Source organism: Ammodytes marinus (assembly GCF_949987685.1).
Source record: "Ammodytes marinus genome assembly, chromosome: 7".
Taxonomy (NCBI): Eukaryota; Metazoa; Chordata; class Actinopteri; order Uranoscopiformes; family Ammodytidae; genus Ammodytes; species Ammodytes marinus.
This window is the reverse complement of record NC_137211.1, coordinates 26,817,126-26,889,214: the sequence shown is the minus strand read 5'-3', so window position 1 is coordinate 26,889,214 and position 72,089 is coordinate 26,817,126.

The window sequence follows — 72,089 nt, the reverse complement described above, 5'->3', positions numbered from 1 at the left end:
CCCTCTACACTCCACTCATAGCCCGCAGAGTGGAGAACTGTATTGAAAAAATACAAATCTGCATCCTCCACACATGCATCCTTTACACGTGTGTTGATCCTTCACACAACATGTTGAACCTGTTTTTTTTTCAAAGGCCAATCTAAAACACTCATTTCCACCTGATCAAAGGTTTCAATTGAATCACCTGGAGAAGAACCTGACTAGTATATAGTTATGACAAAATATGTGATTCTTCTCAAAATGCAAGAAGCACAAAATGGCTCCAATGTATTAGTTATCATAGAGGAAAGGGCATTTAAATGACATGTGGACAGAAGGAGGTGGTGATCCAACAGCAAACAGTGGTCCATCTCCACAGTATACCAGTATGTAACTGTTGACGAGCACTTCTACTATAACAAAAAAATACAGTGCAAACCCCGTGGATCTTAACAAAAAAGAGCATCATCTAAAACTCTCCGGAGCTCTTTGTGATGTCGTTAGTTACACTGAGATCTTCTCATAATAAAATAAGAGAGGATTATCAATAGAACCCCAGGTGGACTTTTCTTGTTCCGTTATTTAAGTTATTTTGTCGTCTTAACTTAAAGACGAGCAAGAGAATGAGAATGAAGCCAAAACGAGAAACGTAAAAGGACATAAATAATGATGTCAACATTAAATGGAATGGCATTGTTGCACTTTGGTTTATGGTTAAGATATGGATCGGTTTTGACAACTGACACACTTTTTAAAACGAGTTGTGTGGTCACAGGTAATACAAAGTGAAAATTGTGCACAGGTCTATAATGGGACAACCATACTGTATGTCACGTGGCCAATCATTGACCCAGACCTCCTCGCCCCTATCAGTTGTCCTCACTATAAATATAATAGGGCCAGTTCCATTAAGAATGGATTGCACGCGCTTATAGCTCCATGATTCCATAATTTCCATGCGGGGAAATAGCACCCTCAATCTGCCCCGTTTTAGCACCGTATCCACAGAATAATTTGCACTTATTGTATGCACCTTTACACACTGTGCCTCATTAAGACCATTGGCCACAATTAATGGTGATGAATGTTCCATAAACTGCTTCACAATCCACACAGCTGTTACACACAGATCACAGCCTGAAACTGTGAAATTATTTGGAATAAACCAGCCCTTACTGATTAATCCTTAGCTAGCTCCATAGGAAGGTTTTTTTTTTAATCTTATATATACAGTATATCTCTCTGACTCACGGCGGACGGCTCGGCTGCTGACCTGCTGCGTTCTCCTGTTGTATTTTGAGTATTATGGTTTAGTTAATGGGGGGCTGTTAGGTTGTGTTCTTTTGTTTTGATCGTAGTTTTAGAGGGGCCGGGGTATAGTTTAGTTGGAGGAAGACCTGGGCAATAACGCAGTCCAACTGTGGCTGCCCCAGGCTTCCTCCCGTTTTCCTTTTCTTTTACAGCCTCCGGTTGAGTTGAGTTTTGGGATTGGTTTGATAAATTACCTTATGGTTTAAACGTTGATTCATGGTTTCGTCTGGGTTTATTTCATGTTTACAGGCCGGTTAACGAGCCTGTAGATTTACCCCATAATAAAAATATGTTTAATATGATTTAAAGCTCACAAGCTTTGAAGAGAGAGTGAGAGAGAAAGAGAGAGAGGGACATAGACATTAAGAGAAAGAGAAAGAGAGAGAAGGAAATAGCAATGTTTTAATGCAAAACTCTCAGCAGCAGTAAGCGATATAGTCTTTGAGAACAAGTTGGTATTTGCAACAAGGCTTATTTGCATGCGTGCATTTCCCCCCTTTGCGCGTGCTCTGTGAATGGGACGCTATTTTTTTGCTCTCATGTGCACAGGTTGAGTGGCCACAATAGCAGCGGAATCCTTTAGTGTGTTTGTCTCAAATGATGCTACTTTCTGCAGTTGCACTGACAATAGCATTGGCTATAGATTTGTTTGTGAGAAATTGTAAAATATGACATATCTACTTTTTGCAACTGGTCTGACAACCTGACATATCTTAATTGAAAACACACTTTTACTGGACCCATAGAGCTGGTTTTTGATCTGTAATTTAAGTGTCAGTAACATCACTTAGGGGGAATGCTTGACTGTTTTGGGTTGACTGGAAGTAGGTTACGAGTCCTTGCTGCCCCCCTAGGCCTACTCCATCCACACCCTGATTCCTTGCCTCTCTGCCCTCTATGAATGCCTGGGAACTGGGTGAAGGGATATAAAGTAGCAGTGAGCATGCCAGGGTAGGGTGGGGTCCTGGGGGGGGAGTGTTGCTAGGCAGGAGCCAGCACATCTCTGGTGACAAACTCGGTGACCCCGCCGCCTGAACGGATGTACTGTGGCTGGCAGACAGCGATGTCAGCTTGTAATGATTTATTAATGGTGCATTTAGAAAATGTTGGGGGGTAGGAGATGGCAGGGGAGATATTACTCAGCAAGTAAGTGTATCCTCAGTCAAAACAAGTGTTGATATAAGGTGTACTGTTGATATGAACACATGGTATTAACTCTGTAATCCATAATCTTTCTCAACACTATTCTGAAGGCTACTAAGAATTGATTTGTTCAAATGTTGTTAGTTGTCTGATTTATAGACATTTTGTTTTTCAAAACATGCTGAGAATGCATTTTTTAAGAACTGAACATAGTAGGGGAGAGCGGGGTTATATGTCACACAGGTTGGTTGTCACAATCGTTATATCTTGGAACCAGAAGGCGCTGTCTGTGAAATTTTGGTATGCAAATATCCAGAATTGGGATCAGAGGTCACCTACACAGTCTTCCTTGGAGTTAGACTACTGAATTTGAGGTGAGAGGACTGTTCGTGTTTTTCATGTCAAATTGAAAATATTTAGCTCCTCAGTATTTTTCTTCTAGGCTTTTACACAATGGGGTTTATAACAAAACACTTGTTACCCTAAAAAAGTGTGACGGGTAAACTATAGTTTAGATTGTGGTTAGCAAGCTAATTAGTTGTAACATGGTTGTTGGCCTTGATGCTAGCAAGAAATTCAAGTTGGGGTTGGTCGTCACATTTTTTGGGGGCTTGGTTGTCACATGTTATCCAAAAGCTGCAGCCAGAAAAGGAACCCAATAACGAAAGAAATTGTCAAGCTGTATCCTCACTGACACCCCAGAGAAGGAAAGAATAGAGCAGGAAAAGGCAGCTAGCATGCAAAAGAAAAAAGGGCAACAAAATCAAAACAACCCATTGCATCCCAAACTAGACCAGATGCCAAGTTATGTAGGCCTATTTGTCAACTTGACAATGCAATTAAACTTTCAAATTTAGTTCTGCTTTCTTGCCTTCTTTTTAAGATTATTCCCATTAAGATAACATTGTGACAAACAACCCCATAGTGTGTGACAACCGACCCCTTGATGGGGTTTCTTTATTACAATAAGTTACAAAAAGTGAGGGGTACACATTTCAAGCCAACACCTTAAAGCAGTTCGGATGGATTTGAGTTTGAGCATTTCAGCACAATCATAATATCCCGCCTTCCTCCAATGCAGCCCCACCCCCTCATTCCTATCCCTGTTTTTTTTGTTTTGTTTTTGAAGAAACTTAATTTAGGCTACACAAGCAGACTTACTTGCTTAATACTGTCTCCGTGCACAAAGTGAGTTATATTGTGGCTGAAGAAACTGGTGGCTGTAGTAGGCTACCGGTACCGCGCTGATCTGCTTGTATCACTGGTTTCACTTCAGATATGTCGGCCAGAACACCACTTATGCTTATAATGAGACTAGGAGAGGAGGAGTAGGGTTTTATCCGCTCTTTATTTTCCTTCTTTCACAGGCACAGCCGCATATAGATCGCGGAAAAAGAACAAAGGCTTAAACTCCGCTCGTGAGGAGACGTTTGAACAGCTGTTGCGACTCGCGAATCGCAGCCGCTAATAACATGCACAAACTATAACTTATAACAGCGATCGGGACTACATGTACATACTCACACACGGGTGATTCACATTTACACTCAGATAAACACGAATGATGGCTTACTGTGGCAACTTGCTCACACACATCTCACCGAGGGAGAAGCGAAAGGAAACTTACTGAACTGGCTCTCTGGCCGACTGACGTCACGGCCCAACACTAAAACACAGCTTAACACACTGTAAAAAATAACAAGAAATAACAACACTGTAACCTTTTCTACAATGGTCGCTACTCGCTAGGCTACTGTATTTGTATTTGTATTTGTATTTTATTGGGATCTCCATTAGCTGAGGCCATAGCCAAAGCTATTCTTCCTGGAGTCCACACAACACCTTTGCATCTATACACTGCAGTGCATAATTACATTAAATAATGATCACCATGACAAAACAGTGACAACGGAAATGGTAACAAAAGTAATAAAAATAACTCTACAACAGTCAAAATTAAATTAAATAAAAATAATACAAAATTAACAAAACACAGGACCTAAATTATTCACAGAAACATAGAGATAAACTTATATAAACATGACAGGTGTAATTGATGGTCAGACCAGACAAAAACATATATAAACAGAAACAATTAATGATGATTATACTGATGGGAGTGGCATCATTGGTTAGATATTAGCCACTGCAGAGAGCTGCTCGACTAGTAGATGTTTTTTAAGTAATAGTTTGAATCGATTTTTGCAATTTTCTTGAATAATATGTCCAGGCATGGTGTTCCATTTACTCATGGCTCTATATAATGCTGTACTCTTCGCTCTGTTTGTTTTCACCTTAGGTAGTGTGAATCTTCCTTCCATCGCATGCCTGGTGTTATAATTGTGTTTATCAGAACTGAAACTTAAACATTTATACAATACCCTCGGCAATTTAGTCACTGAAATTTTCCTCGTAAAATTAAGCAAAGAGGCAGTAAATCTATTCTTAACACTTAACCAGGATAGAAAGTTGTGCATTATTTTCACATTACTCCTATAGGAACACCTTAATAAACAGCGTGCAGCCTTATTCTGAGCAATTTGCAATTTTTTTATATGTGACATGGCAGCTCCTGACCAAACCTCTGAGCAATAGTCCAGATGAGCTAAGACAATTGTTTTAATGACATTTCCCATTATATTCTTTGGTAAAAAATGTGAACATCTCCGTATAACTGAGAGACCTCTGCCCATTTTAACTACCACCTTACCAATGTGTTGAGCCCAGGATAAATTACTGTCTACAATTATGCCAAGAAGTTTGGTCTTTTGAACTTGTTCAACTGCCATACCCTTAATGTACAAATTCAACTTGGGATCATTTGATAACAGATGTTTTGTCCCAAATACAAGGCTTTTTGTTTTAGAAACATTAAGAACTAGTTTGTTATGTGTTACCCAGTCCAATACTAACTGCAATTCATTGTTCAAGACATTATTAAGCATTTCAATTGTGGACTCTGACACATATATTGTTGAATCATCAGCATACATCGCTATTTTTGCATTTGTTACAGCTAAAGGTAGTTCATTTGTAAATACAGAAAATAGCAGTGGTCCCAGGCAACTTCCTTGTGGAATTCCACAGTTTAATGATTTGAGCTCAGAGAAATGTCCGTTGAAGTACACTGTCTGTTTCCTATTAGCTAAGTAATTTCCTAGCCAGAGTATTGCAGTTGAATTGAAACCATATCCTTTAAGTTTTTGCAATAGCAGATTGTGATCAATTATATCAAAAGCTGCACTGAAATCTAACAGTACAGCACCTACTAAATTCTTGTTATTGATTTCTCTATGCCAATCATCAGTCATTTGAATAAGGGCTGTGCTAGTGGAATGCCCGCCTCTATAAGCATGTTGAAAGTCTGTATTTAAATCATTAGCTGAAAAATAGCATTGTATTTGTTCAAAGGCAATTTTTTCCATGATCTTACTCATAGCAGGCAGCAAACTAATTGGTCGACTATTAGGGCCACTGAATGGTACAGTGGCATTCTTTGGTAGTGGAACAATCTTTGCAATTTTCCATGCTTGTGGGAAAACACATTTTTCAAAACTTAGATTCAACATATGACAAACTGGAGTGGCAATCAAGTTTGCTACCAGTTTCAAAAGTCTCACATCCATGTTATCCACACCAGATGGTTTGTCTTTACAATTTAAAAGCAACTTTTCCACGTAGCTAACATTGACTTTAGTAAATTCAAATGTGCATTTTTTACCTCTCATAATTTGATCTCTAATCAAGGTTTGTGATTGCATGTTGTTTGTTTGGCACATTTCATTCCTAAGTTTCTCCACTTTGTTATTGAAAAAGTTGCTAAGGTGATTGGCAATTCCTACAGGCGTAATAATGAAATGTCCTTCTGATTCAAGAAATGATGGAGGTGACTTAGATTTACTGCCCATCATGTCATTAAGAATATTCCACATTTTTTTGCTGTCATGGCTTGCGTTACGAATCACATTTACAAAATACATCTTCTTCTTCCTTTTATTTAATTTTGTTACATAATTTCGTAGTTTACGATAAACTTGCCAATCCGATTCAAATTTAGAATTATTTGCCATTATCTTTGCTTGATCTCTCTGCTCCATACAATCCTTCAATTCCTCATCAATCCAACAGGATCTGACATTTCTAACAGTTCTCTTCCTCACAGGTGCATGTTTATCAGTTATTTCTCCAAACAGCTTATCAAAAGCCTCAACCGCATCATCTGGATCATCCTTCCACAACACACTATCCCAGCAAATATTTCTAACGTCTTCTATAAAACAGTCTTCATTGAAGTGTTTATATGATCTCTTTATAATGATTTTGGGTCCAGCTTTCGGGACCTTTGTTTTCCTCACTACTGCCACTAGGTTGTGATCACTACATCCAACTGGTAATGATATGGCCTTGTTACATAATTCTGCTTTGTTAGTATATATATGATCTATACAAGTTGCTGTTCTTGATCCATCCCTTTTTAAGCACACTCTTGTTGGTTGGGTTATCACTTGAGTTAGTCCACATGCATCTGTGACAGCAAGAAGCTTATTCTTAAGTGGACAGTCCAATGATTTCCAATCAATGTTGAGGTCTCCCAGGAAATATATTTCATTTGCATGATCACATACATTATCTATCATATCACACAGTGTATCTAAGTAATCAGAGTTTGCATTAGGTGGCCTATAACAACAACCCACTAATAAGGGCTTCAAATGAGGAATATACACTTGAAGCCATAATGCTTCTAGGTCTGCTAACATAAGATCCACCCTTAATTTTACTGGTATATGATTTTGGATGTAAACAGCTACACCACCTCCATTTGCATTTCTGTCTCTCCTATATATATCATATCCTTGAATATTCATTACACTATCTTCAAACGTGGAATCCAGATGAGTCTCTGATATTGCTAAGACATGTATGTTACCTTCTATTAGCATATTGGAGATATCAATTAATTTATTTCTAAGGCTACATATATTAATATGAGCTATCTTCAGCCCTTTCCTTGGTAATTTAACAGAAGTCATTCTACATAATCATTTATGTTATCCATAATGTTTTCATTTATTAACTGATCCATCTCAGAGTTTATACCCCTACAACCATTCATTAAACTAATCCTAGGTCCAAACAAAAGTGACATAAACCAACAAATACATCCCACAAAAACATTAACCCACACCAAAGGCCCCATTCTCTCTGGGTACCCATTGTTTGTGATCATTGTGAACATATCTCTCCCTCTACCATAGTTCCAAAATGTAAATAAAATAAATGAAGAAAAAAACGAGTCCCCTCTCAAACCATATTCCAATATTCTGCATATCTGCTCTTGAATGCAGCAAGTTCATATTGTCACGTGACTGAAATCACCATGCCAACAGCGTCAATGATCGAGGTCACATGACCAGAAACTGACGACCAAAACAATGTTCTCAGTAACTGCCGCAGCCCGGTTAAATTATCAGAAAGGAGACAAAAATAGAAAAAGAAAGAAGAAGAAGGGGGTCATACTTCACGGAGTAAACCTATCAATTGTCATTAGTCCTCGTCAACACTCATCATTGGACTCATTCGGATCGTGTTCTCTAAGAAAGTCCTCCAACTTTACCTCCAACTTTACCTTGTTCTCTAAGAAAGTCCTCCAACTTTACCGGGTCATCAAAGAAGTTGTGCTCATGCCCTTTGGAAATCTTTATAGTTGCCGGATAGATTAAGAAGGCGAGGAAACCAGCCTCACGAGCCTTATTCATGGAGTCATAGCAGGATTTACGTCGTACTCTGGTTGCCATGCTGTAGTCCGCGGTAAAGTGGACCTCCATCCCTTCTATGTTCAATGGTGAGTTTCTTGCTTCTTTAAGGATAAGGGCTCGATCCGTATATTTCAGACACACAAAAATAAGCACTCTTGATTTAGCGGTAGCATTCACCCGCGGGGGTCCAATGCGATGCGCTCGCATAATCTCCGGTGGAGCGTCTTTCAGTGTGGGAAACCACACCGATAGCTGAGTGTTGAGATATTGTGTGGCATTTGGGCCCTCTGTTCCCTCAGGAAGTCCATGAACACAGATATTGTTTCTTCTACTTCGATCTTCAAGGTCCGCTAGCTTTGCTTCAACTGTTGTTAGAGATTTCGAAAGGGAACAAGTAGAGCGTTCTACCTTTTCTGTGCGTTTTAATAAAGTTGCATGGTCAGCTCGGAGTGCACCGGTTTCTTCTTTGAGTGATAGAATGTCCGTCTGTAACACATCAAAGCGTTGCTCGAGACAGGTAAATCTCTCCTTTGCGATGGCATCAGCTTTGGAAAAATGTTTCTCCAGAGCAGTGTCAATCAGCTCGGCCAGGTTTCCAGATGATTCCATTGTTTGCAAAGCCTCCGATGCAGCTGGCGGTGCTCTGTTTTTTTTTCCACGCGTCATATAGGCCTACACAAGTTACTTCGACACTTGATTTTTTAATTTATTTTTGTAGAGCTATTGTGCTATGTTAGACACTAAATCAGCTCGACAGGTACTCCAGTTTTAAAGCCAACAGTTTACTCGTACTGCATTAGGAAAAGTAGGTAGAGGGAGATCAGGATGCAACTACCCACTAGCAGCCATTTTTGTACGAGTGACTTCTGTCTGCCGTGGAATCAAAACAAACCCTTTCGTTGAGGACACGCGTGCACGAATGCGCGGTACACAAGCAGACGGCAAACAGACAGGTCTGTCGGCCAATTAAATCGTTCGGTCCGAACGATTTGATTGGTTGTAGTTTTCACCTAATATTATGAGACTGAAATAATTGTTTCTTTTTATTCCTGGTGGGTCTACCATGCATTTTAGAGTGTAAAAACCTTATTTATACCATTTTAAAGTCATTTAAAATAAGTGTAAAAACTCTACAAAGGTAAGAATAGCTTTAAGCTTCAATTTAATGTATGACTATTGAAAGATGTTTAGGTGATGAGCAATTCTCACTAGAGTAAAAAGTGTGCCTACTATCCCCGGTCTCCCCTATCTACATCTAGATTCTCTTTTGTTTTAATATGCAAATGTACATATTAGTTAGATGTTGACAAAATATGCATATTTATTCAAAATCTTCTGGGAAAAAAAACATGTATTACAAGAAAGGATTGTCTTAATGTTAGTAATCAACTGTCAAAATGTCATGATGACATCTATAAGTTCAACAATTTACCCTATTCACCTGCAGTGTCTCCCTGAGCTACAACCCCTCATTTCCAGCATTTCTTTCGATTTGTACTTGTCATCCCCTTTTTCCTCTTTCCGTCCATGTGTCCTCCACCCCTCACTGCGGAGGATTGTCCGACACATGCACAGCCTTGGATCTGAAGGACAAGCACGTTTCAGCAGGAATCCCAGAATGCAGGCGGGGAGGGGTCTGCCTGCGTCATCATCACTGGATCTCAAGGACGGCAGCAGCTCCACGTCCACAGTTGGGTCTCTCATTTCCCCTTTCTACATCATATTCCTTCGGTGGCCTTTACCTACAGTATGATTCACACTGTCTGGTCCAAGGGCTGATTCAGAAATCTTTGCTTCCCTTATGACAAAGATGGAACACATGAATGGAGGACGGTGTTGCATCAGCAACACACACCCTGCGTTCTAATACCCCTATGTACCTGCAATTTAGTATGGTAGAAAAATCAGATTTAGGATGTCCCAATTATTGTGGTCAGATTCAGCATGCTTGAAAATAACCGGATGCCCTACTACCTCCAGGAGATTTTTATTGCTGAAATCAGCATGCTATTTGGACGATTCTGACCCACAATCTAGTGCACATCGGAAGTGACGTCACATCGACGGAGCCTCAGTATGGAAAAAAAGGGGATGCGACTGACATATAAGCAAGAGGCAAGATCAAGCCGCATTATGTCATGTCAGTCAAAATTAACTATACTTATGGATGCTGAATAGTCGTTCCCAATAAAACTAATAGTCTTCATTTCATTGCTTGAGTCATTACATACAAAATTATTGAACTAGTTGTCAAATTCTGTCAAGCTAATTTTATACCTTTCTTTATAATTTTTTCCTGGAAATGTTTCCTAAATTGAACAATTGCTCTCAGGTGGACTTCAGCTTTCAGTCACGAGGAGGTGTGTGAAGTATTAGTTGTACTTTCCTCGCTGCATTGCAAGGGATAATATCCGTTGTGATGTAGATGAAAATACGTGGCCAGACAGACAGGAATGTCTGGATGTGCCAGAATGATTTACCTATATATGTTCAGTTACAATATGTCCTGTTATATTGTTCACATTTGTGCACAGCTCTACCAAAAGGGTGTTTTTTTATGTTTGTTCTAAATAAGTGACTGAAGTGTATTTTTCTTTTGCACAATGCTGTAGAATTACAAAGAGCATATACAGTACAAATGTGAAACATACATATTCAGTGTCTTGTACTCACTTACTCCCCTAACTATAGCAATGTGTAACTTTACTGCAGTTTTCAAATGGCTGTACAAGTAGTGTATAGTGCTGTCTTGAGCATTTTCAGGTAGTTTCACCGAGTTCTGACCTTTGTTTTGCATTGGAAAACAGTGAGAGAATAAACTGTCATAATGAAAACATGACAAAGCCATTTGACTATCTTGTTCATAAACGATGGTGTCAAGGCTTCTCATTTTGATGACACTGGCAGTTTCACTGACATGAATACTTGCTTTTGAGGAATAGACTATCCATTTTGAGCAAGTGACGTACGTTTGCAGGTTATCCACTAGGTTTTGCAGTTTGCACTAATTGTTTTGAGAAATGCACTAACTGCTGTGCAAATGTTAATAGTGATGTGAGAAAAGCACCAAAGCGACTGAGAAAAACTGTATGATGAAATAAATAAGTAAAAGTATATCCCAAGTGTATGCCTGTACTGCATGCTAACTAGATTATTTCTTATGATCAGCTGTATGTAGAATATAAAAGAGAAAAGCAGAGACACTCTCTTGCGTCAGCACAGCCTCTCCTCTGCATTATCATCCCCAGTGTATATAGGTGCTCGGTTGAAGACACACACAAACACACATGATGGATGGATGGATGGATGGATGGATGGATGGATGGATGGATGGATGGATGGATGGATGGATGGATGGATGGATGGATGGATGGATGGATGGATGGATGGATGGATGGATGGATGGATGGATGGATGGATGGATGGATGGATGGATGGATGGATGGATGGATGGATGGATGGATAGATAGATAGATAGATAGATAGATAGATAGATAGATAGATAGATAGATAGATAGATAGATAGATAGATAGATAGATAGATAGATAGATAGATAGATAGATAGATAGCCTGGCCCTAGTCTGTAGTAGTTGGCAAAAAACATCAACAAAAACATTGATATTAGCTTCTACAGTCATCCTCTTCCACAGATGGACTGAACACCTTTTGTTCTTGATCTCATGACATTAGGCTGCACATCCGTACGGCCCTGTGGATGACATGTCCAAGCTGTTCTTGTGTGTGTGTGTGTGTGTGTGTGTGTGTGTGTGTGTGTGTGTGTGTGTGTGTGTGTGTGTGTGTGTGTGTGTGTGTGTGTGTGTGTGTGTGTGTGTGTGTGTGTGTGTGTGTGTGTGTGTGTGTGTGTGTGTGTGTAAATGTCCTCTCCCTACAGGTCCCATGCAGTTAACGCATAGATAGGACACTCAGCTGTAACCATGTGCACACAGGATGTTCCCAGCATGCCTTGGGCTCCCTAGTGGCTACAAGGGTCACCCTAGACAGTCCTCTCTGTCCGTCTGGCCTTTTGAATAAGTAATGAATGAACAATATACAGTAGATTGGATGTGAAGAAAGAAAGAAAATAAATCAGAATCTGAGTGACATGCATACTAACTCTAGGATTAATCAAATCAATTGTTACTGGAATAATGGAGCAGTATATGGGGGGGGGGGGGGGGTTATTATGGAACAGTAGTGTACAGTATTCCTAAACAGGAATGTGCTTTAGTGATGCCACACATCATACTTCCACTAATAGGGACACAAAATATGGTGAACATTGGGTGAGAAAGTCTGCAATTATACAAATATTGTGATTTCATGTGTTCCTATTGATTAAGCTGGCAGTTGGAGAGGTATGCAAATGATAGTTTTATGCATGTTGACATGAGATATGTGGCTGTTTGTTGCTTAATTGGGAGGAGGTGTATGTATGGGAGCGGGGGGGGATGAGGTTGAAGAGAGAACAGTGAGAGGGTTAGGGGGCTTGATAAGAGGGAGAGGGTCAAAGTGGATGGAGTACTATAGGGTGAAGAAAAAGGATTTTCTTCCCAGTGTAAGAGGTAGTCACTGGGGAGCGTGGGATGAGAGAGGGATGGATGGATGGATGGATGGAAGGATGGAAGGATGGAAGGAAGGAAATATCTGAATAAAGGATCAAACAGGATGGAGGCTTGAGAGGGATGAGTGTCACATGAGTGCATGTGTTGGAGGTTCACAGCACTGCAATGTCTGTCGGAAGTAACAGCTGCCGTAGGATATCCACAGATAGATAGATAGATAGATAGATAGATAGATAGATAGATAGATAGATAGATAGATAGATAGATAGATAGATAGATAGATAGATAGATAGATAGATAGATAGACAGACAGACAGACAGACAGACAGACAGACAGACAGACAGACAGACAGACAGACAGACAAAGACATAAAGACACCTGAGACAGGTTGGAACCGGCAATTGTGGCTGTGAATTCACTCCATGTGAAAGATGAGTTTAATATCCGTTTAATTTTAAGCCTCCAACTTATCAAGCTCATGCCAAATCAATTTTCTTTCTACGGTATAAAGGTGTAAGGCTGTCACTCTGACTGTCTATAACTTTGAGAGCGGTGGAATAGACTGAAATGAATTGGAGCCCATTGGCGGTTTAATGTTCCTCAATCTTCCTCTTTACTGGTTTGGGACCAGGTGTGACCAGTGGAATTTAATTGACTTGCCTTCAATCAATACATTTTTTTTTTAAAAAGGTTCATCTCAAGGAACTATGGAGAGTTCTTCATCTGTCTACACCAACAAATCACTCTTCAAATGAGAACCATTTGTGATGTGTGTGTGTGTGTGTGTGTGTGTGTGTGTGTGTGTGTGTGTGTGTGTGTGTGTGTGTGTGTGTGTGTGTGCGTGTGTGCGTGTGTGTGTGTGTGTGTGTGTGGAGGGTGGGTTATGACTGTGTATGTGAGTGTGACATTACATTAAAAGCACCCCCAAACCATGCAGTACACAAACACACACACACACACACACACACACACACACACACACACACACACACACACAGAAACTTAATGAGCTGAGAACCATTAAAAATCAATTGTATAGCCGCTTTCCCCGGCCTCTTTATGTTCCACTCCAAACAGCAAAGCCACATTGCCTCAAACTGCCCCAAAGCATTAGAGAGGAGGGGAGTGAGGGCTTTGACGGACAGACTGAATTCATAGTTACAGGTCAGGTGCAGTAAGCATATGTGTGTGTGTGTGTGTGTGTGTGTGTGTGTGTGTGTGTGTGTGTGTGTGTGTGTGTGTGTGTGTGTGTGTGTGTGTGTGTGTGTGTGTGTGTGTGTGTGTGTGTGTGTGTGTGTGTGTGTGTGTGTGTGTGTGTGTGTGTGTGTGTGTGTGTGTGTGTGTGTACGACATAAAAAGCTTCATGTTGATTTAATAGGTCTGTCCGTTGACTCAATGGCCAATTCAGGCTGCTCTGGGCTCAACAAAAAAAGGAGAAGAAAGACATTTCCTCTCAGTCTCCTTGTCACAGAGAGAGCTATTTACCAATGGATTTATGTTAGGGATGTTCCTAAAATATAAGGTTTGAAGGTATGTGTAATTTCTTAGTGTTCTAAAGTAGATGTGATGAGTGGTTGCTCTAATCTGTTTACACGATCTCCGAAAAAAGGCAGACACAGTATACAGCTATGATATGTTGCCTGGGCATAAGGGGTCATTATTGAAACAAATGATACAATTTAGATAAATATTTTCCAAAATGGTTTCATGCCTGCTCACTAAAACAAGGTCAATATTTGAGGTCACTGAGTCGTACTGCGTTTTTGAAAAAATTTCATCGCAGGAAAATGACTCAAGTGATGAAAACATCCCTATATTCCGAATTGCATATTCTAGCTTTTCTCTACATACTACATCTGACCATAAGAAGAATCTAGTTAGCATGCAGTATAGGCATACACTTAGGACATACTTTTACTTATTTATTTCATAATAACATTGCGCCTTGATCTTGCCTCTTGCATATAGTATATCTGTCGCATCACCGTTTTTCTTTTCATACTGAGGCTCCGTCCATGTGACATCACTTCCGATGCACACTGGATTGTGGGTCAGAATCGCCCAATTAGCATGCCAATTTCAACACTAATAATCTCGGCTGGATGTAGTGGGAATCCGGGTATTTCCAAGCATGCTAAATCTGACCAACATAATTGGGACATCCTTAATCTTTTGCAACCATACTGAATAGCAGAAAAATATGGCTATTAGAACTCAGCACATGTTTGTTCTTACTTTGATTTGCTTTCCTCGTCACTTTAATATGCCTCAGCTGTGGGCTGCTAATGAACATACTCCCTAGACACAGTCATACACACTCTACAGGGACACAGTACCAGGCATAACAGTCACTATCTCATTATCAAACCGCTTTAAACCTGACTGAACAGGATCTTAAAAGGCAGCAACGTCATAATACATTATATCTTTATGGACTGTTTTTTTTTTAAACTGTGGAAATAAAAACATGGAGGGTTGGGTGGTGCATCTTAAAACGACACAGTTTGAAAGTCTAGTGTATTATCAAACACAGATCCTTGTTCTGTTTTGAGTTGAGAATGAAAGGCTCAACTGTTGTGTAACACACATGTGCTATAGACAGTAAGGTATTAGTACTGGATGGATGGATGGATGGATGGGTGGATGGATGGATGATACCACTATTTTTTCCCTGTATTTTTAACTCATGTATTTCCTCCTATCTCTGTTAACCAATCCCACTTCAGTAAGCTTAAAGGTCTATACCATGTCCTCGCTTGCTTCCGATAATAAAACATGGCAGGTCCACAAAGATGGGGGGTTTCTTCATGTCTCCAGATTACTGAATGAACCAGATAACAATAACACAATTTTCCCTCAGATGAATCCTGCAAGGCTCATATATGTCAGCACACATTTTGTCAAGTATCCTCTCTTTCCCCTGGAGCCGGAGGGAGTCTTTTCTTGGTTGAGAACCAACCGTGCACATAGTTTTCAATTAGAGGTGACACCTACAGAAAGTGGAAACACAACCCTGTTGAATATAATTGCATTGACGGGGCTAAATATAAAAGCTAGAAAAGACCCTATAGGATTTGCAATAATACATCACATTTTTCACATGCATGATTTCCATCCAACGGCAGTGCTGGCGTGCTAGTGCATGTGGTGCTGTGCCCTTCAGATAGTGTATGTCAACATACTAGGCTCACACACAGACAGCCACATTGAAAACTGTAAAACATTCTGGCAAAATCAATAAATTTCACATTCCTAGCTAACTACTGTGCTAGCTGTATGGTGACACAGATATAGGTGTGGTTCGGCTCGCTTGTTTCGGTACCCTTCCCATTTTGTGACAGTGGAAATAACAAAGAAACGCATGCTTAGCCATACCGAACTGCTCAGTGGAAACACGGGTTCAGATAAGACGGGCCTGTAAGATCTGGGTTGATTAATATTTTTAGAGAATCAAACGGGGAACATCACAGAGAATACATTATATATTAAACATGTGATACATTTAGCATAATGTGTGTGTTTGTATGCATGTGTGTGTGTGTGTGTGTGTGTGTGTGTGTGTGTGTGTGTGTGTGTGTGTGTGTGTGTGTGTGTGTGTGTGTGTGTGTGTGTGTGTGTGTGTGTGTGTGTGTGTGTGTGTGTGTGTGTGTGTGTGTGTGTGTGTAAGTGTGAAAGTTTGTGTGTGTGTAAGTGTGAAAGTTTGTGTGTGTGTACTTCTGCATGTGTGTATTGATTGTGGAGGATGCATTGGCTCTGTGGTTATTAATAGCCCGAGGAGGAAAGCCTAATGGGAGCTCCACTTCCTCTAACTGCTCTATTCTTAGTGGGATCATTAGTGCACATAATTGATCCTCTTCCTGCATGTCTGTCTGCCTTAAGCCGCTCTACCAAACACTCAGCGCATGTGTCAAGTGTGCCTACTTGTCTCTCTCTCTCTCTCTCTCTCTCTCTCTCTCTCTCTCTCTCTCTCTCTCTCTCTCTCTCTCTCTCTCTCTCTCTCTCTCTCTCTCTCTCTCTCTCTCTCTCTCTCTCTCTCTCTCTCTCTCTCACACACACACACATTTACCTTTCCCTGTGCCTCTTATATTGATATACTGATTACAATGTAGATAATATTCTTAATGTTTTCTGTTTATTTTAATTTTTTTTGTAAGTAATTTCTTATTATTATTCTCTCCTGTTTTCTCTTGTTCCCTGAATGTGATCTCAGCTGCTTGTGCTCTTCTTCCATATCCACTGTTCTGACATGAGGTTGCCCTGATCGCCTTGAGGCAAACAAATTATTCATAAACTATTTCCTATCTTTTATAGTTATATGCTTTCAAAAAGCTTTTCCTTGTCCACCATTTAAGCTGCATTAATGGTGAGCGCAGAGTGCATGCGTGTGCGTATGTGTTTGTGTGTGTGTGTGTGTGTGTGTGTGTGTGTGCGCGTATGTGTTTGTGTGTGTGTGTGTGTGTGTGTGTGTGTGTGTGTGTGTGTGTGTGTGTGTGTGTGTGTGTGTGTGTGTGTGTGTGTGTGTGTGTGTGTATGTGTGTGTGCAGAGTATCTTAGCTAACTGAGCCCACTGCCCTACAACTTCCTCGGTAAAAAGAAAAAAGGATGTGACAAGATTCCATTGTCTTCCTTTATATTTTCCTATTCCATCGCCTCAATATACTCAATTCTTTTTTTTTTCTTCTATTTATATCAGCGGATGTAACAATTCTTTTATTAATGCTAAAGTGAATATCCACTTCCATTTGGCCCCCGTGCTGGTGCTCTCTGCCCACACATATCCGGTTGTAAAAAGCTTGATATTCAAGCCCGCCCCCGAGGCACACGCTTGACACAAGAGTACTATGCTGTTTAACGATTCACAATGCATGTTTAATAGAAAAGTTTGTTGTATAAAATGCACAGATCTGACAGCTAGCTCAAATTGCTATGGTTATAAAACAACATGTATAAAACTCTAATCAGATCTGTGTCATCGGGGACTGTGTGGACTAAGAGAAAAATTTTAATAATCTGCAGGCAAATAATAAAGAAAAAAAGATAGCGCATAAAAGAAAACTCATTCAAAATGATGCTTAATAGATATATATGTGTTTGTGCCCAATGTATTTGCAGGAGTGTTTTAAAAAAAAAAAAAGGAGTGTGTGCTATATTAAAGTGTTAATTTCCCCTGGTTTTCCCCCTTAGCTCCTTCCTGTACGGAACAAGGAAGACGGTGTTGTTGTGTAATGCCTTATTAACAAAGCAGGCTCTTTGTTCAGCAGTGTTTGTTTGCCTTCTCACACACCTCCTTATGTAATAGATACACACGTACACATGCTGGCTCGGAGAAAAGAAAAAAAAAACGTAGGAAACAGGATATGTTGTGGCCAAGTGATCAGTTCCTTGTCGGAGCCCTTCCAGGTTACATGTGAAAAATAGACTCCCAGAGATTTCCAAGATGCTCTATATTTGTCATATGCAAATCAATTACAGCAGCAGCCATTGGCAATGACATTCTTAAGTCCCAGACTCCTCTCAACAATGCAATATAGAAGATGAAACACACAAGTGAAGAGAGCAACACCTGGGACACAAACAAACACAAAAGTAGTGCAAGGACACAGTACGGATAAAAGTGTGGAGATAAGGTGCACCATATACATATAAAGTATACATTTAGAATGCACAATAAAATGTAATTAAATTAAGCTGAAATAGAATAATGTCCATGGAAATAACAATACAAATAATAACTGTAGTGAAATAGGAGACTGTACATGTGTAGAATAATGATAAATATAATACAAAGATGTATACACGATATATATACACAAATAAACAACAACGACAACAAAAAAGCAAAAAAAACCTATGATGCACACCCACACACAGCTGTACAACCTTTAAAAAAAAATAGGCAAACATATACGTAAGTCTTCCTTCCCGACCGAGTCAACAAGTTGTTATGGGACTTTGGTGACACCACAGTCAATTTCCCCTTCCAGCTTCCAGTGAGGATGTGACAGCGCTTGAGCCATATCCTGTGGACTCACAGAGACAATGTCGGCATGAGTGTGGCCGTTAACCTCCGAGCCCCATTCATAAAAACACAGCCGATCTGCTTCCACAACATGTTTGTCTAACATGGGGTTAACAGGATGGATTTTAAACTGCAATCACAAGTCAGGCCTTCTGCGACCACTTCCCCCCATCCCCCCTCCTCCCTCCCTCTTTGACTTGAATAGACAAATGACTGAACAGGGGTTACAGAGTTCTTTAGGCTCATGCATTATCTCATGGTTTCTGTGCTATTCGGTGAGGATTTTTTTAAAGGTGCTACAAGGAACTTTTAAATATTTCCTCTCATGATCATAAATGAAATGCATGTAACAGCAAACGAGACCAGTAAAAACCCTTTACCGGGAATAAAAAAAAATTGAAGAAATCTCAGGGAGAGTCGACAGAGTAAGGGATCCCTCTCGCAGGACGGACATACTGCAATAGATGTCATAAGTAGAGAAAATCACGAAGGAATTTGATCATTGACCAGGTGATTACAAGGTAATACATCACGTTTTGTAGTGAAGTCTGCATCTCTCTCAAACACTTTCACAAACTGACTTTTTGCGCATGTCGTATTTTATTTTTTCCAAGTGTTGTAGCCGTCGCTAGCTGCCAAAGCATGTAAAGAAGCTGGCAGCCCTTCTGCGACTCTCACATGGTGTATTGATAACCATCACTCAGGTGCCAAATACTGAGGGAGCATGTGACTGGTTCTCCAAAGGCCATGTAGTGTCTAAATAAAGCTGTATGTTGTAACATTGACACATTGGGCAGCCGTGTCTCAATGACAAAAAGTAATGACTTTACAGACAGATAGGTATCCCATGTCTGCAAAGGTCTATGGATTTGGGGAGACATTGTGATGGCTAAAATGTGGTGTGTACATACGGAAATAATAGCGTCTCCTTTAACTGCCTTAACACTTGGCTGTGCTCTAATACAAAGGGGCCAAATGGTCCTGGCCCATTTATAGAGGGAGATTTAGGTCAGCAAGTAAGCTTGTCCCACTGACAGTAGTTGGAATTAGACCAGTGCACTGCATCATTCATCATGGTAACAAGGTGTGCCTGGTCTGGGGAACTGTGGGGGCCAAGGCATTTTGGCTTCTTTTTGCATTTTTAACAATTGATCAGTATTCAGATGGAATTTCTCATTGCAATTTATATGATTTATAAACCTTATGTTGTATTTTAAACAGTTTTTTTTTTCCCACAGTGACATTAAATGGGCACAACTATTAGCCTTCCATTAACAGTTTTTTGCATAATAAATAAAAAACGCTCTGTCAAACCTTAGAACGCTCTCATGAAGGTCTTGGAAGTATTCTACCATGCACTTAAAATCTTGCTTTTCACTCACTTTTGTTCCTTTTTAAGTATAAAGGATTTGCCTACTGATATACAGCACTGGTAAGCAGCTGTTATTTAGCACTTTTTTCAAGCTTTTTAGTTCGGACATGTATTACTACACGTACAGCGTATCATCAGTGAAAGAATCCTAAATTTAGCTTGCCCCCTCTGCAACAGTACAAGGCTGACTCCTGTTACAGTGAGGTCTCCCTCCAAGTCCTTCAAATGACTGCGCTGATCTCCATCTCCATACATAAAAAGACTAACTATGCATAAGTACCTCATACAACCACACTTCAAAAATACTGAACTATCCCTTTAAGAACTCCACATCAATGCGTATTTCCCATCCATCTACTGTGGTTTGGGCATGTGAATGTCTCCACCTAGTTACAATATATTGCTTAACCACATCTATTATTTTGTTCATAGCTGCATACTGTTCCCGCTAGCTCAATTATTAGATGTGTCACGAAAACAATGCTCTACTTTTGCTTTTAGTTTTGTGCTGTCTGTACAACACAAACCTACATGTGATACAAAATAATGTGCCGCACTTTTCCCATGTGACTCCAGTGAAGAAGTGAGTCTCCCTTGCACTGGTGAATGTATTTACAAAATATATGATAGATAGTTCATTAAAAAGGCATTGCTTGTTTCCAGTGGTTTTTCTTTCGTCTCACTTAGGCCTTGCAACACAGGTATATTTACTGTACGAATCTCCTTGTATAACCATTGGGATACGTTAATATGCACTTAAGAAAGTGTTGTGATCTAACAATTTGTCTTCCATCACCATCCCCCCATTGTGAAAAAATAACTGCTCCAGTAATGTCCATTTCAAAAATCCTCTTCACCTTGTCAGCCCTTTTACAGGTCTATGCGCTGGACCGCTCACATTGGACCGTCAGCGCTTCACATGCATTTGCGTCATGAGGAGCAGGTGCAGCGGGTTGCATCCACTGCCATGTGAAGCACCAAGCATACTTTAACCTTTATGTACTCTTCTCTGTACACTCTGTTCTATCCAACACACCCGCAGCTGGCCCTACTACTCCCCCTGTCCTCCTCCTCTTTCACCTGTAAGCTGTGAGCTCAGTGTCAGAGAGAGTGTTTGAGTGTCAGTCTGTGTGTGTGTGTGTGTATTACTCACGTTGTGGGGACATCTTTCTGCGTCAGTGGTATTGTGGGGACGTACGCTATGATATTTTAGGATGAAAACTTGCTTTAAGGTAAAAGTACACTTAGGTTAGGGTAAGAGTTAGTAGTGCCAATGGTTATGGCAAGTCTCAAGGAAATCAAGTGATGAAAACACAACATATGTGTGTGTGTGTGGGGGGGGGGGGGGGGGTTAGCACAACGGTGTGGAGGACAATGACGGGGGTTGGGAGTGTGTTTAATGTCTGTGAGAGCAGAGAGAGGGAAAAGGAGACGCACAGTGTAAAGTGAGCAGCCGCAGTGAGCCTGAGCTATTTTTAACTTGCTCAGGCAGCCTGATAGGGCATCTCTATATATAGTGTGAGGCAGAGGCAGCTCGGGTAACCGTGTGTGTGCGTGCGTGTGTGTGTGTGTGTGAGTGTGAGGGGTGTGTCTGTGTGTGGGTGTGTCTGGCGTGTGAGCATCGAAAAAGCCATTCAAGGTGACTGTGTCGCTGTGACTCTCTGGCTGTAACCAGGATACTCCAAACCTACTCACACACACACGCAGGTCACTTCAACCCTTTTATTCTATTCCTGCCACACAAGCACGTCAGTGGACATTTTTCTTGCAGCTTAACTGGATGACAATTCAAAGCCGCTGGCCCCTCTCAGATGGTGCTATTAAATGTGTTTGTGTGTGGTGAGGTCTACCGCTGGTTTTTATGGCGGTGACACAATTGGCAGGTGTGTGTGAATGTGTAATGCACATGCCACGTTGAAATGGCCCAGGGTTAACCACGGGCCAGCTGCTAATGCTGGTGGAGTCATTTGTTGTTTCAGGTGTTTTGGAAAGACAGACGGTGAGAGCATCAAGGGGACAGCTGAAACATTTGTCTGGACATGCACATCAAAGCCACGCTCATACTGTATGTATTAGCTCAGCTGCAATTGTTAGACTCTCTCTCACACACACACACACATACAAACAAGCACACACACACACACAAACACACACGCGCCGTAAAGCAGATCAAGGTCTTAACAGTCAAATATAGAGACAGACTTCAGACACACTTTTGTCATCATTGTTTTGGTGCTCTGATGTCATTGTCATCATCATCATCATCAACCTTTATTTATACAGGCAAAAATTGCTAAGAAATAATGTCTTATTTAAGCAATGGCCTTCTTGATAGCTTTTGCTCCTTGTAAAGTTGTTATTATTGGTAATTAATAATGATCGGTCACCTTCATGGTCACAAAGATTAATCATAATCATAACAGCAAGTACATGAAATGTCCTCAACTGCATGACATGTTTCTAATTTAGACACTAAATGAGCTTTCCTCTAGCATCAGCGCCAACATTAAAATGTTAATATTAATTAAATGGTTAAATAGTTAGCCTAGCACACAAGATATCTTATTAACCAATAGGCAGACAGCCCTAAACAGGACATTATGGCAGGTACTGCTTTTGTGATCAAATTCTGACAAACGTTTCTAAATCTCTCACGTACCTTATTTTTGTGCAGTACATTTAACAGCCTCTAGGGGCAGGGTTTAAGACAGGCTATCATGTGGACTATTTATATTAGCATCTAAGTTAACAGAGGCTTATTAGGTTTTAGTAGAAAATGATTTGAGCTAAATGAAGAGTCACTGTGTCAAGGTCTCCATTCAGCTTTACATGAAATCAATAGGAAAGCACAAAAGGAACCCTCAACCGGGAACCGAATATTTGCCAGTGGGTTAATGTCAACCACTCCTCCTGTTTTAAGATACACATTTTCCACTCTAGCTTGGGAATAGTGCATTAATCATTTAAAAGGTTGCGCTGTGTTTGTGTGTTTGTGTGTGTGTGTGTGTGTGTGTGTGTGTGTGTCTGTGTGTGTGTGTGTGTGTGTGTGTGTGTGTGTGTGTGTGTGTGCGTGCGCGTGTGTGTGTGTGTATTACAGCCTCTGCACCAGCAATACACAGTTCTCAAAAGACATGTTAGTCAGAAATTGAACAATTTTCAATTGTATGTTGTATTTCTTTTTAATGGACCTTGAGTCTCCTAAATATAGCGGAGTGTATAAAGTTATTAGAATGTTAAATCTTATTTGCTCGTTGCGTTTTCTAGCAGGAAATTGATTTCACTGTCAAAGGCACGTGTGAAATATGAAGAAGCAATTTGAAGTTTTTAGGTACAAGTCCTGGAGAATTTTACATAAGCATAGTACAATAGCAATGAATTTAAGTTGACATTGTTGCCATATCTCATTATGTTCTATTATGAAAACAGAACAGAGACACTCAGTTCTTAAGGGTAAGTGTTGTTGTGTGATTGACCTTTTAGTGCGTGTGTGTGCGTCCACAAAAAGAAAATGCCATGGATGGAATATCAAATAACAGGTCCTCTTGACCTTGGCCTTTTTACATTAGCTCTAAAGGTCTCTCACCCCTCTGCATTATCACAACCTTCATTACTTATTCATGAACAGGTTAGACTAGGAAATGTTTGCCTGGGTCTATAGCTGCCTCTGTATGTCTCTGTGTTAAACTGTGTCCCTATGAATACAATGTGTATACATGGTCAATTTTGAGATTTTTCTCTATTTTCCTGACAAAACATGTCTTCTTTCAAACTTCTAAAATTAAAAGGTCCAATCTGTACATAAGGTGTTTATTTGACTAAACCTTGTCTGTTTGCATCTGTATATTTCACCTATTAAAACCATCTTTAACTGACATTATATCAACATCAGTTTTTTTTTCCCAATACTCAATTTGTAAAGCCCTTACATCAACTCAAATTTTCTTAAGCATTCTTGGCACTATTGTGAAGGTTATTACAGAAGGATTTGAGCATATGTTGTTAATTGTCGATTTATGAGACGTAGGGCCGGTTTCACAGACATGGATTAAGCCTAGCCCTGGATTAAATGGAGTTTTGAATGGAGATTGTCCATTGAAAGTACAATTTAGTCCAGAACTAGGCTTAATCCATGTCTGTGAAACCGGCCCATTATGTTATTAAAAAACTGTTAAAAAAAAGTTTATTTATTTATTTATAAAATGGAAAAAAAGGCCATATCCAAATTCTGGTAAATATTTTAATTCTGGCTTTATCCAACATCTTGATTTTTGTTTTTTCAAAATATACGGATAATTAATCAGATTTTGCCAGATTTGCATTTATTCAAAAACTTCTGAAATAAATCAAAATAGAAAAAAATTATTGTTTAAATGTAAGTATTCAACTGGCAAGGTTTCACGATGATCTAAATTGGACATTTGACCCTTTTTAGTTCCAGAAATTGAGGTTCATGAATTTGGCATTTCAAAGATGACCTGAGTTTGACCGTATCATCAGTGTAGAGAGCATGATATATTTCATTTAAAGTTCATGCAAAGTTGAGCCACCAGAAAAGCCATAATTCAAATCTTCTTTTGACGCCTCTCTTAAATTACTTGATGTCAATTTTAATTGATAATTGAGATATTTCAGTCTGGAACCAAAGTGTTAGAATCATCAACAGACCAACTCAACAGAGGCACTTCATCTCTCCCAAATATCCATCATCCTACCAGAAACTAACATTTTTTAAACTAGAAAGCACAATTCTATCCTGCTTCTCCTATAGTTTTGATGTCAGTGTTGCGTTCATATTGGTGTGTCTCCTCCCTAGCTCATCCTTGTTGGTAAGGCATCATATCATATTCTGCCGCCTCCTTAAGCGTAACATCTGGCTGATTTCAGATCAGCCTAGCGCAAAGCAAAAGCGCTACAGGCAGCAGCCAATATGCTATTGTGTTGTGCATGTGATAGGGTTGCTTTCCAGCTGAGTGGCCAAAGAGATAAGCTCCCATCTCGCGGGCGCGCATACACACACACACACACACACACACACACACACACACACACACACACACACACACATGCATACATGCACGCACAACACACCCATGTGTGCACACAGGCCTTTACAGAGACACGGAAAGAGGCACGAGAAATGCATCTGTGCAAGGTAGATAAGAAGACCACTGCTGAACAAGAGCCACTCGCATGCACACTTCCCCATCTCTCTCTCTCTCTCTCTCTCTCTCTCTCTCTCTCTTCACTTTTTAAAACACACACTGTCTCCACTGGCAAGCCCTGCACACACGCACACCACTCAAATTATCACCTGCCTAAATTTCAGCTACTCAGAGCTCTCCTGCTGATTGTCCCTGACTGGCATTTCCTCAAAGTCTAAAGGTTAGCTCAGATTATTATAATTTTTTTGGGGCATTTTCAAGCTTTATTAGATAGTACAGAGTTGAAATGGGGAAATGAGAGAGAGGGGGATGACCTGCAGTAAAGGTCCACGCGCCGGATTTGAACCCACAACCACTGCAACGAAGGCCGGAGCCAGTATGGTACGCGCTCTATCCACTACCCCACGGGAGCGCCCTAAAGGGTAGCTCAGATTTAAAGGACAAAACATTTCACCACATTGGTTTGTCACTCAGGGTCGTCAGTTTCGAATCAATATGAATGAGGATAAAGCCCATCAGAACCTGTAAAGAATGTATACATTCATTTAGTATATTATTATTCATCCTTTGCTTGTGATTGTACATTGTGTCTCTTTGATTTGGCTTCATGTGTGTGTAATTCTCTTCATACATTTGGCTTAGCCTGGTCTTCTTGAAGAGGATTTTTTTGTTGTTCTTCCTGATCTTTTTAAAGCTTTCAAACCCTTTGGCACTCAGCCCCCTTGGAGAGAGAGAGAGAGAGAGACAGCGCTGCACATTTTGACATCCATTTGTGTGGCATGCTCTGTGTATTTACTACTACACACTGGCATGGGTACCTTCCTCTCCACAACACTCATTGGAGAGCACGCTAATTGGCCCTGCAGAAATCACTTGAGAGTGCACGTGAGTAGCTCTTTAACATGAGGAGCTTGGCATAGTCTAGATCAGCATCCCGCATTGGAAGTGCCTTTTATTCCTCTGCATGCACACAGGAAAAAATATAGAAACAGGTAAAACATGCATATGTGAGCATTAGCACAAATATGCGTACATTAATGAGTTTATTTCTTTTTCCTCCATTATGCCCACTCCTTTCATGTATGTAGAGAAGCACCATCTTTAAAACATCTGGATCAGAGATCACACACACACACACTTTACACAGTTTGGTTGCAGCAGCTATGTGATGTTGCACGTGCACACACAGTCACATACATTTTTTCTAAAATTTCTGGTTAAAAAGGCCAGTAAAATCGAGCAGATCTAACAGATATGTATGATATTAAAACCTGTAAATATATGGCTCATTTTAGTTTGAAGATATGTAGGCCCAGAATATATATTTATATGTATTTTGATTTATAAATGGATTTTAAGGTTAACAAAATGGTCCTGTGAATATTTTTGAAAATGTGTTTAATTTGAATTGATTTAACCTACAGTGTATTTTTATTCCAGGCAGTTTGAAAAACAAACACATTGGTTTATTTATTTCTATCTTCAGTAACAGACTTCTTCACGCTAATTTAGGTCCACAACACTGGCATTATCAACCAGTTTTTCTTCCATGCACATGCAAGAGCCAGATTGAGATGTAAGGCAGCTAATTATTTTAATAAACCTGAACATTTGCATAGGCAAATATCCTTAGCACATGCAACATTTTTCAAAGTGTCAAAGCTCTTTTCTCTCAGCCAAGGGGCCCAGCATGCCCCTCAGCAATCACAGTGGATCACACGCTTAATAGGCATCACACACACATCAGGGATTTCTGTGTGTGTGTGTGTGTGTGTGTGTGTGTGTGTGTGTGTGTGTGTGTGTGTGTGTGTGTGTGTGTGTGTGTGTGTGTGTGTGTGTGTGTGTGTGTGTGTGTGTGTGTGTGTGTGTGTGTGTGTGTGTGTGTGTGTGTGTGTGTGTGTGTGTGTGTGTGTGTGTGTGCGTGCGTGCGTGTGTGTGTGTACATCCCCCCATTTCCTGTATCATCAGCACTTGTGTTCCCTGGTGGCCATTAGTGGAAAATCTGGAGTGCTTCTTCAGTGAATGAGAGGAACCACCAACACCTTCGTAATTATTCATTTTTTATTAAAAAAAATATTAAAATATAAGAACTCCATTATCAGTACATAGGCTGGTTTTCCATTTACAAACAATAAAGGATGTACAGTAGGCAGGTAACAAATATTTAATGTATTATTATTAGAGTAAAAATGTATGAGATAGAGATAGATCAAGTAGATGAGTTCAAATTCTTAGGTGTTGTTCTAGATTCTCAACTAAAATTTAACAGACATGTTAAGAAGCTATGCAAGACTGTCAAGACCAACTTAAATTGCTTTCGCCTTATAAGACAATATATACCTCTTAAGGCAGCACAACAATTTACGCATGCCATGATATTCTCCCATTTGTCATATTGTATAACCGTTTGGGGTCAAGCCAACCAAACAACAATGACACCAATAAAATCATTATACAAACAGGCACTTAAAATAATGGATCAGAAACCTACTAGATGGCATCCATGTAGAACAGCCAGACGCAAAACAACATTCGGACAATCATCCTTCGTAGCAATAGGCACTAAACTGTGGAATACACTACCAACAGAAATCAAAACATTGACAGAGCTCAAGGTTTTTAACTCACAAGTAAAACAATGGTTGAAACTAAACCCTGTGAACATTGACACACGCTCACATACACACATTAATCATTGTCCTTGTTTTTATTGTTTTTATCTTATTTTATTTTATTTTTATCCTTGTTTTTTTTTTTTGTTTTGTTTTTTTATGTCTCCTGTATATGATGTCTTCTGTATTTTTATTCATGTGTCATTTTTAGGAAAGGCCTAATCAGGGACAGGGGTTGCAAATGAGTCTGGACTAGAAACCTGTATGCATGGCATCTATTTTATATTTCATATGAAACAATGTACAATGCATTTGTCCCTGCTCAATAAACTTCTAAATAAATAAATAAATTATACTGTGTAAACTTGACATTGCCATTACATAGAATACAACCACTTTGCTAAACTGTTGTACCATTTGCCGGCTAACACGAAACATGGAATTCCTGCGAGTTAAAATGTCAGTTAGTAGCAGTAATAACACTGAAGGTGGATGTACTGTATAGTTAATGCAACGGGTTTGAATGGGTGTAGGATGCAATGCCATGCCACATTGGCAAGACACTGCAGTTGAATAGGAGTTAACATTTTAACTTATAGATATCATGAAACTTTGCCAGTTGGTAAAACAATCATTTGTTGTTATACAATTTGTTCAGAAATGTTAGTTTAAATACAGTATGCACATTTGGCAATATATAACTAATCATTCGTATATCTGCATCTCTTTAGAAAACAAAAATCAGATAAAGCCAGAGTTCAAACATTTATTTCCTGGATCTTGAATACAGCACCTTTTTTTTTAATAAATAAAAAAAAAAGTTTAATGTACAGGTCTAAAAAAATGCATTATCTGCATGTTTATAAGAAGAAAATATATCACCATCATCAACAAATCATCATTCTTGAATAAACTAATACACTTCAGAATAGTGCTAAGAATTATCATTGAAAGTTTAGTAGGTGTAAGTGCGTTATCAAGTTGAGAATTTTGGTTCAGAGTATTGAAAAAAAAGTAATGTTGATATAATGGCTGTTAAAGATGGTTGTTTAAGAGAAATATTCAGACTCAAACAGACAAGGTTCCGTCAAATAAACACCTAAATGTAAATTTTAGACCTTTTGATTTATACTATTATAAAAGAAGACATTTCTTGGAAGCAAAATAGACAAAAATCTCAACAAAATAATGTGCCTGCAGTGCTTCTTGAAACCACTTGATAACGGTTGTTACAAATATAACTGGAATAGGAAAAAAGATATGGTGCTTAAAGAAGAGAGAGTGGGAGGAGTTTGGGGAGGAGAGGAGAGGAGGGAGAAGATGGAGGGATGGAAGAGTGAGAGAGGGGGAAGGGTGAGGAGGAAACCAGGGAGAAAAAAGAGGGGGAAGGGAGCTACTGGTATAACAGCTGATGCTGTTATAATTGTCTCAATTAGCTTGATATGGGGGGGGGGGGGGCTGCTGCTGCCACGGCAACAGTGTTTGGGTTGTTACCATGGCGCCCGCAGATGCAGCGTCTTTCCCCCATAGAGAGGGGTGGAGGGAGCTGAGGATGAAGGATAGAGAGAGAGGTGGAAAGATGGAGAGAGGGAAAAAATAAAGAAGATGACGCCAATGGGCTATATTGTAGGCTATGTTGAAAACAACTTTATATTGTACTTATAATACATAGTCATTTTCTTTCCAGCCATTCCACATCGCTGTCTAAATGTTTCAATGGTTTTGGCTCTTTTTATCAGCTTGATGTGTTTTTTTATTTTTTTTTTATAATTCACATTTTATCTATAACATTTTTCATATGGTACATACATGGTTATTTGGTCAGGTACAGGAACGCATCACACAAATTAATAGATTCAATTTCATGGATTTCATGGCGGCAGACAAGAAATTAATTTCCAATCCTAAAAATAGAAAAATGCAAAAAAAATAATAATTAAATAGCTTGTTGTGTTTGGATGTATTTGCATTGTACATTGTGTTTGTGTTGTTTTTGCTTTGCATTTTTGTTTGACTCGACAAATGAGGGTCGCCCCTCAATGATCTCAACCGTACACAAATATAGGTTGAAGGAAAAAAATAAAAAGATAAAATGTCTGTATAATTCATATAAATCAATCTTAATGTTATGTTCATGTTCAAATGACTGTTAATTGTGTACTGTCCGAATATTTGGTTTAATATTTGTTTTGCCGACATTTTTATTGAAACTTTCATGCCCGACAACGCCCCCTTTGAATTGAATTGAATTGAGAAGAAACGGCCTGCTGAAAAAAAATGGATGGAGTGAATGAATGGATGGAGCGATTACTGTCTGATTGGTAATGATGAAAGCCAATATAGAGAGCCAGGCCTCTGGAAAAGAATAGAACCGATAGAACAGCTGTTGAAAAGAGGGATGGCGAGATCGTATGTGACAGGAAGAGGAGATGATAAGGGAGAAATCCATTCAGAGGAAAACAAAGAGGGAAGTTTGGGATGAAAATAATGGAAAGATTGATTTGAAATCTTGGGCGGAGGGATACAGACTGAAGGATAATGCAGCACCAGTTCATTATAATCAAGCTTCCTTTGGTTTCCTCAGTGAAATGCTCCTAAAGAAACATCTAATTCCATTTCATTGCATGACCATTTTGTCCTCGTCAACAGCACAGTATGAATATCTTCTGTTCATGATACCTAGGGGGCAAACACCCTTTTTTTGGAAAACAGGCATGGGCTGTTGTAAAAGGTTGTTCACCGGAAAATATATCTAGGACCTTCAAGGATCACAACCTGGATGGACAACCTTCTCACCTGCTGTAAAGCTACAGGGGGCGGAAATAGCAATTCGGGTTAAGGGTATATAAATTGTCAAATTTGCATATATATTCAAATATTTTTGAAAAAAAACTCTTGTTTTAATGGAAGTAATCAACTGGCAACGTTTCATGATGACATCTACTATATGAGGCAAAACATTACAATTTTACCCTTGGATTAAACCATGGTTCCGATTAGCTATTTTCTTAATCTAGTAAATGCTACAGGAGTAGCACTGATTTAGCATTGGACTACTATAACATTATATCGGATGCACACTAGACATTTTAAAACACGGTTTCAAAATCGACTTTTCTTTTCTACTCCACGCATTCTTCTTCCTAGTTTGGCTTCTACATCACCCATAATGCAACTGGACTGTAAATGCATACTCCATTGTATTAGTGTGAATTCAAATAAAACAGAACTAGCTCCTTGACTACAAGTATAGGTTGTATGAGTAATCATTTCCTTGTTTTTTGTTATAATCTCAGCCAACCCAACCTTTTGAGTAAAATTCCCCCCAACACCAGCCCCCAGACAGTCAGTATACAGAGGGTAAGACATGGCTGACTGTTGAAGTCTTGAAGGGTTGGGGTATTTGGCTCCAACCTCTCCTGCTGCCATTGCTTAACAGGGATTTGAAACTTGAAGAGCAATCTGTCACTCTCCCTGATGTAGTGGAAGATGGATGTCCATGTCCCCGGAGCAGACAGCAGCTGTGATGCGAGTGTGAGCACCAGTGTGGGTGTGTGGGTGTGTGAGCGCGTCCCAGTGTGTGTCCCACCATACCATACTCACATACATTGTGTTTATAAGCATGTGTGTGTGTGTGTGTGTGTGTGTGTGTGTGTGTGTGTGTGTGTGTGTGTGTGTGTGTGTGTGTGTGTGTGTGTGTGTGTGTGTGTGTGTGTGTGTGTGTGTGTGTGTGTGTGTGTACAAATTGTACAACTATTTTTGTGAGGACCAATTTGAGTTTCGGAGCGCAAGAGTGAGGACCTTTTTGGAAAGTGAGGACAATTTGGACGGTTTTAACTTTGAGACAGGCCTTTAAAACGGCTGTTTGAAGGTAAATATTCAGTTTTTGAAATAGGTTTATGTTAGGGTTAGTGTAAGGGTTGTGGTAGGCATTTAGTTTTGATGGTTAGGGTAAGGGGCTAGGGTATGCATTATGTTAATGAATGTCCTCACGAGTAATAGCCGTACAAACATGTGTGTGTGTGTGTGTGTGTGTGTGTGTGTGTGTGTGTGTGTGTGTGTGTGTGTGTGTGTGTGTGTGTGTGTGTGTGCCGGTCCACTGTCAAACAGCTGGTGTGCAACAGAATCACTCAATCTTTGGTCGTGTCAGGAGGAGAGAGCCGACTTGAGACAGCCAGTTGGCAAAGATACACGCACTCTCTCCATATATATTCATGAAAGGCCATCCTTTCCCCTCAGCTGTTGGGGTGTCTCGCTCTGTTAGTCCTGTGATTTATCGTGCCGCCACGCCTGAAGGTTTACATATATATGGGGATGGAGCACGAACCGCACATACACACACACACAGGCACCATCAATGCAGTGTGCCACACCCCAGTCAAGTCAGTGGTCTTCCCTGAGTCTGATAGCTCCCACTGATGAAATTCAGTATCCTCCTTTGACTGATCATACACACGAAAAATTATAGAAACTGCTCTGCGTTCTTGCGTGTGTGTGTGTGTGTGTGAGAGAGAGAGAGTGTGTGTGTGTGTTTGTGTGGGCTGGTATTACTGATGTTGTGGGGACATTTTCCTGTTTACAGTGTTATTGTGGGACGTGCCTTCTTTTGGGGACATAATGGAAGTCCCCATAACGTAATAATGACATTTTAAGGTGAATACTTGCTTTGAGGTAAGGCCAGACTGAGATTTAGGTTTATTTTGAGGTTAGGGTAAGGGTGAGGGTTAGGCAAGTAGTGGTTATGGTTAGGGCAAGTCTCCAGGAAATGAATGTGAGTCAATGTAATGTCCTCAGAAGTGATGAAAACACAACCTGTGTGTGTGTGTGTGTGTGTGTGTGTGTGTGTGTGTGTGTGTGTGTGTGTGTGTGTGTGTGTGTGTGTGTGTGTGTGTGTGTGTGTGTGTGTGTCGCCAGGTGATCAATGTGACAGCTGTTATGATGTATATGACTTGGCACATGTTCATTTAATGGCAGTCAAGTGATGCTCAGTCAATCACAGTCTCCTTGATCTAGATGCTACGCCGTCCGTGATTTATCCAAACGCATAAAATGTCATGCGCGCGCACGCACACACACACACACACACACACACACACACACACACACACACACACACACACACACACACACACACACACACACACACACACACACACACACACACACACACACACACACACACACACACACACACACACACACACACACACACACACACACACACACACACACACACACACACACAGATAGTCAGAGTGGCACACTTGATTTTTTCCGCTTCAAGCACTGATATTAAACCGATTGTTATGTCAGTGATCTAAAAGCCACTGTTTTTTTTCTGCATGACACAGGATTTGATGCAGCCTCATTGAATCACTCTCATGTCATATCAACCTTTTACAAGGTGCTTTCTCATAAAATGTTCTAGGGTCTCATGTGAAAAAGCATTGCATTAAGGGGCCTTGTTTTTTTCCATTACCTTCACTTTCCAAAACAGTGAAAGAGATTGTGAAAACGACAAGGAAGAATGTAAACTGCTGTGTATTGAAGTCAGAGTAACCCAGACTTTGGGACATTTACTCCAAAGGGCAAGCGGTGGGATGGTGAGAGCAAGGAGACCATATTTTGTTATTTTGTTTTTAATAGGGAAGAAAATGTCTGTACTGTCCGTTCCTTAAAGGAATGTTACAGTTCATATCAGAAACTGTATCAAATGTGATGAAGGTTAAACAAAAAAAAAACCTTCACATATTTCTGAGACACGTGTGCGGCAAACAGTCGCAATTCTAAAAGGTTAAAAGCAAACCGTCTCTGGGACTTAATATTTGTTAAGGATTCTTAAAAGGAATTAAAGAGATGCCGAAAATAGAATATTTATTATTATTTTTCTAAATGAAATCGGACCTTAGATGATTTGCATTTGAAGGTTTCTATTGAAGGACTTTTGGAATAAAAAAAAGTGTATGCCACATTCAACAGTGATTCTCTGAATGAGTGTCCTTGAGGCCCGTGAATGCATATCAAACCTGATCTAAACCCCCTCCCCCTATACGTATTTGGCATTATGATAGAGGGCAGCTTCCAAGAATGTTTTGAACTTTCCAAAGAAAAAACAGCCTGCCAAGCAAACCTACACCATGCAGTGATTGGCCAGACATGCAGACATGAGAAATGTATGCAAGCTTTGGACTTTTGCCCATACTGCTGGAGCCCACTATGTTGCTGTCTCTGCCGATTTAAAGCTGCTGTAATTAAAGGTGCGCTATGTAACTTTGTAAAGCAGCTCCTTTGCAGCCAATTACAGCTAGCTTCCAGCTAACCTGAAAATTAGGCTTTTTATATGTGAAGGATTGTTAAATTATAATCAAAGCACTTGCAGATTCATTTTGAGATAATGGACCTACTGAGTTATGGAATCATTGCAGCCATTGAATTTCACTAAAATTGGTTTTAAATGAATGTGCGTACTGGCAGGATAAATGGAAGTAAGAAAAGTGAAAAGGCAACCTATATTATTAATTTGCTTGTTGAACAAAATCACAAAACATTTTTTTTTTACCTGAAAGAAACTAAAAAAATACATTATTGAATAGGAATTATAATACCTATTTTCTGGTAAAACAAAGGTAAAACAAACTCTTTTAAAGGAAACATTAGATGATGCCACAGAAAATACATAGATATCACAATCACATGGATGACTGGACCTTGGTTAAAAAGCTTCCAACTATCATGAAATATTCAGCCCTTGAGAAGAAAGAAAATTAAGAAATCAAGGCTGATTTCTTGACACAATTGTATGTCAAGAAAAAAGGGCCATACATGTTTTTCTAATGTTCCCTCACACTGCCTTCTGCCCGTGTCTTTCCTGACATGTGTCCCATGCTGACACCTCAATCTTCAGTGGATTTCTAAATGGAGAACAACTGGCCATAAATCGCCATGGTCCTCCTATTAATTATCATGAATAACGCCTCCCTGCCCATTTATCTCTCACGCGCTAGACCCACTAACCACCTCTAACTGAACATCCCAACCCCCCACACTGTTACACAACCCATCCCCCGTCTCACACACACACACACACACGCACGCCCATCCATGCACATTTATTAACACACCAACCCCCCATATCTCTCATACAAACACATTCTTCAACTGCTCGTTTACCCCTCCCCCTCTCCGTCCATCACCACCCCCTCCTTTTTCTACCTCTTCATCACTATCCTTCACTACCACTTGTATCAAAGCCCATCTGACTAGCGCATCAAGATTTGCATTGCGTGTAGTCCATGCATACAAGAGCAAAAACATAAGTGAGGATCTCCTTGGAGGCAAAAAAAAACCCCTACGACTGTGGTCTTTGATTTTATTTTTTTATTTTTCAAAGTGTTGCGTCGATTGTGTAGACATCAGCTTACCCAGAATTCCTATCCAATGACTTTAAAAGAATGTTGCTGTGTTCTCATGGCTGTCTCAGTAAACGTTTTGAGGCGGAGTATTACAATCATTTTTGACAATAACGGGCACAGCCGCAAGTTTTAAAGCTGAGACCTAGAGGATGTATGGGGCAAAAGCTGAAAACCAAAAGGCAAATACAATTATATTTGGTGTCTCTGATACATAAGAAAGATTGCTTTTTTGTTGTTGTTGAAAATTTTGAAAAATTACCGCGGGGGGGGGGGGGGGGGGGGTTCTGCAAACTAGACCAAATTCCTATGTGTCATTGTATCTGATGGATACACAACCGCAGATCAATTTCATCTTGACAATTTTTGAGGCACTTCAATAAATCAGACAGCTTGAATGCATTGCCTGCCATTTTATCATACCAAGCTCTTTTCGCCACCGAAGAAAGCTAATTTGAAATTATTGAACTGTAATGTACTGTATAGAGGTCAATTATACATACAAACACACTGTTCAATTCACTGCACCCAAGAAAAGCGTGCTAGTGTTTATGAAGCGTGACAGTGGTCAGTGAATGAGGAGTTAGCAGGTGGCTTTCCCCCTGTGGAGCTGACACACTGATAAAAGAACATCAATTAAGCTTGACACGTACACACACACACACACACACACACACACTCCTTGAAACCCACTGGGGGCAGAGCGTGCAAGCCTCTGTTAAGGCCAAGCTGTTAGAAAATCACCCCCTCATTCTTTACCTCTCGATTTTATTTTGGTGCGCTCTCTCTCTTTTTTTCCTCTACCTCTCTCGCCCACACACACTACAACAAAAAAACACTCATAGGCACGTGTAGGCAAACACTTACTCTAAGACACAGGCCCACACACTGGGATTAGCTTGTGTGTCGGCCTCAGGTCCTCCAGCATGCATAGTCTTTAAGCTAAAGACCTAGGAAAATTAGCTTCTCCATCTTTCTTCACTGTTGTATGAGCGCCTTGTAATCCACCCAGTGCAACTGCCGCAGCTACCAGCATGCATCAAGCAAAGGTCCGCCTTGGGGCAGCTTCCTTTGCCAAGTGTGTGTGTGTGTGTGTGTGTGTGTGTGTGTGTGTGTGTGTGTATTACTCATGCTGTGGGGACATTTTTCTGTTTACATAGCGATATTTTAGGGACATACCTTCCTTTTGGGGACAAAATGAAAGTCCCTATAACGTAATAATGACATTTAAGAGTGAATACTTTGAGGTAAGAGTAGACTTAGGTTAAGGTTAAGGTTAAGGTTAGGGTAAGGGTTAGGAAAGTAGAGGTTATAGTTAGGGCAAGTCTCCAGGATATGAATGTAAGTCTATGTAATGTCCCTGGAAGTGAACACAACTGTGTGTGTGTGTGTGTGTGTGTGTGTGTGTGTGTGTGTGTGTGTGTGTGTGTGTGTGTGTGTGTGTGTGTGTGTGTGTGTGTGTGTGTGTGTGTGTGTGTGTGTGTGTGTGTGTGTGTGTGTGTGTGTGTGTGTGTGTGTGTGTGTGTGTGTGTGTGTGTGTGTGTGTGTGTGTGTGTGTGTGTGTGTGTGTGTGTGTGTGCCGGTGTGTGGACGTGCGTGTGTTATGTGTGAATTTTCTGACATGCGTTTCTATGTTTATACATGCTTAAGGTTGGTGTTCTGTCCCTATTAATGGCACCTTTGAACATGTATGTTGAGAATGTGCGCGTGTTTATGCATACCAATATTATATATAACATATATAGTATGTTACATTTCCCCTTTCATTAATCTGCTCCATAGGACGAATAGCACGGAGAACAAGCTCAGATTAGCTCTGGGGTTAGGTAAAGGGGGAGGTGTGAGAGAGAGAAGAGCAGGTGAAGAGTGGTAGCCTGCAACAATACTATGGGGGAATAAGATCATATTCATTATGCTGGCTAAATCTGAAACAGGCCTTAATATCTCTTTTCTAAACCGTCCCTGCGTTCCGAATGCATACTCTTTCTGTTTTCTATTCTTCATACTACAGCTGATCATAAAAAGAATCTAGTTAGCAGGCAGTAGGCAAACAATTGGGATATACCGGTACTTTTACTTATTGATTTCATCATAACATCGGCCCTTGATCTTGCCTCTTGCTTAAATTTCCATCGCTTCCCTGGTTGTTTTCATACAGAGGCTCTGTCGATGTGACGTCACTTCCGGGCACACTGCATTGTGGGTCAGAATCGCCCAAATAGCACACTGATTTCAAGACAAAAAATCTTAGGCCGGATGTAGTAGGCATACGGGTATTTTTAAGCATGCTAAATGTGACAACATGAATTGGGACATCCTGAATCTTTTCTCTATCATACTAAATAGCAGAAAGTATGGGGATTGGAACGCAGGGCGTGTGCCACCCATTCTAAAGCAGAGGGTGAGGGGTTAAGGCTCAAGCTCAGAGATCCCAAAGGCTAAATCCAAGCACTTTGAAAGACAATGGGTAAGGCTTGATAAACCCAAAGCACTTTCAAGGTCTTGCTTATTATATGTTTTCATCCAGGCACCTTCACATTCACCCGAGCCAACCATGGTGTGGGAAAACCTTTGATAAAGATCTGCAAATCCAAAAATATGTTCACTGCACTCATCATGAGTAGCTAGCATTGGTTAGTTTTGCATTACAGAATTGGAGGGTGAAGACCCCCAGTGCAGGGGTAAGTCATGCTGGGTTTACACTGATGGACTTTGAAAATATTTTGAAAAGACTGAAAACTGAAACTCTCTCACATCTAAAGACAATCAACTCACACCTGAAGACAATTAGTCATTAGTTCTCAGTCACAGACTGAGATTTTGAAAAGACTGGGGGTCTCATATTGCAAGACTACAACTAGATTCCTTTTGAGATTAATGTTATTTCCGCAAACGCGATTGTGATTATTTAATAAAAAAAAGTTTATTCAATATTCCGAGCGGGGGACTTCCTTTAGTTATTTGACCAGCTTTATTTACTGATCTCGTCCGCCAATAACTTTAACGCCTAACCCTAAATTTGACTGTAAAGTGTTAAGGTTGCGCTGCTGTCAGCTGGTTCTCCAGCCGAGGCTACTAGGTTAAAGTTTCCGAAATAAGTGCCTCACAGGCGGACACAGGTCGCGACTAATGCCGCTCCTCCTGTGTCGTGCTTGGTGCATGCGAGAGTGTGACAGTGTTTACGTCATTTCGCTTGAGCCAAACCCTTAAGACTAACGATAATATCACACCTGTTTGATAATGTCGGAACGTGAAGACAGGAAGAAGACTGAGTGAAATCGGGTCGGATGACCACCTTACACCAAACCACTGAGATTACGGGCGCGCGCCACAACTCCGGCAAGACTCCTGTGATTTCAGTCCGACATTGGAAGATTGTCTGCAACTGTCAAATCGCGGGAAAAGTCGTGTAGTGTAAGCCCAGCATAAGAGTAACAAAAAATCACGCAAAAACGGCTGTATGAACATATGACTCCATATTCATTCATTAACTGCAGACCTCAAGTCTATTGTAGAGCTTTGCTTGTATTATGTCGGGGGGCTACTGTGCAAACACGCTCAGTGTAGAAAACTAAGTAATATAGAGAGCACATGTCCTTATAGCTCTCTCCTATGTCTTCAGTTCAGCAGGGAGTCAGCTGTTAGTAGCACACCCAGACATTCTATTTACTATATAGAAGGTTTCTTTTGATGCAAGTTGCTCTTTCTTGGTATAGGTTAGATCTGGTCATGTTCACTTTCAGATTGCAGAGAACACTACATAAGAACGATACATAATTGATACATAGTTGATTCTCGGCCTGTCTTGCTTCTGTATTGTTTTCTTTCTTTCTGGACCCTGAACCTTCACATCTCAAAGTGTAAATGCTTTGGAGCTTTGCGTTCTCTGTTCGGTATGCGTGTGAATACCCCCAGTGGATCTTCTCTGCTTACCTACATGAATAACCCCATTTAGGCCACATGTCTGGTAATGTATAATTCATCGCTGCAGGATCAAGCCTTTCATCTCTGAGGACTGCAGATGGTGTCAGGTCAAAATGGTGCCCAAGGATGAGAAGATGACATTTTTTCCAGTATTTTAGTACAGCCCCACTAGGATTTGGTCTCCACTGAAAACACAAAAAAGTCATGTCAATGCTGCGAGCCGCAATGTCTTGGAACCACTTTACAGGGAAAAGACACTGAGGGGAAACCCTATAGCTCCAACCAAGGACTGACTGACTGACTGACTGACTGACTGACTGAGAGAGCATGCAAGGTCGCATTGACAATACATATCTTAACATTGAATCCTCAACTACTTCTCAAATCATATATATATATATATATATATATATATATATATATATATATATATATATATATATATATATATATATATATATATATATATATATATATATATATATATATATATACTTCCCACCCGCTCTGTACTACAGTCACTCTAACGTTGTGGCTGACCCAGGATCAGCAGCTGCGTGCGGCCAAACATAGCAGCACGCTAGTCTGTGTTTTAAACTAAAACTGCTAACCACGGACCTATAACTGCTGCTAACGGCCACCTCTGTTACACGGCTGGTAGTTGCTCTCGGAAGCAACAGGAGAAACATTCTGCTCCGTTCACGGGAGGAAACAAACGCCTGCAGTTTTCAGAGGTGTGTGTGATTAACGTGACATCAACATAACGTCGGCTTTCTGTTACAAATTAACAGTCCCATAGAACGTGGTCGCACGTGCAAACACACACACACACACTGTAGCGGAGGAAACTGGTGGATGTAGCCTACCGGTACCGCGCTGATCTGCTTGTATCACAGGTTTCACTTCAGAGGTGTCGACCAGAACACTTATGGCCAAAATCTTCAGACTATAAGCATTAGACAACGAGAGCAGGAGTATGGTTTATCCGCTCTTTATTTTCCTTCTTTCACAGACACAGCAGCATAGATCGCAGGAAAAGAAACAAAGGCTTAAACTCCGCTCATGAGGAGACATTACAACAGCTGTTGCGACCCGCGAATCGCGGCCGTTAATAACATGCATAAATTATAGCCTAATTTATAACAGCGATCGGGACTGCATGTAGGGTACTACTCACACTCGGGTTATTCACATAAACTTAAATAAACACGTTTCCCATGTGGAATGATCGATTACTGCGGCAACATGCACGCTCACACACCTGACCGAGGGAGAAGAGAAAGGAAAATTACTAAACAGACTCTCCGGCCGAGAGTAGAATGGTAGAATTAATCGTGATTAACCGTGATTAATCGTGATTAATCCACAGAATCCTGTGATTAATCTGATTCAAAATGTTAATCATTTGACAGCCCTAATCAAAACACTTTACACTAGGGGTACATTCATTTACTGTTAGTTAAGGCTTAATTAATGCTATTGATGGTTACAAAATGTTTTAGTTGATTGATAAATGGTTAGTTCATTTGTATTAGGCATCAACTAACTTCTCTGCTGGCCCTGTCAAAATCCAAATAATATATTTTTTTTTGTTGTTTAAAATTATATTAATTTGTGTTTAAATGTGTCTGAATTTAATAAAAAAAATCAGTACGTTACAAAAACAATTAAAACATTTTTGCAATATAGTTATTTTTTGTGAGGCTGAGCTGGATTTCCCAGGCATATCTCATCTAAACGCATCACAGCTATGTGGAGCAGCGGGACCTTCACTAGAAGTATTGCTGGCCTTTCATTGAAGCTACCGTCTCCTATTGGATAATAATGTTGACTGACGTGTCTCATCAGCCAATCAGATTTTGATGTGTAGTGACAGCCCGCCCCAAGGCCCAGCGATTTCTCAGCCGCTTGCCCCCCGTGATGTCATCAGCGAAGTTTGAAACTTCGGCGGGGCGGGCTATTAGCATTGTGATGTGAGTGAACTACTATGGCCATCTTTCACACAACCTACTGCTCCCGACCCGTTGCCGATCTAGCGTGGCTATTTAAAGGTGATCGTTTAACATAGTTTAGATATAGTTTCGACAGGAATACTACACATAAGCTGGATGGGCTGACAACGTTTTTTTTGCAGCACTTCACTGACTGTAACTACGACGCTATGACTGGCTAACAGCTAGCACCGAGCGGAACAAGTTACCGGTATGTTGCTGGCCGTGTCTGCTTTTTAAACCTGTGAAGGAACATGGCACATCACGGATTTTAACAGCCTTAATGACTTATAGGATCCGAGAATGGATTTCCTCTACAAGTGATGGGTGAGTGTTACTTTTGGCTGTGTCTATCTGTGAAGAGATAACATTTTTTATGGGGTTTTAAAACCATTTTGTTTGTTTGTTATGTGGGCAGTGGGTGATGCTGTTTTTCATTGTTGATGCCGCTTTCTAAGCATAATATGGGAACCAACTCTCAACTACACTTCTTCTTAATATGCTGGTTGGATTGGCTCATTGGCATGTTTAATTTTTGTTATTGAAGTGAATGCGGTGCACTGGTAATATTGTCGCTATACAAAATTGAATCCGTTGAAGTTGCGCAAGCATCCGGTGAACCCTATTGCAATAACTGGATGCTTGTGTTGTGTTGTGTTCTGCGTTTGCAAACAGTTGTCGAGTGACATGAAATATCTGATGGTGATGGTGCAGTAGTCTATCTGGTGTAGGATAAACAACAGTGGTGTGCGTGCGCAGTGCGCTGCTCTGTGGTTGTTGAAGATCAACTGTCAAGCTCTTCATGTTATGCATTAGTGTATACTGTGATTTTAGCCTATATTTTGTATGTGGCTGTGTTGGCTGTATCGGCACCTGACGTGTGCGTTTCTCAGTGTTGGGGGGGCGGGGGGGGGAGGGGTTGGTCGGAGTTTGCTACTGAAGGCCCTGACTGAAACCCCACGGTACGCTACTGGTTAATGCTCTGTTTAGCATTTACTATGCTAATTATTATGGGGATTCAATTACTCAACTGTCACTGTAAATTGGAACCATATTTTGATGCACTTTAGAGAACTGTAATATGGGTGGCATTATTTTGACAGAAATGTTAATATTATTAGTATGTAGGCTAGTACACACGTGAAAGAAAACACCAAAGACCTTTGATTTGAATAGACAACACTGGTTATTATATTTTTCCTCTGTAATTAGTTGTGTAAAGGGAATTGTAGTTACAGAGCATCATAATGAGAATGATGGGAGTTGCTGAATGGGGTATTAGTATGCAAGTGTGTTATGCAAGCACCATGCTGTGAGTGCTCACTTGTGCCAGTAGCCTATAGGGGTTTGTGCGGTGGCGGTGGTGTATGGAGGCCATGTGATAAATAGACAAAAAGAGAGAGACACACACACACACACACACACACACACACAACGATATACTGTATACCAGTCCCTGCTGTTACCACTGAGATTTCATTATTCACAGTGCATTCCGCTCATGAAAGGAAAGCAATTATGAGGGAGCAGTCCATAGCTTTTGATGTTGAAAATGCATGTTGAACATGTTTTATGCTCACGGTAGTCAACGCATGTGTAGCCTCTATGCGTCAGGATGGGGGGAGGTATATCTAATGCATTGAGTCATTCAATAGTAAATCCCTAGTATGCATCTACAGTGTATTCATCTACAGTGTATTATCTTTCCATATATTAATATATCCATGCGTATGTGTGTATCATTCTGCATGCATGTATGATGAGCCCCATCAACCACAGCTGTTAAAAATGTAAATCCAATGCTGCCTTCATATTCCCCCATCAGTCTCTCATTACCTGTGCATAGTAAATCAGCAGGCAGATTCATTTCATTTCTGTTTTCATAAGGCATGGGCAATGGACGCATACAGTGTTGGGAGATGGATAGCATGAAGTCAACCAGCATACTGCAACTTACGGCCGACTTAAAACCACAACCCTTGAAATATTGATCAAAGTCTGTGTGCATCTTCAGAATCGAAAGAGCAAAACAATGAACATGAATGCTTCCTGGATGTGGATATAGTCATATGGGGTTCAGGGTGGATTTTAAAAGAAGAAGAAGAAGAAGAAGAAGAAGAAGAAGAAGAAGAAGAAGAAGAAGAAGAAGAAGAAGAAGAAGAAGAAGAAGAAGCCCCCAAGGAGTTGACATCCATTGTGTTATACACAGTGCTTGAAGTAGAACATGTGCCACTACTCCCTTTTTTCATACATTAGCATTCGTATCTGTTAACCATTGTTAAAATATGAATTTTGAGAGTAAAATTAGGTGCTGTGCTTCATAACATATATGTATTTAATCCACCATTTCCATTATTAGATAACACTTGCTTAAGTGTCTGGTGCAATGAAGTCTTTGTATTTCCGGCAAATCCCTGGATATTTTTCTTGCCACTCTACAAACAAAGCTGAGCACAAACTACACACCCATCTGCCTCCCCATGATGTACCAATTATTACACTTGCTTTGGTGTGTGGTGCATAAAGTTACCAGTCGCCTGAAATGGAGAACTCTATTGTGTGCGATGGAAACACGGTGACTCCACATCAAGGCAAACTAGCACTCCATGTTCCCTGTGAACACACACAACAGATAGAAGAGGGAGTTATACAAAAATAAAATAAGAGTTGTCAGCCATGCACCTTGCAATCAATTTAGTCAAGAGATATAATGTTTTGTTAGATTAATCTACTTGGCTATTCAAACTAATCAGAAAAAGTTGAATAAGCTAAATCAAAGTGTAGAGACAGAGTTGAAATGGGGCAGAGAGGGGAGTGACATGCAGAGAACGGCCGCGGGCTGGAATCGAACACGAGTCCGCTGCTGGCCGAGGCCCATGGGGGGGGACGCCCTACCAACTGAGCTAAGGGCGCCCCCTAAAATGATAACAATTCTATATGAGAACCTGATTTTGAGAGCAAAGAAGAGTACTGGCAGCCTAAGACGCCTGTCCAAAATTAAAACTATTGCCTCACATCATTTTCCCTGGTCGTGACGAGACGGTGTGGATCTGGTCCCCCCTCCGGTAACATCTGAGAATGGACCATCAACGCGAAAGATGTTGCAGTGGTTAAGGATGCCACCTGGAGACGTGGGATGTAATCCCGGCGATGGAAACCTTAGTTTCCCTGGTGGAGACGAGACGGTGTGGATCCTTTGGCAGCATCTGAAGTCTTCCTGCATCCACACTATTCACACTTTACTTAGTATTACCATGTTTTTACTGGGAGTTTTTTCTCAGCCGAGCTAAGGGTGTAAGGGCAGGGTGTCATATTGTATCATATTGTATCATATATCATATTGTATGAAATGTAAAGCCCACTGAGACAAATGTATTTGTGATTTTGGGCTATACAAATAAAACTGATTTGATTTGAAAGGCACTGTTCAGTCCCACTTTGAGAACTGGTTATCCATATAAACAGTTTCTAGATTCAAGCAAAAGGTTGCAGTTGATCTTTGTAGAATTGTAGGGGAAAATCAAGAAATCCATAGTGAAGAAGTCAATTGCAATACAAAAAAGATGATGATTAAATTTTTTTCCATTCCTTACTGTACATGTACCAAAAGGGTCAGTGGGTTCCTGGAGTCACAAGAAGCCACCAAAATAAAATATTAAAATCAATGGAACTTTCAGTGATGAAAAACCACACTCCCAATTGTCTTTTTGTGAGCCCACTATCCCTGTTGGCCTGTGTACTTTTTACAGTTTCTGCTAATTGTGTGTGGTGCAATTTCCTGGAAAGCAGGTCTGACTAATCTGGCCACCCAAACAGTAACAACAACATGCCTGAAAGATGACCTCCAAGCACACTAAGCACAGCACACTTACACACGCAGACACACACACACACACACACACACACACACACACACACACACACACACACACACACACACACACACACACACACACACACACACACACACACACACACACACAAACACGGGCTGCCTTCCACTCGTACACACAGCCATCTGGCTCCAACAGTAATGATAATATGATCACAACGGATTTCATATTGTTATTGGATTATCTAAAGGTCACTATGTCTCATTCATAATATAACAGCTCAAATCCCCACTGCTTATACACAGAGAAACGCTCATGTTTACATTGAAAGGTTCAGCCAAAATTCCCTAAAAATTCAATGCACGCACTAATACAACTGTAGGCACAGGGCTCAACATTTTGCAAAACATGGCAGGTAATAAAATGAAACTATCAATATTCTTCAGAGTTTAGGGGGAACATTTTTATTCCTATAAGAATTTACACAAATAATTGTACAAAAACACAATTTGTTCTGAAAAAAATGTAAATGTTCAATAAAAATTATTAATGAGTTCCTAAAGCTCATTATTAAAACAGTAATTAAAAAAAATAATAATTATAGGACTAAGCCGTTACCTTGTTGTTTTATTTAGTGTCCACGTCAATATGTTTGTGCTGAATTATGATTAAGAGAAGCTACATTTCACATGTATGTATTTCGGTTTCAATGAATAAAGGTTGTGGCCGGATGGAGACAGGATTAATTTGGGATTAACACAGACTATCACTGTAGCCAGCTAATGAGGGCAAGAGTGTGTCCTCCCTTTGGTCCTACCCATTAGTGTCAGTGCCCAGAGTATAAATACCATTCTCAACCTGGCACACTAATCCCTGTTACATATACTGAACCAATGGACCTAATCAATTCTTCATTTGTTCGTCATGGGGACCATGTTGGTGTCATTAGTAGTGGTGGATCAGTCTGAAAGCTCATTAAGAATGGCGCTATACTGAAAGCCTATAGTAAACCATGGAGGGGCAGTGATAATGGAGGACTGCCTTCCCGAGGAAAATACAAGAGTTAGAAAATGTGAAATTATTAATTTAAAAAATTTAATTTATATTAATTTAAAAATTATATATTTATATATATAAAATGTTCAACAGATAGCGTTTTTTTATATAAAAAATAAAATCAGACACTTATTTGTTGTGGAAGATGATATATTTTGCTTGCTTGTGTTAATGACTGTTTTAAATGAGTGGCCATTAGGGTACATCTCAGTCTGTAAAAACAGCTGTAAGTAGTCAGCGGTTCTGTAAAGAGTTTTTCTAAAGTCTGGAAAGAATAACCCTGACGACGTCATGGTGATGTCATTGGGGGTTATCTCATCTTGGGCTAGACCTTTTAACAAAAAGCACTGCACTACAAAGTGTGCTGTGTGCTTTGAAAGAAGAGTTCACTTAGGAGGCAGGGAGTGTCCAATGAAAGACATGCATCATGGGAAATGTAGGGTCTCGAATCACCAGGCAAATCTGCTTCAATCCTTAATCTTCATCTTTAATGTACGATTTTATGTTGACACTCTCTCCACGTCCGAGTGTAACACTTTTTACACTAAAATGATGTATTGTTTTTCATCTGTATATGCACATATCTTATTTGTACACTTTGGAATGGTTTAAAACGACTATCTGACACTTCAGCAACATGTATAGGTCAGTAAACACGGAAAAGCATAACAGTTCCTCTTGAATCTATTTTTATGGTATGCATTGTGTTTTGGGGGTTCAATTCTGGGACATTTGTTGGACGGCTTTGGCCTTTACTCAGCGTAGGAGTGTGCTCTCGTGCAGACAGCAGTAGAGAGAAATGGAAACCATAGTGTGCTGTGCTACGAGTGGGGTGCTCTTCCCTCTAACCTACTAAAAAAAAAGGAGCGAAAAAACAACACAGACTTTGCTGTCTGGGCTTTTTTCATCACACGGAAGGTCATCAAACATGCCATGTGGTCCACTGCAGTGCTTCTCTTCGTGCACGCGGGCCTGACTGGGCAGCAGAGAAAATGCAAGAGCAGCAGAGGAAACCAGGCGTGCACAGCTGCAGATTTCAGCCACATATCAAAATCTGAAAAGTATTGTGTTGCAGTAAAAAAGTCCTACACATAATAGCTGAACTGTGCCACTGATTTAGACGGTTTCTTTGCTGCACACAGTTTTAAAATGTTCAACAGATAGCGTTCATTAAGTACCATTTTATTTCCTTTTATTTCTGTGCAGCAAACATCAGAGCAAGACAGTTTTGGCTCATCTTATTTTATGAGACACATTGTTGCACGTTTGGAAGGTATATAGACTGAGGGCTGTACCACAAACAGGAGAATAACAAGTTGCCTAGTTGTTTACGGCCACTCCTCGTTCTGCCTTAACATATTTCTTAGACACAGTCACCAACGGGCCCCGTCTGTGCCAAGCCTTTGTCGGCAGAATTCTTGTGGTTTTTATAGAGAGAACCCAAGTAGCAACACATCGTTTTCCATCTCTGCTGGGTGGTTTTGAAAAGTCTGTCTGAAATCAAAAACCACGTCTGGCCCCTTTGCAAGTGTGCCATCATCCTGACCCGCACGCCTCCCTCCTCTCCTGCCTGGCTGGGAGTGTTTGCATGTGGGGTGGAATGAGTTCATTCTCCCCCAACCACCACCACCAGACAATACCTCACCCTTCAACTGCTCCTCTCTATCTGAATCACCAGTGGAAAACATCTCCATCTCTAAGTCACTCTCCTGGTCCAAAACAAACGGCTGTGGTTCAGGTTTCTATGTGTGTGTGTGTGTGTGTGTGTGTGTGTGTGTGTGTGTGTGTGTGTGTGTGTGTGTGTGTGTGTGTGTGTGTGTGTGTGTGTGTGTGTGTGTGTGTGTGTGTGTGCGTGTGTGTGTGTGTGTCTTGAATTAGCCACCAGGCCAGAAATGTTCTGACAGGTTTCCATTCCCCCCGCTGTCATGTGTCCCGTGCAGATACGGTCCTGCAGAGTAACACACACACACACACACACACACACACACACACACACACACACACACACACACACAGACTGTAGCAGCTCCACTGGTGTCTCTGTGGATTGATGCTATGAATGGATAAATGGTTAACCGGCTCACTGGCTATCTGACTGACAGACTGCCTGGATGGACAGCAGTGTGGAAAGATTGACTGCAATGTTTTACTGTCATTCACTATAAACAGTCCCCTGTGTTCCAGTCCCCATACTTCCCTGCTATTTAGTATGGTAGAGAAAAGATTTAGGATGTCCCAATTCTTGTGATCTGATGCAGAATGCTAAAAATACCCGGATGCCCTACTACTACACTGTGTGCACAATTATTAGGCAAGTTGTATTTTTGAGGATTCATTTTATTACTACAGTGCTCTCGGTCAATCCAAAATGTTAATGAACCTAAACCTGAATGTTTACGAAAGTAAAAGTGAGGTTTTGTCTTTCTTACGAGAATATATATATGTTTTGCTATTATTAGGCAACTATTAGTATGCAGAATTATTATGCAACTAAATAAAAAAACTAACATTTTCCCGTCTCACTTGTTTATTTTCATCTGTTAAAGTGAGAATAATAAAACAACTCAACATTTACAAATAAAAATGTCCGACATGTCAAAAAGAAAATCAGTGACCAATATAGCCACCCTTCTTTTCAATAACTGTCACAAGCCTTCCATTCATGGAGTCTGTCAGTTTCTTGATCTGTTGACGATCAACTTTTTGTGCAGCAGCAACCACAGCCTCCCAGACACTGTTCCGAGAGGTGTACTGATTTCCTTCACTGTAAATATCCCGTTTAAGCAGGGCCCACAGGTTCTCAATAGGGTTTAAGTCAGGTGAGGAATGGGGTCATGTCATTATTTTTTCATCCTTAAGGCCTTTACTGGCTAGCCATGCAATTGAGTACTTCAATGCATGTGATGGAGCATTGTCCTGCATAAAAATCATGGTCTTCTTGAAAGATGCAGACTTTTTCCTGTACCACTGCTTGAAGAAAGTATCTTCTAGAAACTGGCAGTAGGTTTGGGAGTTGATTTTGAGGCCATCTTCAACCCGAAAAGGTCCAACTAGCTCATCTTTATTAATACCAGCCCATACCAGTATCCCACCTCCACCTTGCTGCCGTCTGAGTCGAAGTGGAGCTCTGTGTCCGTTACTGATCCAGCCACAGGCCCATCCATCTGGTCCATCAAGAGTCACTCTCATCTCATCAGTCCATAAAACCTTTGAAAAATCTGTCTTCAGATATTTCTTGGCCCAGTCTTGACGTTTCAACTTGTGTGTTTTGTTCAGTGGTGGTCGGGTTTCAGCCTTCCTAACCTTGGCCATCTCTCTAAGCACTGAACACCTTGTACTTCTGAGCACTCCAGGTAAGTTGCAGTTCTGGAATATGGCAGCACTGGAGGATAATGGGTTCCTGGTAGCTTCACGTTTGATTCTTCTCAAATCTTTGGCAGTTAATTTGTGTCTTTTTTTCTCAATACGTTTCTTGCGACCTTGTTGGCTATTTGCAACAAAACATTTGATGGTTCTGTGGTCACGCCCCAATATCTTAGCAATTTCAAGAGTGCTGCATCCCTCTGAAAGACTTTACAATTTTTGACTTTTCAGAGTCCGTTAAATCTCTTTTTTGGCCCATTTTGCCCGAGAAAGAGAAACTGCCTAATAATTATGCAGACCTTGATATAGAGTGTTGATCTCTTCAGGCCACACCTTAACTCATTACACAAATACACATCACCTGGTATGCTTAAATCCAATAAGCACTTAGGTTTATACAGCTTGAAGTTGGGAAATATGCATAACAATTATAATATGGCCAAAATCCTCACATGCCTAGTAATTGTGCACACAGTGTACATCCAGTCAAGATTGTTAGTGTTGAAATCAGCATGCTATTTGGGGTATTCTGACCCACAATATACTGCACACCGGAAGTGAGATATGATATATGTTGAAAAATAACTTTCGAGTCTTGATTTTGCAGTATATTTTCCGGCCTTTACTCAGAAAAACGGCGTTGGTAGTGGGTTGATGAAAGAAGACGCAGTTTGAGGCAGATGAGGAGGTCCCAGGAATAATTATTTTATTTACAACAAAACTCACACTGCATAAAACAAAAAGCTATGAAGAATTCCTGTAAGCTAAAAACCTGTCTCTTCCTGAATTGTGGTGGCCTTTAATCTGAAAATCTAAATTAGCTGATTGGTCCTTAGGTCAGTAAGCTCCACCTCGCCTAACTCCTGATTGGTGGACCCTAACTAACTCTGACCTACGGTTTCAGAGGACATCTGTGTTAATCAATCCCTGGAGGCGATATCTCGTGGGGCACTAAGAAGTCTGATTCAGTAACTTTAGGACAATCCATTTAGCCAATACATTAGCTATTAGACCTTCACCCTTTCCCCGAGACATGTAAACCCAAGCCAGACTGTCCTAAATTTCCCTCACCAGACAGTCACCCCGGAGTCTCCTTTTGTGTGCAATTTGAATGATCTACAGATCAGCTTGCTTCCTCAACTTAAGCAATCCACTCTGCACACACATATACCCACGAGAGCTGCTCCAGGCTCCCCTTATAGTTAAGTATGTATGTAATTAAACAATCTCCTGATTATCAGTAATCTTAGAATGTGTCATAACGAAATACACTACAATTTATTTATTTGTATCTGTAATATTGTTTATTACTATTATGGTATAACTGCCTGGTAGCCTACTTGCTAAATGGGCAGTTGGGTGGTTAGCATAGATAGTATATAAAATGGATGTAGCATCCGGGCTGACCTCAGTTATTCACAAGGCATCCAATTCTCCTGGCTTATGTGCGTCGCCATATTGTGAGATTTTTACTCCGCCTCACGTCGGGGCGTGGGGGATACGCCCATCTAGCTGACGTATACCTCCGAGGCAAAGTGAGGGACAACGGGCGGAGAGCTGTCACTCAAGAGATTGCGCCAATACATTCTAGCCTCCAAAAGAATAAAAACTAGCCTGCTAGAAAAAAAAATAACCCTCCTCAGTGTTGTCATTGAGATATGACCTAAACATACAGACTATAATGTTTTTTTTGGACCAGGCCTGTTATTAGGTTTAATAAGGCTGTGAAAACGCCCTGTTTAACAAGTGAGTCAAATAAAAATTGCTCAGTCTTGGTACCACATCACTGTGGCCACCGAAGGTACTGCAATGTTTGTCACTTCCTTATTGGATGCTTGTAGAACTCGCTGTGGTTGGGGCTTGGTGGTTAGATGACTTACTGTTATGCTGGGCTGCTTGTTTTGGTTTTGAGTGATGGGAGTTGGCAAGAGGCATCCATGCTCAGCAGGGAGTCGGAGATATACCCTGCATTCCAAATAGCATACTTTTTCTTAATACTATACTAAAATCTTAAACGTGCGGGACGGGTTTGCATACTGCAAAATATATTAGGTATTTTTGGCATACTGTGATTGACATGAATATATTGTTGGGATATCCTTAACTTTTTTATGGCATATAGTATGGAGGTTTGGAACGCATGCAGGGAAGGTAGAAGAGAGGGAGACAATTCAGGTGCATATATATAGAGGGAGAGTGTGTGTGTGTGTGTGTGTGTGTGTGTGTGTGTGTGCATGTGTGTGTGTGTGTGTGTGTGTGTGTGTGTGAGAGAGAGTAGGAGAGAAAGAGAAGATGTAGTATATTCTACTGCTCTGAGCCATAAATCTGAGAGGATTATCGGTAGAGCTCCAGCTTTGATGCTGACCTGGGATGAACTGAACTGCCTCTGTAACCCATTGGCCTATTGTGGTTTTGGGTTGTGTTGTTTTTTTTGTTTCCTTTTTTTTTAGCATCTAGAGATCTGCTGAACACATGTATTTTGTTCTGATTAATGTTGCCTTTCATGATTACATTATCAATCAGCAGTCACTGGGTTTTACTGAGAAGCAGATGTGTTTGGGGAAGTCCCGTGGCAGTGTTGATATAGAGTTGAAGAGCTCCTTCCACTTAGCATGTAAAAAAACCTTATCTTCTGAAGCCTACATAAGTCTCACATAAGCTGAACTGAGAACCTTCACAGAGGGGGTCGCTGTTTTTTCCCCCCTAATTCATCCAAAAATCACTTGTGTTTTTTCTTCTTCTATATTACATTGTTGAGAGGAGCCTGGGACTTAAGAATTTCCTTATCAATGACTGCTGCTGCAATTGCTGTGCATATGACAAATAAACCATCTTGAATCTTGAAGCACATAAAGTAACTTATCGCAAATGTGTGTAATGCTCCTTTTTTGACTGACGTTACATGCAAATCCTTTTTAGCAGGTATTTAACATTGGCATTCAACAGCTAAAATGTAAAGAAAGAAAAAAAAAACTCCCAGGCTACTCTTAACAGAGAGGCTTTTACATGAAACCAAAGGGCTGGAAAATGCAGGGCTATTTACAGCCAATGCTTATACCGCCGAAGCCAAACTCTCTCTCTCTCTCTCTCTCTCTCTCTCTCTCTCTCTCTCTCTCTATAGCTCTGCACGATGCTGGGCTTAATCTGTTGAGGGGATCTGTGTGGTTGCTGATGCTGTATTACTGCCATGTTGGCGTCTGTCCCACTACTATATCCTCTCCTCTTCCAGGAAATCAGCTAGGGGAAACGTTTGGCACCATGGCAACACCGCTATACGCCAGATAAGGATTTGGTGTCATTAGTAAATGGTGTGTTTACATTCTCAATGTAATATTACGTTGAGGATTTTTTTCTCAGATGTTAAAGGACATGAGGACACATATCTTTTTGTAATGGGAGAGTGAGTGTGTGTGTGTGTGTGTGTGTGTGTGTGTGTGTGTGTGTGTGTGTGTGTGTGTGTGTGTGTGTGTGTGTGGTGTGTGTGTGTGAGTGCCTGTGTGTGTGGAGTGTTGTTTGTGAGGAATCATACTCACAAGGCCCCAAAGCCAAGAGCTCAATAACACATTGTAGTTGTTACTTTAGATGCTGTAGATATACTATGTGGATAGATAGATAGATAGATAGATAGATAGATAGATAGATAGATAGATAGATAGATAGATAGATAGATAGATAGATAGATAGATAGATAGATAGATAGATAGATAGATAGATAGATAGATAGATAGATAGATAGATAGATAGATAGATAGATAGATAGATAGATAGATAGATAGATTTTATTTATTATTATGAAATTATTACTGCTGCAGTCATTTGGTGCAGCTATAGAACACAATTCAAATGTTGACTTCACTTGCTTGTTTTTGCACTTTGGTCTCTTGTGTGTGTGTGTGCTGGTTATGCCGCACTGTTTTTCTAAGTATTTGGTTAGGATGGAGGCTGTGTGCTGTATGTGTGCACGCTAATATACCTTCCTGTGTGGTTTCATAGTCACAGGGGTTAATCTCTCAGAGTCCTTCCTCATCTTATTAATTATGCAGGTCTCGGAATGCATTGCCTCTGTTAAAATGTCTCCAGGTCCCATACTATTAACCTTCATCCAAACTCCACTGTATCGGGCATGTATGACATCCCATGGGGTCAGCAATGCTGGAGAATGCTTGTTGTCAAAACCACTTTTTTGTCAAAATCAGTGAATATCTCCCCAAATGTGGTGTAGTTACACATACTAGGCTCTGTAAACTTGTATGTAAACAAAGGGGGGGGGGGCAATTGTAGTTAGCAACATGCCTATTTATGGAGCCTTAGCTGTGTATTACCGTTTTTTTAGTGCACACACAGTACGAACAGGTAGCGGACAAAACTGATTTGATCACAAGCATTCTCCAGAATCACTTATTCCTCCTTCAATGTCACAGCTACAACAGGTATGACATCAAGTTTGTTTTTTACAGAGGAATGAACAATATGGTGTAAGTGACTGGAGTAAACATGGTGAAAGCCTGAAACACTCAGACAGGCAGACAGACAGACAGACAGGCAGACAGACAGGTGGAGAGCAGATGAGGATGGCAGAAGAATAGACTTTAGAGAAATGGAGAGGTGGATCCTCGCCATACGAGGTGTGCTAACAGATGGAGAGAATAGAGAGACAGGCTGAGTCATTTGGGGCCGACTAAGAGATGAGGCAGACAGCGAGGGAGCACACCAGTGTGTCAGGAAAGCACTCAGCCGCTTTAGAAAGCTTGAGAAAACACTAGACCACATGGAACCCACAGCGAGCCAGGTTCATCTGAGGTAAACAGATGCTGTATATTCATCCATATACAGCCGATAAGAAGACATAACAATGATAGTTAGTGGTTAGTTAACTTTGTGGTAGATCGGCACATCTAAAATCACATTGTCGACTATAAGGCCTGAAAAGACCTATCGACTTTCAATATGAGTCACTTTCTAAGAACAGGTGTAATCGCGTAAATAGTCAGCAGAATCAAACTATAATTTGTGGTTTGTGTGGGTGGTCCATCTCTCTGCCTCCAGTTCTATGCTATGTCAGGGCTACGCTAGGCTAACCATGTGGAAGATATTGAAATATTAGCTGTGAAATAAGAAGTATATTTCTTTGAGATGACAATGTTTTAAGAGAGAGGGAGAGAGAGAGAGAGAGAGAGAGAGAGAGAGAGAGAGAGAGAGAGAGGAGAGTGAGAGAGCTGGGTCAATTCTAATGAATCACTGAGCAATGCAAGTTGTAGGACGCAGCTGCAAGAAGCTTTACAGCTGCTGTATACATTGTGGAAGACACCAGCATCCTGTTTGTCCTGCTTTGCCATCACACACACACACACACACACACACACACACACACACACACACACACACACACACACGCACATACACAAACACGTACAGTGAGTAACAGCAGCTGTCAAGAGTTTTTGCCCAGCACGGTTAGTTATTATCCCATATACTGTAAGAGCAAAGTTACAGACTTAAAATCGTCAAATACTTTTATTTTTTTCTGCAGTTGCACTGTTACTCTTTCACTAAAAGGAATAGTTAATAATGAAATAATAGAAATGGATCAGTCTGCAGTACTAATGGTGCACAGATGCATTGTGGGGGGCGTGGGGGCTTTTAAGCTGTACCTACTAAGCCAGTGTATGTGCGTGCGTGTGTGTGTGCGCGTGTGTGTGCGTGCTTGTGTGCGTTTGTTCCTACGTGTGTGTGTGTGTGTGTGTTTGGTGATGCAGTGCAACTAGATGCATTTGCTATGAGCTTTACAGGAAGTCCTTTGTGAGTTTTTTTTTTTAAAGTCTCTGTGTATAAAGTCTGGTCCTCTAATCCAATCGGGGGGCAGCACACACAGTGAAAGTAAAGAGCCCAAGTCATTTCACTTCTCCAGCTTGAGTTTCACTATGACTGAGAGAAAAAAAAACACAAGCAGGCCATGCCTTTGATGGGAAGTTCAGTCGCCCTTTATCAAAAACAGCTTTCACTGGCTTAAATTAGCCAACTACAGCAACTTCTGCCTGCTCAAGAAGCAGCCACACACACAGTCAGTGGCTATACCTTATCGATCGTCATCATTGTACAGTAAAAATTCAATAATAAGGTTTCCATAGAATCATAACATCTCAGACGTGAGTCATAGAAGGCATCTCGGCTAGACTGGAATTTTGGAATGAGATCAGAGTTCCGCAACTGCTTTCACCACCTCACTACTAAATTCTGGGAAAGGGAAAGGAGCGAGGCTGCCAGGGGTCAGTGAGGCTGTGTGTGTTTGTGTGTGTGTGTGTGTGTGTGTGTGTGTGTGTATGTGTGTGTGTGTGTGTATGTGTGTGTGTGTGTGTTTGCGTGTGTGCGTGCGTGTGTGGGAGATTGAACATCAGCAGTACAGGAAAGAGGAGGTCACAGAGTTAGTCGAAGGGGGAGAGTCTCCCCTTTTGTGTGCGTGTGTGTGCGCGTGCGCGTGTGCGTGTGTGTGTGTGTGTGTGTGTGTGTGTGTGTTTAAATCAGCTGTGTATGGAGTCATTAAGGGGTAAGTGAGCGTGACACAGAGCAGACCAGCAGTATTAACCAGACATGGCCATGGAACAGACCCACTGCCTTGGAGATCTGCTGTATTCCTGGAAAGAATGTGTTGACCTGTAGCAACATGCCAACAGCAGAACATTACCATTTATTGTCATGGGGATAATCCACTCAAATACGTCTCTCTCTGTTTGCCCCCTCCCTCACCTCAATGGTGCATGGTTCTCAGAATCCTACATCATTTCATGAAATACAAATGTATTGATGACAGGTGAAATCTCTATCTTTTGAAGCTAGTGTAAGCTTGCTAACGGATAATTAGTTAATAGTTGCTTAGGAAACAAGTGTTATCAATCTGTCTATCTATCTGTAGCATAATCTCCCATCTCAAAACCTTGTGAAAACCGTTGCTCTTTTTTGGAACAGTCTATTCCGCAGTTTGATTCTGTTCATTTTTTTAATGACTGCCATTTAAGTTGAACTCCATATATAGTATACACTCACCGGCCTCTTTATTAGGTACATCGGTTACATTTCTTGTTAACACATATAACTAATCAGCCACTCACATGGCAGCAACGCAATGCATTTAGGCATGAAGACGAGCTAAAGAATGGGGAAGAAAGGGGGTTTAAGGGGCTTTGAACGTGGAATGGTTCATTGTGCCAGACAGGCTGCTTTCTCATTTATTGGTTTAATTTCCTTTATTGTTATGCTTTATTTATTCTTATTTTCATTGTGTTGCATTCTAATATTCAAATGTTTTTAGGGTGTGGCTTTCATACAAGCCTGTACAGGGGTCTGCCAGAACCACACATGTACTTATATATTTTATCACAATGTGTTTTTAGATTTGTGTGTGAAATAAAACATAAACTAAACCAAACTAAGCTCCCTAACTCCTATACAGTGGAGGTTAAAAATTCTGGTTGGTGCAACAAAGATATGACATACATACACATACAACATATTGACTTGCTCACTAGGCAGTTAGCAGAACAAATGACTGCACGCCATAAGTGTCAGCTAAACGAATGTAATGTAGCAGTATATAATGGATTTTAATGATAGCTGTCTCCATCGAGGTCAGCACCATTATGATGGCTTGCTTTATGGCAAAAATCACAAGGTCAAAATTGATCAAAATGTAACACAGTGTTAAAAATCTGCATATTTACAGCCACTCCATTGGAATTCATTTCAGGATGACACATTGAATTCAACATTCATTACAATCAAAGTGTTATCAAAGGTTACTGTCTTAATCGAGACAATGTTATTTTCTTGTAGCATAGTATGTGAGTCCTCTCACAGAGAAGCCATTCATTCATCTACCCAGATGTATTGTTCCATCTTATCTTTTCATTTTACTTCTCTTTCTTTTGAAAAGAGAAACTGAGGTCAGCTTGGGGATGACATGCAACAAAAGTGCACAACCAGACCACAACTAGTGATGTTGCAATGCATTAACATCGGGCAACTCAAAGGCCTTCAAGGTCAACGAGTTCTCTTCTGCAACTAATACAGCGTGGAGAATCTGACTAGGACTGAGAGGAGATACAAGATGAATGGCATGATGTGATACTGCAACACTTAAAGTTGAACTGTAGAGAGATGTTGAGGAGTATATGGGAAATGACATGCAACAAAGGTCCCCACCTGCATTTAAAAACATTTCCATTGATTCCTGTCAATATTATAGCATCATTTTAAAGTTATTTTAATCCGAATTGCACTTTTCAATAAGGCTACATTAATTAACTGTTAATGAATGCTTATTTAATGCTATTAATAGTTAGTAAATGCGTAGTTAAAGCTTATTGACTTTAAGTTAATGCTTGGTTAAGCACTATATGCTTTGTCAAGAAATGCTTAGGCATACACTTGGCATAATGGTTAGTAAATGCTAAGTTAATGCTAATTAAGCATAACAAAAGCAGTCATGTATTGTTAGTTACGGCTTTGTATATTTTCATTAAGCATGAACTAACAGTTAATGAATATGCCCTTATTGTAAAGTGTTTACCAGAAGTGAATCAGTAAATGACTTTGTTCCTAAGATAAAGTAGTTCTGTTATTAGGAAAGTCTTGGTCAGGATTCCCCTAAACTTTGGGACAACTTTTCTTGGGATGTTACATTATGCACAAGGTTTGTTTTTATTGTATTAATGTGTGTGTTCCATGTCTCTTGCTTTAGACGACACTGAAATACTTTTACTGCCAGTGAGAAGAATTCCTTTTTAGACTGTCTGCTGGTCGCTGCCTGGAGAATGTCTGTGAAGCCCGAGGAATGCCTCTGACATCATTGTTTAGCATTGGGCCAGGGCTGAGGAGGAGGTGGGGAGTGTAGTGAGCTGTAGAAGGGCTGACTGAACTTCCCCCCCCCCTCCCCCCCATGCAACGTTATGGCATTCCCCATATGTTTTTATCTTATAGCACCGCACACAGTGTTGATATATGAGCACAGACAGATGACGCTATATCCTTGGTAAAACCCCCCAGAGGGCTGTGTGTGCTAGAGGTATTTGCATTCGCTTTGGTAGAAAAGTATCCTGAAACTTCCACATGTGAATTACATTTGCTAATTTTAGCCATGCTAGCAGTTTTTGCCTCGCTAGCATATTTAGGATTTTTTTTTTGTTCATGGATACATAGTGGCGGTATGGACAGGAGATCCAACATTGTAGATACTGTACTCTCTTCTTACCTCATGATACCTTTACAAAAACTTTTTGATATGACACTTAATTAGGTGAGTTCACTATGCACTTTCTTGATAATTGACCCATTGTACAGTATAGCTCAACATCCTTTTGAATGCTAAAAAAAAATTATATTAGGTAAGTTATAGTCTGCTGTAGAAATATTGAACAATAAACTTTGTCTTCCCTTCACTTACGAGTAGAAATGAGTCAGGTACTACTGCTGTTGTGTCTGTCAAAACCACCATATAAAAGTCATAAGAAAAAAACCCGGGCTTGGAGAGGGGGCTCATCACTTTTCTATTCTATCCAACACAGCCGCAGAATGGACATGGATGTGTCTGCTCTTCCAGGAATAACAAACACTGAGTTCAGGCCACTACAACCAATGGTACCATATCATAGACAAACATGCAGGGATGTGCAATAACCCGTCTGTGCATGCACACACACATACATATACACACATATACACACGCACCCAAATACAAGCAAACACATGTATACAGCACACATGGCTCTGAGGAGGGCTGGGCTGTGTTTGGTTTCTGTGGAAGTAGGAGGGGGAGTGTGATAAGAATGGGCAGGGGCTTCCACAGAACTAGGAGGCAGCTCACATGACAGCTGAGAGACTGAGAGAAAAGTGTGTGTGTGTGTGTGTGTGTGTGTGTGTGTGTGTGTGTGTGTGTGTGTGTGTGTGTGTGTGTGTGTGTGTGTGTGTGTGTGTGTGTGTGTGTGTGTGTGTGTGTGTGTGTGTGTGTGTGTGTGTGTGTGTGTGTGCGCGTGTGCGCGTGCGTGTGTGTGTGTGTGTGTGGTGAGGGAGGGGGACTGCTCTGTTTCTGTGGAAACCAACTGTTTGCTGATCACATAAAGATGAGTCTCGATGATGAGGCCAAAGAGTGAAGCTGTTTGTTTGACCAGCTCTCTCTCTCTCTCTCTCTCTCTCTCTCTCTCTCTCTCTCTCTCTCTCTCACTCTCTCACTCTCTCCTTTATTCCTTTATTGGTTATATACGACCACAGTTTACCGGCCCTAGGTTGAACTGAATGCAATAAGTAATGGTATTGTAATTAAACTGTGTTGAACTTAAAACGTGAACCAAATCTGCCACGGATTGAGTCTTTTTGTCGAAGGAGAGACACTTTAGGTTTCCAATTTAGGAACACTGTTTTCCCAGCCAATTCTGAGAGGAACCTATTTAAACTGTTAATGTCTCAGTTATATTTTGTTATGCTTACGTACAGTATATTTATAACCTCCAGTTTTCCCACCTCCATTCTAAATGCATGATTAGTATTAAAGGCCTACTTCACCGGTTGGAATATGAAGGTGTATTGAACTCGGAGATCCTATTTAGTATAAATGTGCAAAAAAAATTTAAATCGGATCATCTTAGCCTGAGAAAAGGCAGAAAGAGTGTTTTATGGTCTCACTGTCTAACCCTACATTTTCCTTCTTGTGACATCACAGTAAGAGTCAGGAATAACAGGACAGCTGGGCCAAGGGAAAACTAAGGGAAGACTGAGGGAAGAAAAACCTCATTCATTATATTATAATAGTTATTTTATAATGATAGAACGCTGGTTCCGTATGGGTGAAGTATTCCTTTAAGGTTATATCATGCTTTTATAATACTGTATCGACCTAATATTGTTTTATTACACCATTATTCTTATATGTGCTTCGCTTGTTATTCTATGTCCAGGTTTTCGTGACGGTATTACTGTAAATGTTCAGTGACGAAAACATTTCCAAGTGAAGTTTTTCAAATGCCAGTCTAGATGAATGTACAGTATGCTTAATAGCACATGTCAAAGTCAATGACACACTTTCGTGCATCAATCCAATTAAAAGTTTTCACATTCCACATTTTACCGCCTGTGTTAAATGCATAATGTAAAAGTATGCCAGATCAGTGGCACACAGTGTCCCGGAGTCACACCCACTGCACTATGCTACTGCCAGTAACTATGACTTTTCCCCTGATAACCTTTCCTTAAGGTGACTGGGTTCATACAATATAAAGAGGCTTCCTTCATCTGGCTTTACTGTTTAATGAAGATGGATCGTCTCCAAGAATTCTTTTTATAGAATGCAAGAAGAAAAATTGGAAATTCTAGGTTGTATTCCTGTGCATCCACTTTCCATTCATTAAAGCTATGATTTGGACTGGAGCTAGATATCACCAGAAGTGTCACAAGCAGTCGTCTTAGATGTCCGATATGTCATTTAGTATTAGACGGATGGATCTAAGCGCAAGACATTATCATGGTTGGACACATTTTTTTTTTGCTGCATGGGGCGGCACCAGTGCACTTACAGTAACTAGGCACAAGGTTTTCTTGGTCCCTGCCTGCTTTTTATTTGGGGGGGGGAGGTTGCTCTTTATTTTTTCGATTGTATGTTCACTTCCACAGTTTAGTCGAACGTGTTTTAGTGTGTGTTGTTCTATCTTTTCTCATGTTTAACATATTGTTCTTTTCCATAAAAAGGTGCATGTTTTTTTCTGTTACTTTAAAGTTTAGGGTAAGAATTTGTTTTGCTTTGTATTAGTGCCCAAAGGAACTATTATATATATCCTTTTAGCAGCTCTAATAAAAACAGAAATGTGCTTGATCCTTAGACTATTCCACAGAAGGATAAAATAACTTTACATTTGATTACTTGTCACAACTGGAGTCACATGTTCAAAACTCTTCACACAGTCAGCCATACGAAGGGTATGTGGGCCAAAACTGTGGATAACTTTTCATTCCTTACACACAAAATGCAATCGGTGAACCACATTTACCAAAGAATTCAAGAGCTCTTCTCGTCCCATTCGTTTTCAACAACCTGCAAAACACTGTGCAACTCTGGCTAAAAGTTCAATTGCTAAGAGACACTGTGTTCAAAACTCTTGGGAACACATTAAAACTAAATATTGGATTCCTGCATATGTTGCTTGTGCACTAACAAGCTTGATTGGAGCGATGTTTGAGGAGTTTTGTTGCTGTGAGTTATTTTTATAGAAATGAGATGAACTGCGTATGCACACATGCATGTTGAATTTGCAGACTCTGTTACTGTAACAGTTTAAAACATGTGGCTTCAGTTGTCACCAATGAACAAAAGCAATCCCGAAAGAAAATTGTATTACCACAAGCATACCTCAACCTTTATGAACATGTCTGCATAAATGACACAGCGCAACAACATCAAAGTGCAAAGAGCTACTCCCCAAAGGCAGGACTGGACCAGATGCATTTTCCCATGGTAGTGTGTGTGTGTGTGTGTGTGTGTGTGTGTGTGTGTGTGTGTGTGTGTGTGTGTGTGTGTGTGTGTGTGTGTGTGTGTGTGTGTGTGTGTGTGTGTGTGTGTGTGTGTGTGTGTGTGTGAACTAGGCTGTTCTACTAATTGCACACACATAAAACATTGACCTAAAAAAACTGCATATCAAAAATTACGCAAAAATGTGCCCCACCCCTTGCTGTCCTCCTGTGACTCCTTAATATTCTCACACCCCACCCATCCCACACACACAAAAACAAACACACCCCAGGTAAGCTATCCTCTAGTGAAACTCATGCTCCTTTATTACTTTGCTTCCCATAGTGGCGCTATTGTCAACCGTCACTTTACTTTCACACTTGCACCGTGACTCAGAAACAGAAAGAGGTGTGTGTGTGTGTGTGTGTGTGTGTGTGTGTGTGTGTGTGTGTGTGTGTGTGTGTGTGTGTGTGTGTGTACTTATTCAACTATTTTTGTGAGAACCAATGTATGTGTTAGACCTCAAGAGTGAGGATATTTTCTCAGTTATCACAGGCCTTTAAAGGAGCTGTATGAGGGTTAACACTAGGTTTTAAGATCAATTAGGTTTTGGTTAGGGTCAGTTTTAAGGTTGGGGTTAGGCAGTTAGTGTTGATGGCTTAAGGGTAAGGGGTTAGGGTATGCATTGTGTGTGTGTGTGTGTGTGTGTGTGCACGTGAGCGCGTCAGCCGTTACTGTTTTTGGACTGGTGGCTGTATGAGTCACATCCTCTTTGTTTTACTATGAAGTGTAAACTCAGGTGTTGTATTGTGAAACCTGACTGTAAAGCCCCTGTCCAGGTTCACTTCTCTATTCCAGCCTTTTCTCTACGTCTAAAATGATCTCTGTTGTCTTTTTCTCTTTCCATTCATCTGCCTGTCTGTCTGTCTGTCTGTCTGTCTGTCTGTGTGCCTGTCTGTTTGTCAGCCTCTCTTCTAGCCACCTCCTTCCCTTGTGTTTACTCTCTACTGTACGGTTGCAAGAAATTAAGCGGAAATTCCCATTCAATTTTCCCCTGAAGGCCATTCTCGTTCTACAGGTGCTCGGGTTTCCTGGTCGTAAAATAGTTTCTGTATTTTCGTCTGCAGTTTGTTGGGAGGCTGAAAAGTGGAGTCAGTGATTCTGCAGAATGCTTGTTGTAAAAATCTGTAAATTTCTTCTTTTCCTCGATCGCTACCTGTCCGTACTGTGTGAGTGCGCTGCAGAAAAGAAAAAGTCAAGTGTTGATAGCCTGTATAGGCTCTGTAAACTGGCATTCTGCTAGCTACAGTGAGCCCCCTTTTGTTTACATACCCTTTGTTTACATACCAGTTTACAGAGCCTAGGATGTGTATTACCACTGGATTTTTTTTTCAGCGCACACACACACACACACACACACACACACAGTATGGACAGGTAAACATAATGAGCCACCATTTGTAACCACCGGCCCACCCCCTGATAGTGGAAAAGATAGCATTGTTTTGGACAACAACGTTTGTTTCGCCTGTGTTGTTCCTCTACACTGTCTCTAATTGTGTCTAAAAGTTGAGATTACTAAACATCAGTTACAAACATAACACGCTTGTATTCCTGTCCTTGACCCTGCTGAATAACACAAACTGTTGATACACATACAGCCCATGTGTTTATCTGCTATTTGTGCATCTTTTGACCTCAACATGAGCCTCATCCGTGTCACACCTGACAATAATACCAACTTCCTTTAATTTCCGCACACAGCACTTCCTTGTTGAACAAACTAGGAAACTATGGTTGAGAATGAATCCCCCATTGACAACAACCGCTGCTGCTTTCCAGTTCCCTTTCCCGCAAAATATATAAGAGTCACTTCCTCATTCTGACTATCTGGACCAGTGATTGGCCAGTGAGGGCGTTGCTGTCGCACTGGTAGCCAGCAAGTTTTTAAGGCACAGTTCCCCCCGCGTCACACAACACAACTTCCCCCTTTAAGGTGACGCAAATGGAACCAAAAAGTCCATGTTTCGGATGTGTGTGTGTGTGTGTGTGTGTGTGTGTGTGTGTGTGTGTGTGTGTGTGTGTGTGTGTGTGTGTGTGTTGGAATACTTTTATTTTATTTTTTTTTAATGTAGCTACTAAAAATGATTTGCTTCATTTAAATGGTATATGAAACTCTCATCTCAGGATTCTGTATACATGAATGCAAAACGCTCACATTCTAAAGGTACCGAGATACAGTATAATAACTATGTGTTTTGGTGTGCAAGTTAATTATTCATGCCTTCCATTGTTAAGCCTGACTCCCACAATGTATGTATTCTCCCATAAGTGATAAACAATACATAATATTTATACAACTCTGCCCTGTTTCATATTCTGTTTTCAACACACACACACACACACACACACACACACACACAGACCCAGATATTCAACTTCCCTGCTGATTCAGTTATTATTATCACCATTATTACGATGATTGCCATTAAAGTAATTGTTGGCAAAAGCATCAGTAATTGATGAGTTGCATGGGGCGACCTGATTCCCAGTATAGTGAAATGAGCTTGGGGGGGAGGCTCCACGCAGCATCCACTAACTACTGAGTCTTCATGCAACAGATCCGCATGGAGGCATTGTGCTGCTAACTGTCTGTCATCCTCTATTGTTGTTCACTGGTTGCCGTAACAATAGGTCACATTCCAGTCCTGCTGGGCCCTGCAGCCACACAGCCTGATCCTGGATCTGTACCGAGGCAGATGAGAGTCCTGAGTGCCCGTCTGTCCGTGTTGCCAGATCTCGCAAAAGAAACAAGCAACCTAGCAAGGCCTATAAAGACAAGGCCTATGGAAGCGAGCATTTCTTCAACAATTGCAATCAGCCTATATACAGTACATCCATGTTCATCTTGTCCATTTCTAAAGTAATAATAAGGGGTTTTTATTGCATTCACTTCTACTGTATCAACAACGTTACATTCTTACTTATTTTTTTATATAAATACTTCGCAAAACAGAAGGGTACTTCGCACATCCGTAACTTAAGGCGGGTGCGTGGGAGAGGGAAGACTACATTTCTTAAAAAGTCAAATTTCCACACAGTCTTACCAACATATAATGGTTTCATTCAATAGCAATGTTTCCGTACTAGTTTCCCTGATGAAAGTCTGGTACCGAAGTTGCATGCGGTGGGTCTACTTGCGCCCGCCTGCAGTGCTTGTCTGTGTGTGGCCCTGGCTGGACACTATGCTGTCATTATTGGAGCCTGTCAGAGCTTCTCATTGGGGGACACTTGTTGACACTGTTCTGGCTCCATGCTGGGTCCAGCCTTTATACGTTGCCATGTTCCTCACCCTCTATCCACCATAAACACACACACACAATACAGGGATATTCTTTTTTTTCTGATTCCCTTAATTAGATTTCCTCCCCCTCATTTATAATTGTGTGAGTCTCAATGTCTCATTTGTTTTTATTTTATTGTTGTATACTTTTCAAGTAAATTACTTGTAGTTTTCAGTCAGTAAAATAATATATAAAATACCCCAACATCTTGAGATTGTTCGACGTGTTGTTTGATTGTTCGACTACTAAATCGTATCTGTATAGCCCAATATCACTAATAGCATTTTTTTTCAGTGGGGCTTCATAATCTGTATATAGCATATGACACCCTCTGTCCTTAGACACACACACACACACACACACACACACACACACACACACACACACACACACACACACACACACACACGCACACACACACAGGAGGGGGGGGGGGGGAATTCCTGCGTTTCAAGAACCATCTGCAAACCAATGGTAAGTCTGTATTATTCATAAATGACCTTATGTCTGTGAAGCTCTATCATTCATTCCAAATCTAAAATCTAGTCTCTTACCCTGGGACCCACACTCATTAAAATATAGTACCATGAGGGGATCCATCAGTAATGGGCCCACAACCTATTTAAAGTCCCCGACACACAGTAGGGTTGAAGGACAGGCTCCCTACCTCTCAATGACACTCCTCTACTCCTATACTACTAGATACAACTAGACTTTGTATCTTCTTCGTATTTTCTCTATTAGTGGTTCATTTCACTGCTTAAAGGTGCTCAGAGGAGCTTTTAGGCCGTTTAACTGCAGTAGTGTTTTAACCACGACAGCTGTTGTTCCTGGGTGAGCATATAACCATGACAAAGGCATTGAGAAAAATATATAAAAATAGCATTCTTTGCACTGATCTCGTTTGCTGTTACAGGAAAAATTAGACTGTTTCAGAAATATTTAAAAGTTCCTCGTAGCACCTTAAACCCTGTGAGGTCTAGGGGTATTTTCTCCAATTGTACATACTTCTATAAATACCTATTTCAAATGTGCAAGAAGATAAATTATACCAAAGTGTTTTATATGGAAATGTTCAGAACACATTAGGCCTTTGTTTTCTGAGGTCTACTTATGTCCTAGACCATTGTGTATATAAATAATTAGCTTAAATGCTGACAAATGAATTGCGATTTTTGAAAAATGGAAATTTGTGTGAAAGAAGAACCTTTAGTCATCCTGTTGAGTTGCTTTGGCTCTTGAAATTGCTTCTCCTAAGCCTTAGCTTCAAAAATGCAATGGAAATTTTCCAAAACACAGTAGGGGAGTGCACAAAACATGACTAATATCAAATTTGGTCCAGACGATTTTTGGTAGAAATGTTGTCTCTACTTTTAAAAAAAACATTAGGAAATTAGACTGAATGAAGACTTTGAACCACATATGATGATTCATGGGATGTATACTAATAAAAGAGGAAGCATCACAAAACATTTTTCAAACAAACCATTAGGTAAATATAAAAACAATAATAACAAACTATTTTCACACTATGTATATACTCTATGCACTATTTACAAGCTGAGTGGTAGCTGGGGAGCTTCTGGGTCTTGCTTCTCGAAGTGTTTCCTAAGCCTGTAAGGGACGGACAGTATCACAAGAACATTCCCCGGAAACAGGAGAGCCTGTAGTTTGAGATGATGTTTTCATTTTATTTTTCAGCCATATCTTCAAGGAGATATTAATAAAGATATGCACCCGTAGACCTCAGAGGGTTAAGGGGCACTTGATCACAAATGTGTCACTATTTTGGAAAAGCTGACTAGCCAAGGACTTACTGTCACAACCCCAAATTCTCAGCGTATATAACTTTAGATGTTAGCGCGTGTACTGTCAGTCAACCCAGTTCCTCTTCAGTCCTTCCCATGTGGAAATCCACATTTACAACACAGCGAAATTTCCAGTGTCTGTGTGTGAAATGTAACTAAGATGTATCGTGTCTCAAATGATATAGTGTGATGTGGATTCAGTTGAAAACACAGACAGTGGTATGTCATGCAGAGAAAGCACACGATGAATCATTGATCAACTATCCTGAAAACTTCAATTTGGGTTTCAATTAGCTGTGCACCAAAAGAACAATCTATAGGTCCATTTGTAAAACATCCAACCCTAACTGGACAAGCTTTGCCCTATGTCACTGCTGTGTCTGTGAGCTGCTGATTAACCACTGAAAAATCAAGATACGCTTCCACCGAAATCACATTTCAAACTAATATTGCCGCTCTTTGAGGGAAGCAGTGAAGCCTTGGTGTTAACTGATTTCAAAAGTTCATTTAGCTTTTCAAGTGGGAACACTTTGGGATTTTAACCTGATTTTTTATTTTCCATTGTGTGGAGAGGCCAAGTGCTAAACAATGTAACTGGAAAGTTTTATTACAAATTCAAAAATTCGAACCGGTTGATTTCCTTACTTAAGTCTCTTAGAACATTGTCCTCTTAATGTTCTGCCACCACAGTTTTATATAAAGGCTGCCACAAATGAATGATATGAGTTATAACTATATACAGTATACTGTATAGCTATATATAATAATAATAATAATAATAATAATAATAATAATAATAATAATAATAATAATAATAATAATAATAATAATAATAATAATAATAATAATAATAATAATAATAATACATTTTATTTATATAGCGCTTTTCTCGCACTCAAAGCGCCTAGTATACTTATATATAGTTACATATTACATGTATGTGTATCTACAAAATAAATCTACACAAGTAGAGTTAATACAATATTGAGATGTACTTCCAACTACTGCTAAGTGGTTATTACCATAATAGGCATCACAATTAATAGTTTTTTCAATGTGTTTGACTATGTTTTCTTCAGCTGAAGTCAATTTGAACTATGAAGAGCATTTGAATGGAACATTTGATATCTCCTTTTCTTTTCTGCAGGTCACTCACCAGCCCCAGAAACCAGGCTAGAAGTTAACTAGGCCAGTGCGCACTTGGGTTTAGCCTTATTTTTTAACTCACTAATATTGCAGGTCATCTTATCCATTCAACACAATACTCCTAAATACCTGTCTGGAACACTGTGCTCACTCATAGGGATCACGTTCTTTTATCCTTCCTTATCCAATTATGTGTCTACTCCATTACTGCAACAGTGGATATAGACACACTGTAACACAATGTGGGTTAAGGTTCTTACTGTTATGAAGAACGGACTGTCTCCCAAAGAAGGAAGTGGAGAGGTTCCATCAAGGTTAGGGAGTTATGGATGATGTTTAAAGTTAATTAAACTTTCAATGTTGAAAGAACTGACATTGCTTATTAATTGTAGCCTTCCTTGACACTAAAAGGTCAATCACACAACAACACTTGCCCTTAAGAACTGAGTGTCTCTGTTCTGTTTTCATAATAGAACATAATGAGATTTGGCAACAATGTCAACTTAAATTCATTGCTACTGTACTATGCTTATGTAAAATTATTCAGGACTTGTACCTAAAAACTTCAAATTGCTTCTTCACATTTCACACGTGCCTTTGACAGTGAAATCAATTTCCTGCTAGAAAACGCAACGAGCAAATAAGATTTAACATTCTAATAACTTTATACACTCCGCTATATTTAGGAGACTCAAGGTCCATTAAAAATAAATACAACATACAATTGAAAATTGTTAAATTTCTGACTAACACGTCTTCTGAGAACTGCGTATTGCTGGTGCAGAGACACACACACACACACACACACGCGCACACACACACACACAAACACACAAACAGAGCTTCTACTTCACTTGACTGACGTTACATAATCCGACATGAACACAGCCTGGAGTTGTGAAAGCCGGTTGTACGAGAAGGAGATTACCCATTGACATTGAGTGTTACTACAGTTCAGCACCCAATACAACTGTCCACACCTGCCTGCAAAGAATGTCTCTTTTAAAACTATTTGACATGCCAACGCATGACTCAAATAGCAGGAGAAGGAGGAACCACTCAGTGGAAAGGTACAGTATATGGAATGTGTTCCTCTAAGTTATTGCACTGAAATGCAGAGGAGTGGATTATCTGGGCAGGGCGGGGGTGCCTGAGGACTATTTATTACTTAAAGCAACTACGAGTAACTTTTTCCGTTGGCGGCCCCTTTGGACAAAAGCGGTAGTATTTTTACGACGCCAGCTGTCGTAAAGCTGTTTTCTAGCGCGTGCCGGCTGTGCGAGTGTCAAATGATTCGGACGCAATATAGTGCATGTCCGGCATGTGTTGAAAGTGTGAGGGCACTGGACTCTTTTCGGCTCTGTGAGAGTGGTTATTGACACTGCATTAACTAATGCCAGTCAGTGCCAAACACACCTGATTGCAATGAGTTGATGCTGTGTCACCTAACTACTCTCTCTCACGGAGCTGAAAGATTCCGTGTCCTCACAGAAAGCGAATGAACGAGAGACGGCAGTTAGTATGGATCACGATGAGGTGATGTGTTTATGTTGTTGTAAATCATGACTATTTCAGATGAATAATGGTCATCTGGTGATGGTGAAGCAAAGTAAACTTTGTTTTAGTACCGCTCATTCAAGGACGGATTAACATGACCACGGGCCCTGGACACAAACCAGTCATGGACCCCTACCAACACGCAAATACACGCACTAGCACACCGTGCAATCCACAATCACACACATTATAATGCAGTGCACGGCCTAGAGAGAGAAAGAGAGAGATAGAGCGAAATACAATTCTATAAAGTCTCTCTGGTGCTGCGCAAGAGAAAGAGATTATTTGCGCCGGAGCCTACTAGACAGTTAGATTGGGGCAGAGACACCGACGATGCGAGCGCATTTTTTTTGCCTTTGTAAGATCTCTGCGCCTGCTTTTTGGCCAACCCTTGCCCCCCTCGGAGCCTACACTCAATGTCTGAGCGAAGCAGCGCGTCACCCGGTGAAACGCTGTGTTGGTGTCGTTCACAGTGAGACAGACACACTCTGTGGTTTAAAACTAAATGATCACAGGGGATTCCTGCACGTTAACGGGTGTCGAGGGGACAGGCTCCGCGATCTGATTGCATGTCCCGAGCCTGGATACCCCAATCTCACTGCCGACTAACTGTAAAGTGAAACAACCGCCTCGCTCGTTACACTGGTACTGGTGCGTAAAGGGAACGCACAGTTGGCAAACTCTCCTCACTACAACTGCCACAGCAGAAAAGCCACTGTAGGTCGATCGCTGTACCAATTCGTGCCTCTGACACGTTGACTCGCAACACAATGAGTCGAGGCTTTGATTTCAGTGGGGATGTGGAGCTCTTTGGCCATTTCCCGTGCCTTTTTTTCTCTAGACACATCGTTCTCTATCCAAGCGCACACACGCTTGTCCCGGCCGAATATAAGACCCCGATTATAAAACAACCCGACTTTTTACGACCCATTCCCAGGGGGGAAACCCCCGTCAAAAATGTTTAATTAAAAAAAAAAAATCAAGGGCCCCCCTATTGGCCAGGGCCCTGGACATGTGCCCACTTTGCCAATGCGGTAATCCGTCATTGCGCTCATTCATTTAGGAGTAAACACTGCAGTCTAGTTCGCTTCCGTGAAATTGTGTACACGTTGCTTGGCAACGCCCTCCCGCCCGTCTATCACTCTCCCTTTTAGCTTTTCTTCATTGCATTTTCTTTTTTTTCTTTGATGGTTCAGCCCCGTTATCAGTCATTATGACAACAAATAACTGTCTCAAACAAGGCTCCTGCTCCCCTTCCCTCACCTGGAGGGATAGGCTTCTCAAATCGTGTTGCTGCGCTACACAGAAATCTGCGACCAATAAGAATATGTGAGCATAGAGCCTGCATAGGCAAACCATGAAAAAAATCCTGTCTTTGTACTGTGACCCGAGGAAAATAGCCCCAAGCCCAAAACCATAAATGTCACATTTTTCACGAGTTGGTCAACTGTGCTGCAGGGCTAATAGGCAAGGCTAGAGGGGAAAAGGAGCAAGTTGCTCCTAGATTTTAAAGGTGCACTATGCACTTTCAATGGGGGGGGGGGGATTATTTTTCTACAATTGCAGAGCCTGCAGTTTGTTTCCAAAACATATTTCCAATACATGGATATGATGGATACGTATAGATATTAGTATTGAATAATTCTATGGCTTTCTCACTTCAAACAGTGTTCCAGGGATCACATTTTTTCCTGCGAGGAAAGTGTGTTCATTCAGTTATGAGAATATACCTTAGATAATGTTCACTTCTCTGACACACCCAAAGTTACTTATAGCGGACCTTTTAATTGAATAATCTAAGAGAGACGACCGATAAGTAAGTCAGTTGTACACGAAGGCACATTGAAATTTGTCTTTTCGCATATGAGAACTGGGGCAAAATAGCATTATTATGTGCATGAATAAAAGAGCACAGATACATGATAGTGAAGACATACGAGAGAATTGGAGCATGTAGGCTATTAAAGCAGTGAGAACCAGAGGGAGTGAACTGTGTCACTAAATGCAAATCTCTTGTGTCAGTGTGTGACGTCAGCCAGCAGCACTGGCTCCGGTTACAAGCTTTACTTTTGGAACCGACAGGATTTCCAGCTCATCCACTCTGCTCTACATTTGCTTCGCACGCTCACACACTGTTTGACTGATCTCTCTGTGCTGCTAGGCCTTATTCTCCTGTACTATTAATAATCATAATCATAATTAGAATACATATTTTATTTGTATAGCAGCACCTTTAAAAACAGTATT